At 45.1% G+C, this 72,089-nt stretch overlaps 1 long non-coding RNA gene across 1 annotated transcript; it reads left to right on the plus strand.

Moving 5' to 3' along the window:
- The first annotated feature begins 9,149 nt into the window (after positions 1 to 9,149).
- On the plus strand, positions 9,150 to 17,952 carry LOC138283363 (uncharacterized). The gene is made up of 2 exons (XR_011201219.1): positions 9,150 to 9,270; positions 17,621 to 17,952. It is a non-coding gene; the product is annotated as an uncharacterized lncRNA (long non-coding RNA).
- The last annotated feature ends 54,137 nt before the right edge of the window (positions 17,953 to 72,089 follow it).

Here is a 72,089-nt window from a genome sequence, read left to right on the forward strand (position 1 = left end):
ATCACTTGTTTTTGCATTTGTTGCCCTAAGTGGGAAGGGTATGCCCAGACGTGGGTCCCGTGCTTTCCATGCCACTGGATTCAAGCTAGCCTGGCTGATGAGGGGTGAAACCCCGAAACCGGTCCCAGGATGCTTGTTTCCAGTCCAGGGAAGACCTGGCCTAGCAGTTCGGGCTGGACTGTTCCCATGGGGAACAGGGTCAAGACTGATTTGTATATGGCTGGGTCCAAACTGGAATGGCATGGGCAGCAAAAAAATGATGGATTTAGGCCCAGATCACTGTACTGGGGGTGAATGTTTGACAATGTTCAGCATTCCGTCCATCACTTGTTTTTGCATTTGTCGCCCTAAGTGGGAAGGGTATGCCCAGACGTGGGTCCCGTGCTTCCCATGCCACTGGATTCAAGCTAGCCTGGCTGATGAGGGGTGAAACCCCGAAACCGGTCCCAGGATGCTGGTTTCCAGTCCAGGGAAGACCTGGCCTAGCAGTTCGGGCTGGACTGTTCCCATGGGAACAGGGTCAAGACTGATTTGCATATGGCTGGGTCCAAACTGGAATGGCATGGGCAGCAAAAAAATGATGGATTTAGGCCCAGATCACTGTACTGGGGGTGAATGTTTGACAATGTTCAGCATTCCGTCCATCACTTGTTTTTGCATTTGTCGCCCTAAGTGGGAAGGGTATGCCCAGACGTGGGTCCCGTGCTTCCCATGCCACTGGATTCAAGCTAGCCTGGCTGATGAGGGGTGAAACCCCGAAACCGGTCCCAGGATGCTTGTTTCCAGTCCAGGGAAGACCTGGCCTAGCAGTTCGGGCTGGACTGTTCCCATGGGGAACAGGGTCAAGACTGATTTGCATATGGCTGGGTCCAAACTGGAATGGCATGGGCAGCAAAAAAATGATGGATTTAGGCCCAGATCACTGTACTGGGGGTGAATGTTTGACAATGTTCAGCATTCCGTCCATCACTTGTTTTTGCAGTTCTGAAAATCCAGACATCTGGGTGAGTCCAGGGTAGTGTGTAACACATCCATCCCACACTGTTTCCTTACCTACAATGTGCTGCAAACCTCAGATGTTAACTAAAAACACACTTTTTTCAGATTTCTGTGATGGAAAATTTCCAGAATCCGCAGGAAGCCACAAACTTCCAACCACACAGCATCGCTCTATTTCTGCTTTTAAAAATGCTGTGCCACTTGTGCAGCTGAGTCTAGTGCCAGCGACAGGAACGGATCCAACCAATGTCATTAGGAGGCCCCATGTATTGTCCTTGGTTTGATAAGTTCCTGTCATTGGCTCTAGACCCAGCCACACAAGCAGTGCAGCATTTATATTGCCACAAGTGGGACATTGCTGGGTGGTAGGAATTCTGTGGATTCCTGAGGGTTCCAGAAGTTTCCATCACTGAAATATAAGGAAAATGCATGATTTCAGGCAATGTTTTAGGTTTGCAGGGCATTGTGGATAAAGAAACAGCATGGTATCCATGCAAATCACCCCAGCCTGAATTTCCATAAGCATCTAGTTTTCAAAAATGTACAGGTTTGCTAGGTTTCCCTAGCTGCTGGCTGAGCTATGGCACAAAAACTGCAGCTACCCCCTTTGCAAAAAACAGGTCAGTTTTGCATGGAAAAATGTGAATTTCCAGTCACAGGTACTAGGCCTACCCACACAAGTGGGTTATCGTTTATATTGGGACACTTAGGGGAACACTTAGGCCCTCATTCTGACCTTGGCGGTCGGCGGAGAGGCGGCGGTCGGACCACGAACAGACCGGCGGTCAAAAAAATGGCATTCTGACCGCGGCGGTCACCGCCGCGATCGACCGCCACTTCCCCACTCCGACAGCCACGGCGGTCATGACCGACGGGCTGGAGTCTGCGCACTCCGGTCCGGCGGTCGACCCAAGACCGCCAACGGTATCATGACCCTGCTTACCGCCGCGGTTTCTGGCGCTCGGGAACCGCCATGCGAACCATGGCGGTAGGCACTATCGGGGCCAGGGAATTCCTTCCCTGGCACTGATAGGGGTCTCCCCCACCCCCCACTGCCCCCCCGAGTCCTCCCCCCACACCCTCCACCCCCCTGCCACCCCCCAGAGGTGGTACGAACCCCCTCCCCACCCCCACCCCGACATGCACATACACGCACCCCGACATGCACACACCCCCAACATGCACATATACACACCCCCTACACACACACATACACAACGGGGACACATACCCGCACACATACATGCCGACATGCGCACCCGCCGAACTACACACATTGCCCATAGGCACAGCAGCACTCCCCGCCCGCATGCACGCACTCACACACCCCCTCTACACACTCACACGCACACCCCCATGCACGCACACATCACACAACACCCCCCCACCCCCTCCCCTCACGGACGATCAACTTACCTTGTGCGTTGGTCCTCCGGGAGGCGACAGGAGCCATGGGGAGGTGACCGCCAACAGAAGACCGCCAACAGAAGACCGCCACACAGAAATGTGGGTCGTAATTCTGTGGGCGGTGTTCTGCTGGCGTGGCGGTGGAGGTTGACCAGTCTCCACTTTCCCGCCGACCGCCAGTGTGGCTGCTGGCGGTTTTCCGGCGGAACGCTCCCAGCGGTCGGAATGCGCACAGCGGCATACCGCCGCGGTCGGCGGTCTTCACCGCGGCGGTAACTCGGCGGTCTTGCGAAAAGACCGCCAAGGTCAGAATGACCCCCTTAGTGTTAGAACACATGTGTTTACCAATTGTATTTCTCTGCATTTGCACCTTCTAAATGTAAGAAAAGTCAATTTGAGAAATACCCTCTACTTTCACATGCTAGTATGGATACAGACCAATTCAGTGATGTACAAATAACCCCTGTTTCTAAACTCCATATCTTGTGCCCATTTCAGAAATACCCACACAAGTGGGTTATCATTTATATTGGGAGACTTAGGGGAACACGTAATATTAGAACATGTGTTATTACCAATTTTATTTCTCTGCATTTGCACCTTCTAAGTGTAAGAAAAGTCAATTTGAGAAATACCCTCTAATTTCACATGCTAGTATGGATACAGACCAATTCAGTGATGTGTAAATAACCCCTGGTTCTAAACGCCATATCTTGTGCCCATTTCAGAAATACATAGGTTTCCTGGATACCTATTGTTCACTATTAATATTTTACCGCATGAATTGCTCTATACTCTATACGCAATAAAAAGCCATTGTAAGGTGCGGCTTAGTTATTGGCTCTGGGTACCTTTAGTTCTTGGAAAAATCACAAACCCTGTATATCCCCACAACCAGAAAGGTCTAGCAGATAAAATGTTGTAAAGGTTTGTGATTTGGCCACCGTGATGAGACGTTACAAATAAAAACGTTGTCACAAATGTCCATTTCTTCCGACTAATTTTCAATATTTTTTTCATTTCAACACTTGGTTTGTCTGAGGAAACTTGGAAGGATCTACACAAATGACCTATCGCTGAATTCAGAATGTTGTCTAGTTTCAGAAATGCATAGTATCTGGGATCCACCATGGGTTTCATACCCGTTTTCACCACAAACTGGAAGGAGGTTGAAAGCACATAAAATAGGAAAAATGGGCTATCTCCTAGTAAAATTTGGTTCTCTGAATCAAGTCTGCCTGTACCTGAAAGCTGGGACGATGGTGACTTTAGCCCACAAACCTTTCTTCGGCAGCACATTTTTCATATTTAAAAAACACACACAAAATCTATCTATATTTTGGCTATTTCTTGGTCCGCTCCAGGAGATCCATAAACCCGGGGTACCTTCAGAATCCTTAGAAGAAAGGAGACTCCAATTTGGCATGGACAGCTTGTGTGGACAAAAAGTTATGGAGGCTGAAGCGTGAACTGGGCCAATAGCTAAAAAAACAGGCTTGCCACTGGTGTTTGGGGAGGTTAGAGGGTTAGCAGTGAAAGGGTTAAAAAGCATTATTATAGAACTATTTGAGTGATGGGCATTTTCCCCGTTCAACAATGGCTGAAAATGTAACATATAATTTGATATTGCTTGTTAACAAAAATGGTTTAATAAGCTGAAAATGAGTAAAACATGAACAGTTTTTCTTCAAACATGCTCATTAAAATATCTCTTGCTCCAGACTCCAAAATAACTTTAAGATGGCATTGACAAAGATGAGATCTCACAGCCTACCCTCTGCCAAATCACAAAACACATGTGACAATGAACCCAGTATCTAAACTGAGGTCACAAAGATAATCTTATTACTGAATCATGCCTTTGTACCACAATACACATCAAATAGTAGATAATAAAAGAATTTAATGGAGAGCATTGTTTTGGCACCAATAGAATTTGTATGGAGAACAGAGTTGTCAATCAGAGAACACTAACAGCATTGATAGGATTGTAAGGTTCACTATATCAAAAGTGTTCCACTACCCAAGCATTAATGTAAGTCTTCTGACTTCACATCTGCAGAACAGGTTCATCACACAAGCATTAAAGCAAATGTATGACATCTTCAGAACAGTTTTGCTACATCCAGGATGGCACATTGTTGCATACTTCCTTGCACCGTCAGAGCAGAATTACTACACAAGCATCAATGCATGCCACATGACACCATCAGAACAAGCCTAAACAACAGCATCAATTTATGTTTCCTGACACTCTTGGAGGAGTTTTGCCACAATAGTGACAGTGAAAAGTACTGTCCCTCAGCTACCACTACAAAGAGGCTATGAAATGTGTGTTAGCTTTCGACGTGGTAAAGTGACACGATTAAATTTTTATGTGACTCATTCTCTGTTTTCTTGTTTTGACAGGATACAAATTTGCTGTGAAATGCTGGTTAGTTGGCCCTACAAAAAATAAATTAGGGACTTAGCCACAGTTCCATAGTCTGGGATGCATGCCTATTCCCCTGTTTATTTAATGGACCATTAGGCACATGATCCAAGGCATCCACGCAGCCCACTTTAGCAAATGGCCTTGACAGAACTATTCTTCCTTGCCCCCCTCCCTAATAATTTGGTGACCCTGGCTCCTATGAGCAAAGGACCTCTGCTATGGGTTCAGAGGGTGTAGGAGGCTGGCCTAGTTTTTTGTGGGTACTTACACATTATACCAGGACCATTTATCCCTCATTAGTGAAATGTAGTCAGTGTGTAGAAGCCAGGCTATCTAGAGGTAGCTGTAGGCAGAGCAGTCAAGGCTGAACTAGGAGACATGCAAAGCTCTTGCAATAACAATGTAGTCACAAAGTACTCACACACATGAAAGACAATAGTCAGTGTTACCAAAAATAAAGGTACTTTATTTTAGTGACACAAGGCCAAAAATACTTTGGAGACTATACTCCCTTAGGAGGTAAGTAAATTACACAATATATACACCAGTAACCCAAACAGGTAAGTAAACAGTCAGAAAATACTGCAAATACTGAAAATCACAATAGGTTGCAATGGGCCTGGGGGGAACACAAACCATATACTAAAACAGTGGAATGTGACACTTGGTTTCCCACCGAGGCACGTTTAGTGTGTAGAGGGGTGCTGGGAGTGTAAGACAACACCAAAGGTAAGTAAAATACCCCACCCCAGAGCCCAGGAAAGCAGGAGTAAAACACAGCAAGTTTCCTAAAACACACTAGAAGTCGTGATAGAAGACCGTGCAAGAACCAAAAGTGACTGCAAGACACCAATGATGGAATCCTGGACCTGAAGACCTGTGGAAGAAGGGGACCAAGTCCATGAAGCACTGAAGAGTCCAGGGAGAATAGGAGCCCCTGCTAACCTGGATGAAGGTGCAAAAGAACCACTGGTGAGAAGACAAAGTCAGTATTGCACCAAAAAAGAGAGATGCGAGTTCCTGGTTGTTGCAGAAGATGTCTCACGCTGGATGGATGAATGCAGTCTGGTTTTCATCACTGGATTCCACAAACAAGCCTTGGTAAACGCAAAACTTGCAGTTCATTGAAAATGGCACTGCCCGGCCCAGGAAGGACCAGGTCGACTGTACCCAGAAGAGGGAGACAGACGGGGCTCTCAGCAACTCAGAGAGCCCTCAGTAGACCAGGCAGTACACACAGAAGTCCAACAGCACAGGGACAAAAATGGTGCAAATGGAGGCCCACGCAGCAGTACACAAAGGATTCCCATGCCGTCAGGGAGCTGTGCGTCGCAGGGTGGAGTGCTGGGGGCCTAAGCTGTGCTGTGCATGAAGTACTTCATGGAAGCTCGCACACAAGCCTTAGCAACGTCACGTGGTGCACGGGGGCACTGTCTTACGTGGGGAGGCAAGTCCTTACCTCCACCAATTTTGGACAGTCACTTTAGTTCACCACCCGTGTTGCTGGGTTCACGTCTGTTGTTGGAAGAGGGGATCCAAGCCACCAGTCATCGCTGCTGAAGCAGGGAAGTGAATCCATCACTCCACAGGAGATTCCTTCGGTTCTTCTAGTGCAGGCTGAAGACGGGCAGTCCTCGGAGAGGATGCATGACCTGGAAAGTGTTGCAGTTGTTGGCAGGAGCTGAAGATACAATGTTCCAGAATTGGTCTTAGCTTCTTCGTTGCAATTTTGTAGCGTTCCTGGAGCAGTCAGCAGTTGATCCATTTGTAGAAGATGAATTAAAGGATGCAGAGGATTCCTGCTGGAGTCTTGCAATCTGAATCTGAAGAAAGACCCAGAGGAGAGACCCTAAATAGCCCTGAGAGGGGGATTGGTAAAGTAACCAGGTAAGCACCTATCAGGAGGGGTCTCTGATGTCACCTGCTGGCACTGGCCACTCAGATGCTCCCAGAGTTGCCTGACCATCCTGAAAACAAGATGGCAGAACCCAGGGACACTCTGGAGGAGCTCTGGGCACCACACCAGGGGTAGTGATGAACATGGGAGTGGTCACTCCCCTTTTGTTTGTCCAGTTTTGTGCCAGAGCAGGGACTGGGAGTCCCTGAACAGGTGTAGACTGGATTATGCAAGGATTGCACCATCTGTGCCCTTCAAAGTATTTCCAGGGGCTCTGGGAGGCTACCCCTCCCATGCCGAAAGGGAGAAGGTGTAACACCCCTCTCCTAAAGGAAATGCATTGTTCTGCCTTCCTGGGATTGAGCTGCTCAAGCCAGAGGAGGGCAAAAGCCTGTCTGTGGGGTGGCAGCAGCTGTGGCTGCAGTGAAAACTTCAGAAGGCTGGTATGGCAGTACTGGGGGTCCATAGTGGAGCCCCCAGGCTGCATGGAATTATAAAACCAATACTGGAATCAGTATTAGGGTACAAATCCCAGTTGTTAGACATCTTACATGGCCATATTTGGAGTTACCATTGTGAAGCTGTACATAGGTATTGACCTATGTGCAGTGCACACTTAAAATGGCATCCCTGCAGTCACAATGTCTGTGAAAATGGGCCTGGACGACGTGGGAGCCACCTCTGCTAGTGCTTTACACCCAGCCTTCAAGGTCTGAAGGCCTGACTTATAAGTGACTTGGTGCAGTGAAAATAGCTGTGAGATAGAGCATGCACTATTTCACATAGGCTGCAATGGCAGTCCTCTAGAAGTCTTTGTATGGGATTCTTATGGGTTGCAAAAGAAATGCTGTAACCCATAAGAATCCCCTGGAATCCCAATGCCCTGGGTACCTATGTACCATATAATAAGAACTTAGAAGGGGGGTCCAGTATGCCAATTTAGAGTGGAGTGGAATACTGGGTTACTTGTATGTAAGGACAAATTTGGAACCAGAGAGAGCATGAGCACTGGAGTTCTGGTTAGCAGGACTCCAGTGACACAGTTAAGCACACTGACAAAAACACTGAAACAGACTGACAAGTAGGCCACAAACCATAGGACCACTGGGGTCCTGACTAGCATGATCCCAGTGACACAGTCAAAACACATTGACAAACAGGCCACAAATGGGGGTAACCATGCTAGAAAGAGGCTACTTTGCTACAGAGGGCAGAAAGAAACCATGTTCCAGAATAACTGTAATCCAGCCACATCTGCCCAGGAGGACCAGAATATTAATTCGGAGTGTGCAGTGCTTTCAGTGGAGACTGCCCACTGGGATCTCAGGTTTTATAAGGCATCTTAGAAATAACCAGTGCTCTAAATCTTCCTCTATCCCACTAGTTCTTGACGCCATTCCCTGTCAAAAGCACTAGGTGCCACCAACCACATCAGACACACAATTACATTTCAGTAAATGAAGTTTATGTCCCTGTTTTCGGGAATTATTGTGTATCATGGAAGGGGTACGCTTTTATGTGTGTCACTTGGTGGGCTGGAACAATTTTCAGCATAGGGGTGCTACCATCAGCATTACATTACAGACGTCATAGGGATTGTGAAAATTCCATGCATCACAGAAAGAACAAAGGTAGAAAATGTGCCATGTTCATGGTGTGATAGCACATTGTTATTTACCAACCAACATATTTTTTATTGAAATTACCACTGAATGTGTACAGATATGCAGTTTTACTAATACAAATATGCAGTTTTATTGAATATCATTTGCACATGATCAAGTGCCTTGATTTATTTTGATGTTATTAAAAGCTTTTTTGCCAGCACACTCCAAGATCACAAAAGAAAGTGCTTAAATTGTCTTTTTCTGCTACTGATATGTTTTGCAATAGCTGTACAGTTAATTTACATGCATTTAAGTTTTGTTGTGTGCGAGAAAACAATTGGCATACCGCGGCCTTTGATTTCACACTCCCTGTACTTTAGCAAGACTCTCACATAGTTCTATTTACAAACTTCTCTGACTTTGAGGTAGGAAAAAGAAAAGTAAACGATAATTGCCATGACAGAAGAATGAACATCAGTTTGTCAGAAGACAGAGCCTAACCTTTGACCCCTGTGACAAGATAAAAGCAACATTTAAAAGCATCTGTATTGCTGCAACAATCCGCCCCCCAACGTCCAGCGCCTATGGTTTCATTATATGATTAATGTGCTCCCTTTATGAAAAAGAAATGTGATTAACACGAATGATACTGTGTTCAAAAGATCCATTAAGTACCCTCTCCTCTGATCTGGCTTTTGCTCCCCGTCTGGAAATTGCTCAGGAACGCGCACCACTTCTCGCGCCTGTTCATGCTCTTTAATGCCTCTTAGCCGCACCTCCAAGCCTTGGGCCCGCCCTCTCAAGATCAACCCCGCTCCTTTGTATCTCATTCGCCGCCACTGTCTGGCTTCCTCAGTTGTATCCGTCAGTCTGAAGCTGGAGTCCGATATTGTGAATTCCACTCTGCAGCCGTCTCACACACTAAGGTAAGCCGCATGATGTACTTACTACAAGGTGAGTTACAAGACGCAGAGGTGATTTATCATGGAACAAGGGGAGGCTGGGATTCACACCCAGGTCTCCGGGTCCCATGTCGGCACCCAGCTTGGCTGTCCCGAAGACTGGTTTTCACCCCGATGTGCTGCATGGTCTACCGCACTCTCTGCACAAACACTCCATCCAAGCTTTAACTGTAGTGGCACTCACCTGTCTAGTGGGTTTGATGCTGCGTCGTTACCCATGCCTGATGCGCTCGTGTTATCTTCTTCCTGTAATGGTGGTTCGCTGCTCTGCCGGCTACTTTTTGTTTTGTCGCTTGTGCTGTTGTTGCCTCATATCTGTCTCGCCGGCGCGCCACTCAAAGGCACCCGATAATCTGTGCCTTCAGTGCTGATGCCACCTCATTGTAATCACACGGGCAGAGTAAAATGGCTGGAACACTGTGATTGAAAAAGGTGGAAGGGGCGAGTGAGTGCAGATCAATGTGTAAAATGATAATCCTGCAGGGTAGTGAGGGGCAGGAGGTAGACCAGGAGCATACGGTTTACCCGCGCAGGGACTGCAGCGCCCGCCATAGGGCGGTTACACTCCAGAAGTCCCCAACCCCCAGGGCGGGCCGCTATTCAGCAGAGGGCAAATGGATAATTGTACCACATAGTAGACTATGGGGCTCCTTCGGCAGATCAATCTGTAGGGAGGGTCGTAGTTTTGGTTACACCACTGAGTTCATAGAAGGGCGTTGAATGCGATGAATATATATAATGCCTTCGGCTAGCTATAAGAGTTTTTTTTTGTTGTTTTGTTGTTGTTGAGAAAGCAACAGGTAATGTAAAGTTTCAATCAAAAAGGTACTCTAGAATCACACAACCAGGCCACCCCAGAACCCGGAAGCAAACTAAGATGTGTCCGTGCATGTTGTAATGCATGAACACAACACGCAACACAAATGCTCATATTTACTCTTAAAAACAAAGCCCACCGTGCATACAAGCTACGGGCAAGAATACAGAGAGACCAGGAGACATATACACATATGTGCACCCAGAACCAACAAGCCTACAAGCACCATGGCAGGGCTTTAAGTGGAATGAAATAACTGGGGTGGGGGCGGGGGGGAGTTGGGTGGTTTCTCAAAGGGCGTAGCTTAAAGACTAGGGTTGTTTCTCAAAGGGCATAGCTTAACGACTTAGGCTAAAAATCTGTACTACAACACACTGATACTTTGCTGATTATTGTATCCTATTACACCTAAACAAGTCAGGACTACTGGCTTTGTCGTAGCATAAGGCGAATAAGTAACAATAATGACTTTGTTGTACATAATATTGAAAATTCTTCAATGGTGAAAGGATGAGATTGTGAAATAACTATAACGAGTTATTCTTGTTAAAGTCAAAGGCTAATGAAGGGTGGCGCCGCTGTGCAGTGAAGGTTTCTGTGTTCCTATCTGTGGGTGAGGGCAAAAATTGAAAGCCCGATTGGGACATGTTTCAGCACCTTCTTCTTAAAAATGCCAGTGCTGAGCACCAAGAGTACCCCGCCCACTTAAAGCCCTGCACCATGACTTAGAGATCAACAGATAAATCATCCGTAAATGGTCCTACACTACCAGACATACCTGTACCCTGGCCAGAAGAGAAGCAAGCACCTTACATACGGATCAAGAAGGATATAGTGACCCAGGTATCTAGTGCATATGAACGGGAAACACGCCCATTCCGTCATCACGAGTGCAACTCTATTTCAGATCTCGGTGGAAATAAACCTTCTTGCCAAAACAAATTGCAAGAAATATACGAAAATCGCCTTGTGGACTTTTTGTCAATGCACATTTTTCCATGATAGCCCCAGGGACAAGGCCTAGAATGTAAATAAATGTTGCAGGAATCCTTGTACATACAAGTAATTATGCAGTACATTCCCTTTTCTCAGAGTAAGACTCAAAAAATTGTAGTAATTTTGCTTCCTTGAATTATTGTACATTTGGCTGTTGGTAATTCACGTACAGGGTTATGCAGATTTCCCCCTCAGACCTTAATGGCCGAAACAAAATGCTTGCAGACTTTGGTAGTTGATTGGATTGATAGGTGATGTAGCCATCTTGTACTCGGAGGGGGGGCGTATTTATGAAACATGCGCTGCTGTTGCATCACTTTTTGTGACGCAGTGGTGGTGCACGCTTCTCAACCATATCTAAGAGGCCACGCAAAGCCACTTTGTGTGGCTTTGAATGGCCTCATAGATATGGAGTAAGGCAAGGCAGCACAAGTCGCTGCCTTGTCTTACTCTGCGCCAAAGAGGCACTCCATTGGCATTGTGGTGGGTTTTCTGTAGCACATGTAGAAAGGGGAAACCCCTTAATGCACGAACACAATCCTGCCGACAACACAGGCACCCTTGCATAATGGTGCAATGGTGCCTGCGTTGGCACTAGGCTGCCGAAATGGCACCAGCGCAGGGGGAAAGGACAGGGATGCACCATATTTCAGAAATATGGTGCATTCCTGACCTGTCATTTTGACTATGTCAACTCCCTGTAAATGTGGCCCTTAATTTTAGCCACTCTTAAGAGGAAATCAAAGTTGAAGTGTAAACAACCATTCAGTTCTTGGCTTATTCTTGGAGAAATCACAATAGTCTCACGGAAATTTCATAATCCTTGCACTCTTTATAACGCCCTCCTCTTGCTGCAGAGTGTAGGGACTCTGCTTACCCGGTTCATTGATGTCTGTTTTATTATGCTCGGAAGGATGAAAAATTGAATGGGCCCACCAAAAATAAAGTGTCTGTTCAGATGAAAAACCTCAGGCCTGTGCAGCTGACACATATGCTAGTGGGCTATCAGACTGCTTAGGTGTACACTGAAGGCATTGAGTTCCTTGATTGCCCTCTAAATTAAGCAGAAAGTAACACACAACTAGCAATCAAAGCACGCCAAGTAGATGGTACTCCTAATTAGTAAATTATGCAAACAATGGAAAAATAAATACAACTTCGACATGGCCAAACTAAAAGCAAACCTAAGGCCTCTTTCTCAATTCAGTATTACCACTAAAAAACTCAGAAACTGCATGAATTCTGCATGCTGAGGAGCCCAACAGTCTCTGAAGTCCATAAATACATGATATACATAAAGGTACACACAAATGATTCACAAACTAAAAAAACATTGTGTGAATATCCAGAGCCCAGGTGGTTAGTCTGTGTGTGGCAGGTGCCTTTGACCGTAGACCCAGCCTGATAAAAAGAAACAGAGAAATCCTGTTAGAGGGATAAAAGGAAGGCAGCGTGACAAGGCGGACGCTCAGTGCTTTTTGTGGATAAGAAAGATATGTTAGTCCTTTCTTTTCTCCCACTGTTCTGGAGGGTATGCTTTATTTGCTTTTCAATGTTTCTTAGTCAATTCATTAATTCATTCAAATGCTCTTTTGTAGTTTGGTGATGCAAGGGCAGTTGTCACTCCTACAGTGGGCCTGGTGCCTACAGGCCATGTTTAATGGTGAAGCACACAATCCTTTGGTTATAGGGACTGTGCCGAATAAATGTGTATGCAGGGAGGTCTGATCCCCGGCTACTCATGTTGCAGCCTGTAAAGTTCTTTTTTTAATGCTATTTCACCAGTATAGCCAACCAAAGACATTGCCAGCTCTGCTAGCAGCATCCCATATTCTTTCACACTTCAAGCCAAGGACCCCTTGTGCAACTAATTACATTGCATCTCAATCCTAATGTTCACCATCCTCTGCTAATCCAGTAGTGCAGACACTAGGCTGCTCTGCAAGTGCACCTCACTCCAAATGTACATCACTCCTTGTTGTTTCAGTACTGAGGCCATCCCACTGCTCTGGCAGCGCACCTTAATCCAGACATGGTGAACACCCACCGTACCAGTACTGAAACACTATAACACTTCACAGGTGCACCTCAGTGTGGACATGTAGCACCTACTGTGATTCATGTTCTGAGCACCACACCACTCTGTCAGTGCACCTTAGCCCGGATGCTTCTAGTAGCACTTCTTCTATTCAAATACTGACATCCTCATAGCGCCTCATTACTCTGCAGTGAAGTTCTGCTTCATCACCTTCTACAACCTGTGGCACAGCTGGTCTGGAAATATGGTGGGCTGTGATCCCAAAGGGCCCCCCTTACTCCCTCAGTTATATTTTCTGAAGCCTATGTCAAATTGCTCCAAAACATTTACTGCGTACAGCCCCAGGTTTTTGCTCAGAAAAGACAGCCGTGCCATCTGCCTGCCCCTTGGGCTGTGGGTTGTAAATAGTGTGTTATTGTTTATGGAAACATGTTCACATCTGTTGGAGTTACATGCTATTTCAGTGATTAAATAAATTGGTACTAAAAGACTTGTTGAGGAAAGGAAGACACAATAAAACCGCTTATATTGGTGTTTTTTCAGTTATAATGAAATTTACTTGGGCTCATTTGATAAGCGGAAGACCAAGGGCAGAAGCCTGCTTCATGTTTTTGAAAACATGCTTATTTATAACGCTAATGTCCCTGCAGTTCAAAGGATGGAATACAATTTTTCTTCTCGCAATTCAGGGATGTGAAAATTGCACACTGACTGGATTGCAAATGGAAATGCAATTTTCAGACAAGTTTGAGTCAGATGTACTACCATTTTGTTTCGCGACTCAATTTGCGATTTGTAAATTGTGAGTCACAAAACAAAATGTACTAAGGTCAACCACACTGTTTGCGATTCGCAAATGGGTTGTAAGGAACCTGCCTCATCAATATTCATGAGGGAGGTCGCAAATTGTGACCCATTTGTGAATGGCACCAATCACAGGAATGGTGGCCTGCTGGGGTCAGCAGACCACCATGTCTGTGATTGGTTAGTCAATAAATAATTTTTTTTAAAAATCCATCCAGTTTTCTGTAAAGGAAACTGCGATGCATTTAAAAATCCAAAATGAAAAGTTACCTTTTTATTTTTTCATAGTAGGCAGGGATCCGTGGACCTCTGCCTGCTCTGACAAAATGTCAGCGCCCACATTCACAAAGGGGAAAGAGGTCCCCTGGTGACCCCTTCCCGTTTGCAAATGGGTTCCCATTAATTTCAAATTGGAGGTAACTGCAATTGTTTTGCGACCGCATTCATGATCACAAAACAATCATACATGGGCCTGTGAGTCGCAATTAGGAAGGGACACCCTTGGAACGCGCCTTCCTAATTGTGAGTCACAGTCCCTATTTTGCAAATCGGTAATAGAATACTGACTCGCTAAATATGGATAGTACATCCAACAAGGCTATTTTGTGGTCGCAAAAGGTGTTTTTCACAGTTTGCAACTGCAAAATTTTGCGTCATACATCTGGCCCCAAATGTACTAATTGTTCAGAAGACAATTGCCTCTTCACAGGCAATCGCAAAACAACCTGGCTAATGAAAATTTGGCAGCTCACAATTTTCAAACCCCTATAACTGTCTGAAAATGCAGGGATTGAAGCATATAATGATCATTAGAGCTCCAGCCCTTATGCATTAAAATAAATTGTGATTTCCATTAAGAACCACGTTTGCATTAAAGATACAGGTGCTGCTTTGTTTACCATTTGGATAATAGGCCGTGGGAAAAAGCAATTGGATTGAAATATGACTGGTGTCACTACAACGCACCACCTCCACCATAATCCAACAAGCTCCTTCATTTCTTCCCCTCAGACAATATCTCAAGGCCTTTCTCTTAACACAGCATATCCACACAGCTGCCTTCACCTCTGAAAGAAGCCAAACTCTCTGTCATAGACACTCAACCATCCCTCTGCACCCCCTTTTCATTGCTTTCAATTATACTGCCACCCTGTACCCCACTGAAGACCTTTGTGCTAGATTTGCATTATATTGGTAGCCCCTTTTCCTATGGGATCTTGAAAAAAGTATCTGTATGTATTTGTCCAGATTTGTTTACCCTCTTACCTATATTCAGCCATACTTATTTGTGTTTTGTGAAAAATGTATTTCCACATTTATTGACCTAAGTGTAAACTCACAGTTGAATGTCTGTCAGGTTTTAGCACCATAAGCATACATAAACAATACAACAATAATGAATTCACGAGTGCATGTGCAGTTGTTTAGGGAAATCGTATTCCTTTGCAACTCCCCATGTTGTCTATCTACACCAGTAATGGCCCAGAAGTAATGATTGCCGGGTGCATATTCATCCAAAAGGCCTACATTTTCTGTATTTCCCCCTTTTAAAGGTAAACAAAAACAGTGTAACATTTTTCCTGTCTGGATTCGTGTGCAGAATTCATTGTGAACAGCATAACACATTTTTCTGCGTATAATCTGTTTCCGACAGCACTTTATCGGGCGTAGATTAAAATATTCACACCCAGATTTAAGAGGGCCTAGCGCTTCTTTGTTGCACATTAGTGTCATTTATTTTGGCGCTAATGTGGCCCATCGAGGCCAAAATCGCTCCGCAAGTTTTACAAAGTGGTGCAATGCATGCATTTTGCCACTTTGGAACTACTTGCACCACATTATTCCTATGTCATGCATAATGTATGCAAGGTGGGCATTCCCCTGTTAGGGGGGCTGAAAAAATGGCAGAAAAATCTAGAAGATTTCTTTGCACCATTTTTTTCAGTATTTCTAACGCTTGCTCAGAGCAAGTGTTGAAAGGGGGCACACCATTGGTTACAGTGGGCCCCTATGTACTTTTCAAGGTTAGTGCCAAACTACATCAATAGTGTCAAATTTTTATGCTATTTCCTCTTCTCCTTGGTGCGCCATATTTTAAGGGGTGCAAGGAACTGGGTACAGCGCCACTTTTCTTAAATCTGCCCCTTGGTTTCTTGTGGAATATTACAGAAGTAAGTCTACACTTCAGTGGTCTTTCTCACCCTTTTTGCCACATTAACAATCCTTATTTGTGTGTCCACTTCCTTCACAGATTGTTCCATAACTTGTGTTGTTAAGCTTGATTACTTTTTTGTCTGGTTTCGCCCATCATTGGTGTTTTGTATTAGCATTACCGTTTCTGTTATTGGCAATACTTATATTAGCCGTGATTTTTTAAAATGTATAATCATTGATTGCATGTTAACCCTTCTCCCTAAGCATTGATTAATGTGTCATTTTTTGCACCTTTCGGCCCATGTTTATAGGGAATTGGGGTAGGGCAGTGCTGCAAGTCTTCTTGCTGTGCTGCCCTACGGAATGCACCGGTCCTTTCCCTCTGCGCTAGCACACAATTGGCTGCTTAGCACCAACTTAGGCACCCTTACACCATGGTGCAAGGGTGCCTGCTTTACATGCAGGATTGTTTTTCTACAGGACGGGACACCTTCCTGCAGAAAAAACAGTCCTCTTTCTATGTGTGCTGCAGAATGCAACAAGCATGGAAAAAGGAAGAAATAAGAAATGAAAATATTTCTCACGTTACGCCTGCTTTGGGGAGGCATAAGGTTTTGGTGCTGCCCCAGATTCAGGCAATTAAGTAAATCTGGGGCACCGTCAAAATCCATGGGTCTTGCGTTGGAAAACCCACTGCAGCGCCCATGGAATGCCTCCCTAGCACAGAGTAAGGCAACACATCGACTTGCACTGCTTTGTCTTACTACATATCTATGAGGCAATGCAAAGCCACACAAAGTGGCTTTTTGCGTGGCCTCATAGAAATAGTTGAGAGGCTTGCACAGCCATAGCGTAATAAAAAGTAAAGCTCCAGTGGCCTAAGCCCCTTTGTCTGTATTTACATTGCTGGTTAGCATTCCATATGACCTTTGACTGTTTTAGCAGGAGACCTGATACAGCTTTTTTTTCTAGCTCTACTGATGACACGTCTTTCTCTCCTTTTTCAATTATTTTGATTAGTTTACCAATGCCTTCTCATGGTAAGCAATTCATGCCGTTTAATGAATGGTTCTTTGGAATATTGCCTTATTTACTTTATGTTTGATATCTAGTCTCCATTTGCAATATCTACATTTTTCTTTCTACTGACAGAAAGAGAAGAATGCCAAACCTCAACAGCTGTAGTTTAAACTATTAACTACAAGACAAGATGGACCAGAGAAGCTTTTAATTCCACGTTAGTGGAAAAGTTCAGACCCATCTGGTTGGACTTCTTGCACTGACAGATAACCAATTTTCTCGGAAGTGTATACCCCACGTGGGTTCTCCTCAGGTTTTCATTTAATCTGAAAACAGACTTTCGACAACACGCTCCTGAAAGCCTGGAACACAAATCTTCTGCAGCAACTAGAACAATAATTAATTTTAGAAATAGTAACGAGAGGTGAATTATTCTCATGACGACATTTACTAATATTTTGCTACATTATTTCTTTTATCCACAGGGGACGATCGTCGGTTAGCTGCAGCAGAAGTAAATCCCTCTTATAGTCCAATAAATGGTTCTGGAGGTGTTTGGACCTCGTTTCCAGCTTTAATGGCTCACAGGTCTGCAGCGAGGAATCGGAGACACATCTACTAACGAAGGAATAGTCACTATTAAAAAGATATCACAATGATTTTGTTCCATTTTATCTTAGAAGAACTTCCAAGCTACTGCTGTAGCACATGTCGTTTACCAACATGGGCTTTTTAAATGTCTTTTCTCCTTTAAAAGTTTTTTTTCTCTCTGAGTCTTTCTATAAAATGAAAGAGAATATTAAATAATGAACTTGAAGGTATGGACTTCTGATGCCAGTCATTTGAAGAATTTATGGTAATAATTCTGTGATATTTTCTAAAATAATCCTTTTAAAAACCTTTTTCTTTTGTGGATAAAATTATTTCTTATTTACATATTTTATTATGGAGGGAATAAAAAAACACCACCTTTCGTATCTTGGTGATATCTTGGTGATTCTCCTACTGAAACGACATTTTAATTAGTACAGGTGGGCTCTTCATAATCGAGGATAAATACATGCACACTATTGTAGGGCTAAGGATAAATCGAGAGGATTGTGGAGGGGTAGTGACTGTTAATGAGACCTCTGCTACATCACCTACGTTACTCTCTTTAGTGATAAGACTTTGACCATTCTTGGTGTTGCACAAAATGCTCAGTTGAAGGTGTACAACTACCAACACTCCTGTCATACACACTCTAGTAAGAGAGATCAAGGATAGTTGGAACAGAGAGGAAGATGATTTATCGAACATAATAAAACGATTTAAAATTTGGCACTGCATATGTGGCTTTGTACTAATTCTTCACTCAAGCCTTCCACGAGGACTTTGCTTTGAGGTGCAATTAGATGTGACTCTCCCAGTTTCTCCTGGCAATCATTTTACTGTGAACTAACTGGGCAGAGGTATTGCTAAAATCCCAGAACAGAAGAATTTCCCTTATACCTATAAGAGTTGGAGCCATCTAAAGTGATAATTCTAAACTCAGTACATTTTGACTGTTTCACCTCACCCACAAAGGAACATTCCGGCCTTTTAAACCAGAATAAAAGGTGTAAGTGGAGGCCTACATGTCATTAGACCCCTACCTCAGAAGGAAGATGGTGGGAAAATTGAACTCCTATCGGTTACTTTTTGTAGCAAATGTGGAATCCAGAGTATCAACGGGTCACGGTATCGTGACCATCATACTGAGTTAAAAATACATAACAAGTAACTACACAAAGGGAGGTAAGGATATACTATTCTTAATTCTACAACTAAGTACCTTGAATATATGTGTATACCACCAAGGTATGTATATGTGGAGTTCGGTGTGGAAAAGGTATAGAAACTTACCTTTCAGTATTTTGTCCCTTGACATTGTGATCCTGATCTTGTGATCCGTCAAATTTTGGATTCGATATTCTCAACCCACACCCTACTAATCACAAGATTATGTGATCCATTATAGATGGACGCAAATTTGATGTTCTAACTCTATTTCTCCACACAAGTTTTCTGAAAATTATTGTCAAAGGCTGGACGATTTCAGTAAAAAAGACAACCCTATCTCTAGAGCAGGTCTCCTGTACTACTTCAAGATAAGGCAGCACCACACTTGGCCTGTTTTCTGCTTTTTATTCTCCTCTGACCACACGTAAAGAGCAGTAAATGTAATTTTCTTGAGTCTTCACCCCTCCACAGTTAGGAGGGTGCTGAGACTTCCCAAGTTTGGAACATATTTAATGCATGACTAATTCGCACTAGATCTCTTTGCTTCACTGATAGCTTCATGTGCTTCAAAGACATCTACTGGGAAGGCTGTTGTTGTTTTTTTAATTATTTTTATTATTGGAAGGAAACATATAGCACATATATTCTTGGATCATTTTACACTGAAAACTTAAAATATTTTTACAGAAAATAGAGTGGAACAGACAAGAGGAAGACATCACCTAGTTAGATCATACAAAATCCAAAACCTAACCACCCCTCAGATCCTATCTCGAGATGGTACCCCATTAATTCAGAAGAGGGTGGCCCCGATCATTATGGGCCTGTATCCAAGCCTGAAATGGACCCCATATCGCCTTCCCTTTCCTCCTACCCTGTTTCCCCTTACGTTCATACAATGCCATCTCCAAATGATATACAGACAGCAACCTAGCCAACCATTGTTGCCAGGACGGGGGTCGTAAATCCAGCCATGCTGTTGATATACAGATTCGAAACACCGCCATAGCTACAAAGATAAACGCTCTATGTGATCCAGCTACTTCACCGTCAACCCCAAAGACCATGATCTCAGGTGTAAGGACAAAATCATATCCCAAAACCTCCTTCAAAACAGCTTGAATACCTTCCCTCGAGGCCTTTAATTCCCCGCATGTAGCCATCATATGTATAATGTCTGAGCCATACATCCCACATCTTGGACAGTTTATTCCTGACACACATCCCCATTTGGCGAGGTGGGCTGGGGTATGATACAGATCAAACATAGTCTTGGAGTGTTGCGCTTGCAGGGAAGATGATAATAGAATAGTGTGTCCCCACTCCAGTGACCTCATAAAGTTGTTGCTCCCATCTACCAACTTCTTGCTCCACTTCTCCTTATTCTTTTCTATATCATCTGATTGTTCTGCCAATAAGAAAGGATAAATTGACCTAATAGTTATACTGGGATTAACCAGAATCTCATTCAGCAGTTGGTCACTTTTAAATCCCTGGTCCCCCCCCCCTGTTTTTTTCCCTAAAAAATCCCTTATCTGTAAATATTTGAAAAAGTCCCTTTTCTCTAGACCATACTGTTCCTGAAGATCTCGAAACGCCTTGACCCCCGAGTTATCAAAAAAGTTCCCTAACCTGGTTATACCTAAGGTGAACCACTTTGCCAAATATTTATCATGAAATATTTCAGGGAGCAGTGGATTCTTCTCGATCATAGTATAATAATTATATCTGCCAAATCCTTTCTTTTTATACCATAATCGCCAGCACTTATGAGCCGCTCCCAAAACCTTATACCTAGTTTTCTTGTAATATCCAGGCTCGTGATATGTTACCAAACACCCATTGGCTACTGCTCCTATCTGCAGCTCGTATATATTGGGGCAGTCCGTTTTTATAACTCCTTCTTTATTAGGCCCCCATAACGGGCGCATATACTGGAAAGCCGCTGCCATTTGATATAATTTTATATTCGGTAAGGACCACCCACCCCTTACGCGAGGAAGAGACATAAATTTGCTTGATCTCCTACACTTACCATATGCCCATATAAATCTCATGATTACTCTATCGATCTCTTTAAATTTTAGGTTAGTAAAGTTCAGTGGTATGGCGCGAAATAGATACAACAGCTTCGGGAGGAAGATCATCTTTACCATATTGCATCGCCCTACAATAGTTAAATGCAGGTTATTCCATCTGCACATATCTTCTCTAAATTTTGCAAGTATAGGATCTATATTTAAATTAACAACTTCATCTACCTTTGTTGTAATATTAATACCTAAATATACTGCATGCTCCACCCTCCGTGTGTCTTCAGTATTTGTGTATTGATTAGCCAACAGCTGCGTTTTAGCTCCATTTAACAGGTATCCGGAAAACCTTCCGAATTATTCGTCACCATTTCGATCTCTCTCAGTGCTGAATCAGGATAGGGAGTTAGTATGGCTATATCATCTGCATATGCTAAGACTTTGGTATCCCATCCCTGCCTATGGATTGGTGGAATCTTACTGTTTTCTTCCAACTGTCTAAGCAAAGGGTCTATATACAAAGCAAACAGGAGGGGAGAGCATGGACATCCCTGCCTGGTACCTCTCCTAATCACAATACTCTCGGATTGTCCTCCCATTAGTTGTATTCTCACAGCCGGGGATCTATATAAAGCCCTTACTGCTATAATACATTTCTTTCCCTAGCCCATAATACTCCATAACATACCACAGATACTTCCAATTCACCTTATCGAATGCCTTCTCTGCATCCAAAAATGCAGCCACCATAGGTTCTTTTGCTACTTCCGTAGAGTCAAAGAGTGCTAAAACTCTCTGAATATGATTAGTTGTATCTCTTCCTGTGACGAACCCATGCTGCCGCGGGAAGACCAGCTTCTTTATCACCAGTGATAATCGAACTGCCAAGATCTTTGAATACATTTTAGCATCACTATTTATTAATGTGATCGGGCGATATGAGGCTGGCTTTAACGGAGGTTTTCCCTTCTTATGAAACATAACTATATTAGCCAGATCCCAAGATGGGGGGATTTTCCCTCCATTCTGTACCTGAGTATACAGCTCTAACATAACCGGAAGTAACAATAGTTTAAAAGTTTTATAAAATTCTAAGGGGATCGCATCAGGACCAGTAGCTTTCCCTGTGGGCAGATTACTCGTTGCCATATCTATTTCTGAGATATCTATCTGCTCTCCCAGGCGTGACTTGTCGCTCCTACCTAGTTTCTCCATGTTAATGGGGTATAAAAACTCGAGCATTTCTTCATCCGAATATACTGATGTATCATTATAAAGTTCCTGATAATATCCATGGAACACCTTTCTAATTCCACCCACTTCTGATATTATCTGTCCTTGTCAGTCTTCGATCTCCCTAATAACCCCAGCTGCTGTTTTCTGGGTTGTCCGTATCGCTAGCAACCGCCCAACTTTTTCTCCAAACTCAAACCCTTGTGCGCGCTGTGCTAGATATTTCTCTGCTATTCTTTGGGCCGTGACCTCGTTTGCTGCCGCTTTTACTATGGCGACTTCTTCCTGCGCTCTCCTTATATCTACTCCAGTTTTTATAGCTCTCACCAGTTGCCTTTCTGCATTCCGCAGCTTCGCTTGGGACTCTATTATTCTCCCTTGAGCATCCTTCTGCCTTTTAATACTAAAACTTAATGTTTCCCCACGAATACCTGCTTTCAGAGTATCCCAAACCATCTCTACTGGGGCTGACCCCTGATTAAACCCCAAAAATTCAGTTATCCACTTACTCATATGCTCACAGTATTCCGGGTCTTTTAGAAGTCCCCTTTCAAATGTCCATCTACTAACTTTTGGTTCTAACCCATCCAGTTCCATATCCAGGACTAAAGGATTATGATCTGACACCATCCGTGAGTATAACTCAATCCTGGCTTGTTTTAGAAATACAGGAGAGATTAGAAAATAATCAAGTCGTGCTAATTTCGCATGAGGGACCGAATAATAAGTATATCCGGGGTCGGGCTTACGCAACTTCACCCAGGCATCCACTAACCCTAATTCTTGCTGGATAGCACCCATTGCCTTATATACCCGAGGTTTACGCTCCTGATACTTCTCAGTTGTGGGTGTTAATAAATCCTGTAGTCCCTCCCACGATCCATTAAAGTTAAAATCACCACATATAATATAGGGAGGGGCCCATCCTGTTAACTCGATAGCGAGGGTATCAACTACTATTGGGTCATCCGTGACTACCCCATATATGGAACATAATATAAAGCTACTATGACCGTGACTACATTCTACTATTACCCATCTTCCACCTGTATCTGCCTTCTGCCGAATAAATTTTAATTTATTAGTCCGGTCTAGAATCGCCACTCCTTTAGTTCTAGCTTCTTGTTTTGACCAAGCAATTACCTTCATACCAAGCGAGCCGAGGATCCCAGAGTTTTTATATTCCACATGTGTTTATTGTAGGCAGAAGATATCTGCCTTAAATTTTTTTCATTCTTCGGCCACTCTCCTTCTTTTACGAGGATCATTCAATCCACATATATTGATTGACACAATTCTAAGTCTAGCCATAACCCTTCTTTTTTGTAATTCCAAATCTTTTCTCTTCGGGATCTCTCAAGTTTACATATTTAAATGCACCGTCTCTTGAATTCTCTTTCCTTCCTATTCCAACTCTCCGCCCCATATCGCTCACCTCCATTAGTCGTTTCCTTTCCATTTTCTTCCCATGGTTCACCCCTGTGCCTCCCCCCCACCCCCTCCTTCTTTCCCCTCCCGATCCCCCTTCCCCCACCCAGGATCAGTCTCCCCTCACCCCCTCCCCAATCCCCTCCCTCCCCTCCCTCCCCCCTGATACTGGCCCCCTACCCTGTTGAGCAATCAGACCCCTAATGGCCTGAATGTTAGTGTCGTGTATGCATCGGCCTACCCACCCACCGGTACCCAGAATGCCTTTACCTTCCCTATACTTCTATACTCTATGGATTGACCCCCATCAAGTATTCTTTTGTCTTAATTTCTGAGGTAAAAACTTTCACTTTTCCATTCATTATTGTTTTTAGCCTAGCAGGGGCCAACAGATAAGCCTCCCCTCCTTTCTCGAAGAATGGCTTAATAAGTTGCCGGAGCCGCCATCTCCGCTCCACCGTGGCATGACAGAAATCGGGGCGGGTAAAGAAGGTAACCCCGTTACAGGAACGTGGGGTATTGGGAGGAGTCTTATCAGCTATCTCTTGACGTACTAAATAGTTCCCAAAATATACCAAAATCGCTCTTGGGTATTTAGAATCTGCCCGTTGACCCCCCTCCCGTCGGTTTGTCGGGAACCTATGGACCCTCTGCACCTCATTGTCCCAATCCCGATCCCCCAGTTCTGGAAAGGCCCGCGCAAAAGAGTAACCATGTATGCCTCTATATTGTTCCCTTCTAGTCCTTCTGGTATACTCAGAAATCGAAGATTATTTCTTCTCTGTCTATTTTTCAAATCTTCTATTTTCCACACCACATCCGTCAATTGTCCGTCTCTATCAGCGTTCTGCTCTTTGAGAGTATCCATATCCTCCTCGACTGCCTCTATCCGATCTTCCATAGAACATAACTTAGCTTCAATTTCTATGCATGATTTTGCTACCTTACGGACTGATCCCTGCAGTCTCTTTGTAGCAACCCTTGCCCGCCCACTTTCAATCCTGGTCTCTGTTTGTAACTCTTTAATTGAACTGTATATTGACTGCAGTATCCCTGCCTCGGTGCCCATCGGGAGGGCTTTTGTTTTAATCAATGATGGTTACTCATGGGTTATAAAAGAAGAAGGTCTACTAGCTCAGTTGTAGGTTACAGATACAGCCCCACCAGGAGCAGCATCCTGCCGCTCAACCCTTCTCACTCCAACTGTCCACCCATCCAAGCACTAACAGTGTCAATATTCCAACCATACAATGACCTCACTCACTGGCTGAGCAGCAGGGAACATTAAGGTAGTGGGGAGAATGCATGAGAGCAAGAGGCCACAACACATCTCCCCCATTATGAAAACAATGAAATAGTCAACATAAAAGAAAAAGGCAAAACACCCCCATCAACCACCCTTCAAAATTATGAGTACCTCATTGAAATACACAAAACACGTTAACAAACACTCTCTGCTTAACTTCAATACTCCAATGGGATGTAAGCTGCTAAAACACAGTTAATCAATACATTCCACAAATTCACAATACGAGTGCACAAATAACTCAAAACGTCCTTGCCCACCCAGCAGAGAACACTAACTACTTGTTCCCCTCCACATCACACACACTATAACAGGACCAGCCTGTTGCCTTCCACAACTCAACACTCAACATGATTAGAGTTTCTTACACCTCTACTGCATTGGGGGTAACCACGTACCCCCATTACCATACACCTAAATAGAACCAGGGTCTCAACTACCCTCCACTGCATTGGGGTAGAAACGTATACCCCCATCACCATTCACTTCAACAGTACCAGGGTTTCACCTACCCTCTACCGCATTGGCGTGCAACCACATACTCCCATCACCCTATGCTCAAACAGAACCAGAGTTTCACCTTCCCTCTACTGCACTGGGATGTAACCACTTATCCCCTTAAAATTTACCCTAAAACACTGCCCCCACATCCCTCCATAATCTTGCAGAAATAATTGACACATATCACTGGGGTGTACCCCTGTTAACATTAAGCTTAACACACTGCCCCCACATCATTAACCCCTTAGGAAGAAGGGTCAAAAACATGATCCCAAATTCGGATCAAAACACTAATATCACAATATTAAAATGTCACTCTGCATGTGACTCTAGCATCCAACCTCAAATTATATGTCTCTAAAATCAAAGAGGGCTTTAAAACTTCAGGCCAATATGCACATGCAAAATATGGTAAGCAAAATTTCATGTTAAAAATAGCATTAGGGCGCACCTCCCCTGCTTAACATACATGCCACGACTTAACAACTTTAAAACATGTCAGTAACGGCATAATATTTCTCAATTCAATACAGCATTAAAAATTCATTTCAGAAGCGGTAACCATTCTCAGCATAAAAATAACATTACTCAATTCAACCTAACGCATCTTTAAAATCCAGTATAGGAGTATTGAAAAATACACTCAAGCAATGTATGGTATTGAGTAAAATACACATGACAATATTTTTCCCTGCTAAATATTAAAATACTCCACGCCGGTGAGCAACTTCTCACCCAAATACATTGCCACTGTTCATTTTATTCCATTTAAATGCACCCGCAGTTCTTTATCCTAGTACGAAAAATTGGCACACATGTTCTCCACTACACATGCACTGTTCCCATATGTCAGGTTGGTGCTGTAGTCTTCCTCTCAGAAAGCTTCCTGGAACCAGATCAGGTACCTACTGACCTCTCTTGTAGAATAGGGGGTGGAAAAACTCAGCAAACCAGTCAACAGGTTGACTGTAACTGTTGCTCACAATGTGTGTCCCTTAATCACAGCGCTTCAAGTGGCTGCTGTGCAGGTTCACTGATCACTCTTCAAATAGTGTTTAAATGCTGACACCCGTTGTTCCTCCAACTGTCTTTCCACTAGGTTACCAAATGTTATGTGCCATACATTTTTAACTCTGTACACATGCAGTTCAGCAGACCATTTCCTCAATATACCCAGTCCATATAAGCAGGTACAACAGGTCTGGCTTCGTGCACAGCTGATCAGACCACTTACCAAATGTTATGTGCCATACATTTTTAACTCTGTACACATGCAGTTCAGCAGACCATTTCCTCAATATACCCAGTCCATATAAGCAGGTACAACAGGTCTGGCTTCGTGCACAGCTGATCAGACCACCTTCTCAATCTGCAGGCCACTGCACTTCCTGTTTGCCGCACACCTAGTAGATTAAACAGCTTGACTTGAAGTTAAACAGGACACACACCCTCTAAATTCTGTTGAGTACAGGCTGTCTGATAGAAAAGGCACTGGTGGGGCTTCGAGGGCATTCTTCACTTCAATCTTCAATTTCTTTTGTTTTATGTTTTTCTCTTCGTTTTTCAATCTCTCTTCTCTTGGTTTTCCTCTCTTATCTGGTTTCTCCTTAGATTTTCTGTAGGTTCAGTTTCTTTCTTCTTTCACGCGATGGTAAATCATCGCCAGTGTTGTAATCAATGATGGTTACTCATGGGTTATAAAAGAAATAGGTTTATTTGCTTAGTTGTAGGTTACAGATAACGTAGGCGCCGGGTGGTTCACGTCGCGCGGAGTACAGCGGAGTACAGCGTGGAGCACGAACGCTGCCGAACGCGGCCGCTACTGCCACCACCGCTATTGCTGCTTTTGGGGGCCGAGGAGAACTCTTGCCGGTTGGCTCACGCACGTTGCCGCGGCTTTTGGGGGTCAGAGGATTTCTGTGCACCCCGGCTGTGGGTTGGCATTCCGGCAGGGTGTGTGGGCGACCCCCTCCCTGCACCTTCCCACCGCTGTGTTGCTTCTGTACAGCGCGGCACGGTACGGCAGGACCGGGCGTAACCTGGGCGCTGGAGGAGCCAGAAGCCAGAAGCCAGAGTCAGAGGGAGCCGGAAGGAGAAGGAGAAGGAGTCCTGCCCCCCTGTGGCCTCCTGCAGCCCCTCCTGGAAAGGCGCTGGGCGGGAGAGCAGACCGGGTGAGACCGGGACTGACCGGGAGAGACCGGGTAAGCAGACTTCGTGGGGGGGGGGGTCCCTGTCCACCATCCTGGCCATTGAACCCCTCTCCTGCTCCTGCTCCTGTTCCTGCCCTCGGCCGGCCCTGGTCCCAGCTCCGGCATCGGTACTCAACCGCGCCACGTCGTCTCACCCAGCCTCACCCAGCCATAGCCACAGCAACAGCTCTAGCCACAGCCAGCCCTAGTTGGCCCTAGCTGGTCTTTGGCCTTGGATTTGGTCTGGGATTTGTCGCTGTTGGTGGTCTCATCTAAAGACCAAGCAAGGAAGGAACCCAGTAAGGAACCAAGGAGCCAAGGGGAGGGGTGCGGTGAGTGGTGAACGGTGAGCAGTGAACGGTAACCGGAGGATGGTTGGGACAAGAGGAAAAACAAAGAAGGCTAGGGAGGCCAATAAGGCGCCCACCTACCTAGCGGATTCCCAAAGATCAGAGCAGGAGCTCAAAAGTCTACAAAGTCTAGGGTTAGACCAGAACCAGGATCAGGATCAGGACCAGGACCCCAGAACCATCCAGCAATCCCAGGGGGGATTCGCAAACCTAGGAGAGGGCACAGCAGACACAGCAGAGGGTGTCCAATTCGGGTCTCCCGCCAACAAAAGCGATTCCGAGCCTGGAGAAGAGTCAGGCGGGACATTAGAAGCGGTGACACTGCCTTGCTTGCCAGTCCATACTGACTCTGACGATATAGGGGGTGCCCTACCGAATGCAGGAGAAACTGTAGGCGAAACTGTGGGGGGCCTTCTAAGTCCCTTGTGTAGGGGACATAAGTATACACCGACGCACCCGGGCCCGGGTGGATCTACGGGAGTAAGGAAAACTAGACCAAAAACAAACACTATCACTAACTATTACAACCAAGTGAACTTGAACTCAGAACAGCCGCAAACGCAAAGTCCTAAAGCCAGTGGCCTCCGATCACAGCCACCGGGGGAAGTGGGTGGCTACAACATGGGGGGGGGTGAACTGGAGCTACCAGCGACCGGGCTCCAGGATACTCGCCCACTTCAGCAGCAACAGCAACCGGTTGGTTTATCGCAATTATTCTGCCCAATGAGTAATCCTCTTGGGGATGGTGATGTGGAGCTAAATAACCCCCCAAAGTGGAGCAACTTTTCGGGAGAGCAAAGAAAAAGCAACGATTCACCTTTTCCTGACCCCCAAACGGGACTATTGAACTCCGGGAATTTTTCACTAACATCCTCTCCACAATGTGAGCAAGCAGAATTCACAGCACTCCAAAATGTAATGGGTCCAGAAACAGACTGCTCACCATCTAAACAGACCCATAAAACCCCAGCGTCACAGCTTCACTGCGGAAGACAAATTGTTAAAAATAATTTAATGCTGGGCAGACTCAACAGTAGTTCTTTCAGTCTGGAGCTGTCCTCACTCGACAACTCCGTTATTGGCAACACAGACCCTCAACTAAACAGCATAACATCAGAAGATCTAAACTTCCTGGAAGGTAGTATAATCATAGGCCACAGAGGAAAGGAAGGTAAGAATCCAGAAGGTCAGATAACCAACGAACAAAGTGGAAATGGAGATGACCTCTCACTAGACCAACCAATTCTTAGTATCATGAAAGTTATATGTGCAACACTGGGCTCAATCGCAACAACGATCATGGCCCAGTCTCAAAAATTTGACGATCAACTTGAACTGACCAAACAACTTACATCCTCAATACAGTCTATAGATTACAGGATGGCCCTAGTAGAGGGAGTAATTAGGGAAAACCTGTTGCATCAAGCAGTGGCCGATAAAATGGACAAGTTGGATGGACAAGTTTGTGGACCACTGCTGGAAAAATTATTGGAAGTCCCAAAAGTAATCAAAGACATAATCGAAGACTGCAAACATAACCTTAAAAGCACACAGGGGTGCATTCACGAGCTAGGAAAAACATAATCTAGTTTAATTGAAGGGCCAGCAGACAAAGAAAATATAGAAAGGCACTTCGGCCCAGGACGAGAGAACTATCCAGATGCAAAAAATCAGACACCTAAGAGGGAGAGAACAAATGGAAGTCCTGAATTTGGAAGCAAAGCCCCAAACACAGTAGAAAAAAGGCCATCGGGTAAAAGGCCTCAACTAACAGGCAGATGGAAAAACACATGGAAGAAAGCTAGAGGAAAAAAAAAAGCACCAGCAGGAAAAGCCTTAAATATGCCACAACAGATAGGCCTAATAGGAGAAACCAGGAACACAGGTGATGAGAGCGCCCAACCTCAGTATAAAGATAAAAGCATTAAGTCGGAGAGTTTTGAGAAACCTACTGATAAAGTTTTTAACTTTATAAATAAAAATCCCGGATTATTGTGCGACAAAAGTTGCACTCACCATTCCCATATAAACCGCATACCCACTGGCCCCAGGGACACCAAGCATCTGGGCATGACTTAGACAAAGAAAGGTGGTCCGGAAAAGACCCTGGAACAAATCATGGGATAAACGAGGCAAACGAGGTAAATGATCCTCCAGCCAACGAACAACCCAAATGGAGCCCAGGAACATCCAAACCTAGCATTTGTATCGATAAGCACCTCCCAGCTACAAAAACTGAACATTTAGTTCAGGTGCACTACTCAAACATAGTAGAAGACCACCACGGAAAATGCAAGCAGCCTCCGAACTCCATTAGTGAGGGGGCAGAACAAGATAATAGCAAAGGCGAAAATAGAAGGGCAGAGACCCCAGAGTATATACGAAACGAACAAAGTATAAGAACAACCATGTGCGTGGACAACACAACAGCCCCAGTTCCCGCACCCCGGACAAAGGCAAAATATTGCTCTCAGGGCAGCCCTGGAAATTATAATCTCAGCATCCAGCCTGGGTGGACCACTGATTCGCCTGCACCATCGCGCCCAGCACTGGACCTGGAAACCAATGAAATCAAAGGAAAAAGGGACAACTGGCCTCCAAAAAGGCAACCCTACGAAGAACAAAGGAACAAAGAATTGCAACTGGGGAGGGAAAAAGGCCAGGTAAATCGAACATCTACTAGTCGGGCAGCTACCACTCAAGACAGACAAAATGAGAACACCCAACTCCAAGGAAGACTGTCGCAGGAAGGTGGCGGGCACACTGTGATCCGGTCCGAAACAACTAAAAAGCCCGAAGCCACGATCTTGTTTATGCCTGAGTACTCCTCAAGAGGAAGTCACGACATCCTGAACAGGTCTAACATCTTATGTCTTGTCAACTCCCTGCCAGCCTTACAGAATGTAACAACTAAAGATCTCCTTTCAGTAAGATTCATACCAAAAAAAGAATTAGAGAACGGGGAATTAACAGAAACAGTCTGGGCCTCACCTTGGATAGCAGAACAGATCTTAAAATGTTCAAACACGATGAAGACCTGGGGAATATCCATTGCTACTCCGCAAAAAGAACTATATCCAACAATACTTCTTGAAAAAGCTACAGACCGAAACATGATGCGTAGGCAAGAGGCAAAAGGAAATTTTGGCTCGATACTTCAGGGAGCAATCAGCTCCAAACAACAACTCCCTGAACGAATAAACTTGAGTAATATGAGGTTCTGCCTGGTAGCTAATTCCCCTAGAAACAGTAGGGGTAATCCCCCACAGTTACAGAATTGCAAAGAGCAATCATTTAAAAGCTCGTAGCAAAAAATGGATAACTCGAACATAAAAAATAAAATCAGTCCCCTATTAAAAATTCTAAGCTGGAACATAGCAGGTTTAAAAAACAAAATGGAAGATAAAGACTGGGTTGAATTTATTAAAAAACAAGACATCAGCTGCTTCCAAGAAACTTGGTCTACTCATGCTATTGACCTAGATGGGTTCGCCACCTTCCATTCACCTGCAATTAAGCAAAAAAAAGGAAGACCCTCGGGAGGTCTGAGTATTTGGATTAGAACTTCATTACTGAGGAACTCCGTAGTAACTCACATCGTACAAAGCAAGGGAATCCAGACGCTCGCAGTCAAATACGAGGAATGGTCACTCGAAATAGTAAATGTGTACTTCCCACCTATCAGCCGGGCTCAAGTTATGCCAGGGGTGCGGCTCCTTAAAGAACATATCCTAAACAAAAGAACCATGGATCGGAGGAACCTAGTACCAAGTCACACGACCAATCGCTCTCTCCAACCTTGTAAAACCTTTTTATTGATATGTGGTGACTTCAACACTAAACCTCATTCTATCCTCTGGGACGAACAAGTAGCAGAGGAAGATTATGCTTGGAATATCCCAACGCCTCTTATCCAACGTTGTAATGACTCCAAGAAAGGAGAATTAATCTTTGAAGCATTAATAGAAGGAGGACTTCGCACATTAAATGGGAGAACAAAGTCAGACAAAACCTTTAAATCTACCTTTCGAACTGGAAAAAGGCAAAGCATAATTGACTATATGGCAATAAACATCGAAGCCTGGCATTATGTCATCGATATGGAAATAAGGGACAGAATCGAGAGTGATCATGACCCACTGCTAATGGAGATAGTCCATCCGGACACGAGCCCAGGGAAGGCGGAGTCTCCATTCAACGGAAATAGCCTAACAATAACTATGAGACCAAACAGGAAAAACATATTAAGGTCAAATGACGATGAACCTTATATGAATGTTCCCAGCCAAACCTGGTTGTCATTACTTAGCACGTTCTTAAACCCATCAGATAACGACGCTATACCCCTCCTGCATAACTTTAATAATTTGCTACTGCAAACAAAAAAGGAAAAGATCAAGCATCCTCAAATCAATCCTAAAATGATGGAGGGCTGGTTCGATGAAGAGTGTTTAAAGCTAAAAAAGACCTTATCACAAGCACTGAAGAACCGGCACTTGAATGATTCCAACAAGCAACATTTTCATGGATGTAGGCAACAGTACAAAAAATTATTAAGATACAAAAGGAAGATATTTCCACATAAACTTTGGAAAACTTTACTGCAAGCAATAACGGCAGGGAACTCCAAAAAGTTTTGGGAGATAGTCAGGTGGGGATGCGAAGGCCCCCCGAAAAACCTAGAACTGAATATTAACCCTCAACTTTGGGTAAAGCACTTTACTGCCTTGTATCAGGAAGTGGCCAAGACAGAACCAGGGATGACCATTAACCCAAACATCCTCACTCAAGGGCTGGGAGGCAGAAATCAAAGATTAAGCAAAGTATTTCCTCTTCAAAAGACCCATGCAGCATCTTCAAATTGTCTTTTTAGATCGGTAAACGGAACCCAGAATGTACTAGTCTCTAATGAATTTTCCAGCACAAATTCCACGCAAGTAGCCCACGTCATTCCACGTGCAATGAAGTTAATACCGGAATTCAGTGATAAAGAGATTAAACAAGTTATCCTCCTTCAAAAGCCGCATAAGGCTGCAGGCCCAGATGGCATCCCTTCAGATGCTTACCGTAACCAGCTAACGTTATGGTTACCTGCTCTAGCCCGTCTATTCAACAGTGTCTGGCATTACGAGGTAATCCCTCCTTCTTGGAAGGAATCAATAATCGTTCCAATTCACAAAAAAGGGCCTCGGGACATGGTGAGCAATTATAGACCTATCTCACTGCTTGATAGTGTTGGAAAGATTTTTGCCAAATTGATTCAGTCGCGTCTAGACCAATGGCTAGAGGACGGAGATTTAATATCAACACACCAAGCTGGTTTTAGGAGAGGCCAAAGTACAACAGACCAACTTTTTAAGCTAAACATGATCTGTGCTAAATACGCCACCCTTAAAAACTGTCCATTATACCTGGTCTTTGTGGATCTCCAAACAGCCTTCGACAGCGTAAATCGCCAAACATTATGGCAGCTATTGTCGGACATGGGCATACAGGGAAAAATCTTAAGGCTGCTAATTCTATTGCATACAGGAAACACTGCCAGGGTCAGATATTCTACGAGAAATGATTACACGGCCAAAATTCCAATTGAGCGAGGTGTAAAACAAGGCTGCGTTTTGGCCCCAACCTTATTCAATTGTTATATAAATAAAGTAAGTCAAGTTTTGAAGGAATTAAATCTGGACGTGCCAAAACTAGCCAATGAAAGTATACCTATCTTGCTCTTTGCTGATGACGCCGTATTACTGGCAAGAACAGAGATAGCAATGCATGGTCTACTTAGGGGCTTCGAATCTTTCTGTACCTCAAGGAGCATGGTAATCAATGAGGGGAAAACAAAGTTTATGATTCTCAACCAAAAACAGACGTTGCAATCGACCTTTAGGGTAAATAATAAGCCTTTGGCCCGAGTGGCCACCTATGATTACCTGGGCTGCAGATTAGATGAAAAACAGACATGGAAACCACAAATCTACAAAAGCAGAATTTCCTTGGCCCAACAAGCCGGAGCAGTACTCAGATTTGCAAAGGCTACAGGCAATCACTCCGTGAGCTCCGCACTGCTTGCATACAAAACAAAAGCAAGAGCCGCAGCACTTTACAGCGCAGAGATCTGGGGATTCAGAAAGATTCCATCAATACAAGTAACCGAGAACAAATTTTTACGCCAATTACTTTGTCTAGGTAATGCTACACCAATGAACGCAATAAGAATTGATCTACAGATGAGAAAGGTTGAGGACTACATCGCTCTGGCTCCAGTAAGATACTGGATCCGTATTTGGACAAAAGAGGCTCTCAAACCATTCAGAGACGTACTTAAGGATATCATGAAGCTGCAAAACCATCGGAAACTGCCCTGGTTCAAACATATCTCAACTATCCTGGCTGCTATCGGCCAGGAAGACTTTTGGCTCCATCCAGAAAAAATCGGAAGGCCTAGTCTAGCTGTCATAAAAAAGGCATATTGGGAGCGAAAGACAGAGACTATGTGCGAGTCATTTAGCCCTTTATTCAAGCGGTATATTTTGTTTAACCAAGAGCTTAAACCAGCAATATTCATAGACAGTATTTATCCGGAGGAAAAAAGGGCTCTCTACTTTAAATTCCGTATGGGCACACTACCAGTGACAGCGGTGGTCAACAGATGGCAATCCGCTCCTCCGGGTAGTTTAGAATGTTGTCCATGCCTTCATGGTGGTCCGGAAACACTTTCCCACTTCCTTTTACTATGCCACTTTACGCTCAGACTTCGTAAATTGTACCTTCGTCCACTTTTCAGAACTTCCGGAGTTAGGAAGTGCAAGGAGGCGGAAGCGCTATGTATGCGTTCAGATGAGAAATACATTGTGACAAAAGTCTCAACTTATATCTTGGAAGCATGGAAATTACGTCTATCAATGCACCTACAGTTGGCACAGGCACAATAGCCTATGTTATCCCGTAGCTATTTAGCTTGGGAAATCGGTGCAGGGTAGTGTAAACTGGGTTAGGCCTCGGGCTTTTATTAAACGGCTGGAAGGCAATGCAAGGCCCCAAATGACTCGTCCCATAATAAGACATTTTAAATATTAGACTCATAATGTTTTTCTAGAATAAGTTAAGTTTTTATGTAAATTATGGTCAAATCAGGTTTTACGATAATGCATGGTAAATTGGATACATTTTGGCACATGTTAAATCAAAAATTCAAGCATAGTTCCTTTTATTGAGATGTTTTATTTAATGTGATTTTTATTGAGTTCGAGGGATTGATATCTATTGTGTGATTATTGTTAAGGCCGGATAGGCTAATAACAATTAAATAAATAAATGGTAAATGGTTACAGATAAAACCCCACCAGGAGAAGCATCCTGCCGCTCAGCCCTTCTCACTCCAACTGTCCACTCATCCAAGCACAAACACTGTCAACATTCCAACCATACAATGATCTCACTCACTGGCTGAGCAGCAGGGAACATTAAGGTAGTGGGGAGAATGCATGAGATAGCAAAATGTCACAACAGCTGTATTTGGGAAATAGTGGTTTGTAAATGTTTCCTCTTGTTCTGGAGCTCATTTGCTGGTAATTAGTGAGTGCTGATTTGATATCACAACTCTGAGAGTCCTATAGTGGTGGAGGTAGTAAATATTTTTAATGTGTTTCTAAGACCGGGACACATGGAAATTACAACGGAAAGCCCATTTAATACAACTCACCCACATTTAGAATAAATTCAAGGGGAAATTCATAGAATGCTTCTAAGTGTACAATAAGTTCACAGCATAATCAGGTTTTGGATTCAGGAATGAAGCCACAAGCAAGCTTTGATCCAGTCCAAATACATTATGCCTTTGTCAGATGCCCTCAACATTAGAGGAATCATGCTCAGTAAAAGTGTGCCATGCATATATGACTCAGTACAACTGTACATTTGTTCCAAATGAGCAACTGAACATGCCATGGGGCTGGATAATGTGTACACCTCGCTTCCCCAGAGCCTTTCCCCACTAAGCTGATACTAAGGCACGTAGGGCCTAACTTAGAGAAGGGAGATAATGAAAAATCTGTCAAAAATTGCCTGTTTGAATTGACGTTTCTGTTAGTATAGACATCCTGGATAAAGTACCCAATGTGGATGTAATGGCATGGGTTGAGAAACCTACTACTTCCTCATTAGATTTGCCAGAGTCCAGCATTAACCCCATATAACTCCCATTTTCCAGAAGACTGCTATACATTACCAGACCTGGAGAGGCCATCACTAGGGGTCAGCACAGTTTTCAATCATGAGGAGGAAGGTAGGAAGGTATTTTGCCAATCCTAGATAAAATGCATTAGCATAATCTAGAAACAAGTTGTAAGAAATGGGCTTACTGGATGAGGGGGTGAAACCCAACTGAAGCAGGAACCACAATCATTGTCAGGGTGAAGGCACAAGAAACCCCAAATTAACCAGTGCTCAATACTCTGGTAACTAGGCACAGAACAGTCAAGCTTAACTTAGACGCAATGTGTAAAGTATTTATGCAGCAGTTAAAACAGTAATAACACAGCACAAGAAAAATCCCACACCAATTTAGAAAAATAGAGTAAGTAAATGAGGACCAAAATGACAAAGCTCCAAGATGTAGAACCGGAAATATGCAAGTGTAAAGAATAGAGTCAAAAAGCATAAAGCGCCATCTGCTGTTACCTGGTCGTGCTGGATCGAGACAGAGTCACAAGTTCAGGTTGAATCTGATGAAGCAAAAGTCAGCTACAGTGACCCACTCTGGCCCCCTGAACACAGTACTTTAATTGCAAAGACATTTGGAGTCCCGCATCAAGGTTTCATCACACAGCAAATGTGACGCAAGTTCCAGAGAAAGAGGTGCATCGAGCAGCATAGGTTCGGGGAGCTGTGAAGTGTGATGTCCTTGCGTGGAGATGCATTATGCAGCACCTGTTCTAATGGATTGTGTTGGATGATGCAATGTCTTTGTGTGGAGATGTGTCAGCTCTGATGGGCTGAAAGGGGGGGATGCGAAATCCTTGCATCGGGGAAGTCCATGCAGCAGAGGTAATGCATCGCTTCTGAGGTTGATGCATTTAACTGCAGGGGCAATGCACCGGTTCTGCAGTAGAGGTGCAGCAGAGGAGATGTTTCAATTCTGCTGAATCCCCAGATGGGCTGGCAGAGGACCTTCAAGCCTACTTCCAAGGATCCAGAACTAGGATGGTACCACTTGGGAGAGTAGGACTCATAGATGACAGAGCCCGGGGGCTCAGTTCAAGGTTTTTGTAAGTCTGTTATTCCCCTGAGGCTTCTGATCAGGAGGCCAACCAGCTTGCCCTTAGAGTCACTCTGAGGTCCAAGGTTTAGAGATGCTGGGCCAGTCCTTCTCACTAAAAGAAGAGAGCAGCAGGTCACTAAAGCAGGAAAGCAGGGTAGCAGTTCCTCAGAGCAGGATTACAGCATCATGTCCTCCCTCCTGGCAAAGTACACAGGTCAAGAAGAGTACTGAAGAGTTGGGTCTAAGGATCCAATATTTATACCTGGTGCCCCCTTTGAAGTGGAGAAAGCTTCTAGATATTTTCACCCTCCTGAGGTTTAGGCATCCCCTTCCTCCCTGTTTTGTCCCAGCTTGTCTAGGGTCACAGAAGACTAGGAAGAACACTTTTGTGAGGTTGCTTAGGCAGAGCCTTTGTGATGTGCAAGTGCAGTAGGTTACAGTTCCTCCCTCTCGTGAACTGAGTGTGTTCCATCCTGCCAACACCTATCTTCCCTTTATCTCACTGTCTACACAAAGCCCAATTGCCAGATACACCTAGTCATGTCACCCAGGATGCCAGCTTTCTAACAGTGGTATTTTCAAAATTGTGATTAATAATCTGACATTACAGGTAAAAAAGGCTTTCAATTGCAATTATTTTGACACCAAAGTTGACCTGTCTGCCTGTACTCAATAGGACGTTGCAGCGTATTAAATGTAATAAGGTAATTCCAATGTTATCCTAGGGGAGAGGTAGACCTTGTAATACTGAAGATCACATTTATGAGGTTTTCACTCCCAAAACATGTAAAACTTAAACGTATATGTCCTACTTTTCAAATACACTGCACCCTGCCCTGTGGCCAGTTCACGGCCTACCTTAGAGGTGACATATGAATTAAAAAGGAAGGTTTAGTCCTGACAAAAGCTTTATTTTCTCAGGTCAAAATGGCAGTTTAAAACTGCACACACAGGTAGGCCTGAGATATATTTAAAGGGCTAGTTACGTGGGAGCCACAATCAGTACTCTAGGCTTACTGGGACGTGAGTGTCTGTTGCTGGCGCTGGGGTGGGACTTCACCCCCATGCCTCTTTCACTCTTTGTAATTGCAATTGTATCACATTGCTGGAAGCTACATCTACGACAGTAAGGCCCTGCAGTGCGGCATGTGCTAATTGTCTGTTGCTGGGTTTAGACTTCATCCCCCAACCTCCTTCACTCTTTGCCCATATGTGCCATCAGTTGCACCACATTGCTGGGATCTATATCTATGGCAGTAAAGCCTGCGGCATGGGACTCAGTGAGTGTCTGCTGCTTGTGCCGGGGTGGGACTTCATCCCCCAGCCTACTTCACTCTTTGCCTACACCTGAGTGCAAACCACATTGCTAGGGCCTACAGCTAAGGCAGAAAAGCCCTGAGGCACAGGACGCACTAAGGGGCATATTTAAGAGCCTCTAGCGCCACCGGAGTGTCACTTTTACTGCACCGTATTTACAAGGTGGCATTAAGCCATGTTTTGTGGCTTAACGCCACCTTGTAAATACGGCCCTTTCACACGCAACACTTTGCGTGAAGGGAGTGTGCAATGGGTGTTGCTGTGGGTGTGCCACTGCAACACCCATTGTATTTTGAAGCTGCCTCAGATACAAAATATAAAGCTGAGGCAGCGCCAAAATCTAATGCCAGAGGTGACATTAGAGTGACCCAGAGAAGAGAAATGCTTTCATTTCTCCTTGTTTTTTGCTCTTTCTATGTGTGCTGCATTTTGCAGCACACTTGGATAAGAGCAAATCACCATTTAAGATTGTTTTTGTGCAGGAAGGTGTTCCTTCCTGCACAAAAACAATCTCCCCCTCAATGCAGCCATCCTTGCACTACAGTGCAAGGGTGGCTGAATGGGTGCACGGCAGCAAATGTAGCACGGGCACAGGGGGAGGCACAGGGGTGCTCTGTATTCTGGTAAATACGGCGCATCCCTGCGTTTTGAAAATGACAGTACAAGACGCTGCCAAATTTGGTGCAGCGCCATACACCATCATTTTCCATCAAACCTGGCCCTCAGTGTCTGCTGCTGGTGCTGAGGTGGAATTTCATCCCTCAGCCTCCTTCACGTTTTTGACCTCATCTTAGAGTAATTGCACCGCATTGCTGGGACCTACATCTGTGGCAGTAAAGCTCCACTTCATGGGACACACACAGGGCCTGATTTATGAAAAGTTAGCGCCACCTTTGTGTCATTTTTTGGCACAAAAGTGGAGCAAACTTACAAAATCTAACGTATTTTGTAAATTTGCACTGCTTTTGTGCCAAAAATAATGTAAAGGTGGTGCTAACTTTTCATAAATCGGACCCTCAGTGTCTTTTACTGGTGCTGGGGTGGGACTTCATCCCCAGCATCCTTCACTCTTTTTCGACATCTGACAGCAATTGCACCACATTGCTGGGACCCCCATCTACGGCAGGAAAGGCCTGCGGTGTGGGATGCTCCTGTTGCTAGTGTTGGAGTGGGACTCCATCCCCCTGCCTCCTTCACTCATTGCCCACCCCTGAGAGCAATTGCATTGTATTGCTGGGACTTACATGTACTGCAGAAAAGCCCTGTGGTGTGGGACGCGCCTGGCCTAGAGAGCGCCTGTGTGTGCCCATTCGCAGACGAGGCTAGGCTAGGCCACCCATCTGAGATGGGTGATCAAATTTCAGGCAAAGTGGTGAGTCACACCTCTATTCTTCACCTTTTTCAAAATGGGCAAGTGTAAGTTGGCGGGATGCACTGGCCTCCTACAAAAACACTTATACAAGCCTTTTATTATTGACTCCATGCTGGAGCAGGCAGTAAGGGTGGTTCCCAATGAAATTGCTTAAACTGAAAGCAGATTATATCTGGATCTTGGGAGCAGTCTCTGCAGTACAACAAATGGCTCAAACTAATAGTCCCATGGAGGAGGTCAATGCCAGGCGTACCAGTACCCCCCCACCTACTATATTTTGTTATGAAGAACAATTGTTACAACAGGTCACGGCAAACCCCCAGCCCCTTTGAGTTCCAGCAGTCCAACTTCCCCCATTGAGCCGGTAAACAATTGGAAAATGTTGAGCGCCTGTGATCCACTGGCAAAATCTCAGCCTAACCACACAACAGCTGGAAAGCGTCCAAGCTCACTATTCATAGGCATTGTCAATAAAGAGCAAATTTAGAATGAGTTTTCAATCATTTTGAAAAATCAACTAAACCTAATAAAAGAGCACCTTGAGACAACTGAAGTCCATACAGAAACTGTACTTTTGCCCTTCCCCCATGCAGGGACAAACTATACTGTGGAGCAGGTATCTAGTGCACCCAATAAGGGGACTTCGACATGTGCAGCTGAAATACCCCCACGGAGGGGTAACCCTTCAGGCTGTGGTAATTCACGCCCTTGCTACAGTGAGTGTCACAGCTAAGGGTTATAAGGATCCATCGGGGGCTAAGCATGGCACAGGGAGTGCTGTCAATAAGCCCTTAGTACCACAGCTGGCAACTAGAACCACAGTGGTATGACATCACTAAAGGTAGCAGCATGAACAAAAATCGAGAATCAAGCCTGCCTTTTTTTTTTTTATAATAGAAGGTGTGCCACCTTAAAAACACAATCAGATGGAGATGTGGGTGAGCTACACAATAAGGTGACCCACTGGCTTGGTGCACACAGGAACTTTACCTCTTCATAAATCTAAGAATTTATAATGGCACAGAGGGTTGGCTGGATCAGTTCCTCCAGCAAACGTTTAACTGGGTACTGTATTGTTGTTCATTTTAGGCATCCTTACAGCGTGGGGAGTTTATTGTGTGCCTTTGCATTTGAGGCAACAGTTGGAACCAAGATTGTCACTCTACCTTTAGACTACTTTCACAAGCCACCCAAGCAAATACTACAATCAACTCCCCCCGTCCACTGGCCCAAGCCGTTTTGGAGTGTGTCATGCAATAATAGGTTTGCAGTGCTAGTTGACATCAATGAGATTGACTGACAGGCAGTGGCCAGGCTTCCTGTGAGGGGCACACTGTCTGCAACGGAGGGATACATTGTTGATCTAAGGTCCCAGAATCTTGTTCCTGTTGCCTTACTTGTGCCCACAATCTCAGCCGAGCCTAACTATCTAGGCAATACCTCAGAGCTTTACTGCCCAAAAACTGACCAGGCCAGTGAGTTTGCATCAGCACCTAAATGCCCGCTGTAATCCCTTTTCTTTCAATCCCTCCAGCCAAACATTATTTGTCAAAAATATTAAGTTGGAATATCGCTGACCTCCGTTCCAACTTATCACTACTTGATTGTCTCCTATTTATAAAGTCAAATTGTAAGTATATTGATGCAAGAGATCTGGGAAATCAACCCCATTGTCTTTGAAGGTTTTATGTGTTTTAGTCTACCTGCTGTACCATCTCGCTCTGGTCGAGCATCAGGTGGATTGTCTAGTTGGATCAACCTATTACTTGGGGGCCACACAGAGTCGGTGAAAACCCCTGGAAGTGACTGCAAGCCATTCTTTATAAGGGGGTTCTGACATTATTCTTTGTTAACGTTTATGATAATAATTCAATGTACCCAATCAAAAATTCACAGGACTATTTGATTTCATATCAACTACCGTGGAGGGTAAATCTTATCAGGGTCAACAGCTGTATCTTTGTCTAGCTGGGGATTTTAATGCAGATTGCCTTCTCATAGAGAAGGGATGCAGCCATCAGCCCCCACAAGATCCGATGTGAGAGGTAAGAATTTGAAGGCCCTTCTTCCCTTCTCTGACTTGCACAATGTTTTGGAGGGGTGTGGGTTTGGTACGCTACGGCTTTCCACTTACACAGGAAGGAATGCTACAGTTATTGATCATATTTTTATCTCCCACAATCTGCTGAACCTGTTATTTTATGGCACAATTATCGGCACACATTTTGGGAATCATAACCAGATCAAAATAACCCTATAAGTGCCCTTAGAGAGATCCTAAATGTACACCTGGCTTTAGTAATTTATTGCCAACCACAGATAATCTTAGATTATGTTGGAAACTACCTGACCCTTTGAAATTTCTCAATAAGGTGTTAGTCGAGAGTATGCAGCTAGTTATGGGATGCCTGATAGAAGACACTGACAAAGGGGCAATTGCCATCTCTTTTACAGCACTCTGTGACAGGGCTAGACAATCTATCTCTGTGCCCATTAAACAAGAATTTCAGACTCCACAGTGGTTTGATCACAAATGCTCACTGGCTAATCACCTTTTGCGGAGAGCCTTAAATGCACACCCATGCGATCATGCACTTGTGGTGGCCCAGAGTAAGCACTATAAATTTGACACTAGTAAGAAAAGGAAGGTGGGAATTACCCACTAGGGGGCTCTATTGACAGTACAGCCTGGACTAAAGATAGTAACACCTTTTGGAGGGCTGTATCCTACATGTGCTCTTTAATCAGGATGGCTCATTCATCAGCTGTCTATGCAGTCCATGCAGTTAGGGAGCAAGTTTTGGTGGCCATTCAGGAGAGCGCGGAGGGGAGTAGCAACAGGGTTGGATGCGTCCCCATTGACATAATTAAGTGCAATATAAATCTTTGGGCACCCTTGTTGACAAATGTTTATAACATCCTGTGCCCTTCCTCAATTCCAAACTCCTGGGATACCTTGGTTATCATCCCAATCTTCAAGAAAGGGTACTGTGTAGAACCAAAATGCTACTGCCCTATACCCTTGCTTGATATCCCCGCCAAAGTCCTTAGCAAAGCGCTTTATAATAGAATACTGGAGTGAACCAACAAAAATAATATCTTTAATGCATGTCAGTTCAGTTTTCGCAGTTGTGTAGGAACGGTAGAACAAGGCCTCAACCTTCACTTGATTATGGGAAATATACTATGACACAACAGTCTACATTATTTCCTGTTTTTATGCACTTCTCAAAGGCATTTGATTTTGTTAACTGGTCCAAGCTGTGGAATCTCCTTATCAATCTAGGAATTACCAGGCACTTGTACATTTATTGGTTTCATTGCACACAGCTACAAAAGTCAGCTTTAGGTTTGGCAATAAGGGGGAGCTGTCAGATTCATTTAGCTCGTACGAGGGATCCACCAAGGGTGTGTGCTTGCCATGCTCCTGTTCATCCTGTACATAAATGATCTTAGCACAGAGCTTACCAAGTGCACCCCTGATGTACCAATGATAAGTGGTGCCCCCTCCACATACTACTTTATGTGGATGACGCAGTGTTAAAAGCTTCTACCGCCAAAGCTCTTCACACCTTAGTCCATTCTTTCACATATTTTATGACAAATCTTGATCTGCTGACTAATTTTGCAAAATCTTTTGTAATGACTTGTGGTCAGAAGCGTGTGCGGCTTTCATCTATTAAAGTCGGCCTGACCATTTTTTCTAGCACTGGCACTTTTTCTTACTTGGGGGTCACCTTTAGCTCTACTAGCTCATGGTCCCCCCGTATTGCACAGAATAAAGTCAAGTTCTCAAGGCCATTTGGCTCAATCTTCAGCTTACCGTCTACAAAGGGAGGGCACTTCTACCCCGGTTGCAGATATATTCTTCCCAGTGCATACCAATTGTGACTATGGGGCTGAAGGTGACCCTATAAATCTTCAAAGTGAAGAAAATTGTTTTTCAGAACAGTAGTATATATCCCTGTCTCAATTTTTTTATTTGCCATAAAGAGTCAGGCTTAATCTTTTTGAGCGATTACATTGGTGCCCACCCACCCTTTCTGTGGTTGTCCATTTAAAACACAGAAGAGGCATCCCTAACAGTGAATATAGGGTCATATTTATGAGACCCTAGCGCCACCCTGCGCCACATTTATGGCATTATTTTGACGCTAGTGTGGTGTTAAAGTTGCATTTCCCACGTGCCTTATTTACAAAGTGGTGCAATGCTCGCATTACGCCACTTTGTAAACACTTGCACCACATTATGTCTGCGCCAGGTACAATGTACTCAAGAGGTGTGTTCCCCTATTAGAGGGGGCGGACAAAATGGTGCGAGGAAATCTATAAAATTTCCTTTTGCCATTTTTTACGGCACTTTTAACACCTGCTCAAAGCAGGCATTAAAAGGGGGCATATCATTATTTAGAATAGGCCCCTAATACTACTCTGCAGAGGTAGCACCTACATTTTGGCTCTACTCCTGCAGAGTACATCGATAGTATCACATAAAATGGCACTACTGTCCCCTACCCTGCTCCATGGTGTGCCAAATTTTAAATATGGTGCACACATGGTGGTGGTAGAGGGCCGCTAAGGGGCGCAGGGAAAGTGGCACTTCACTCAGTGCGACATCACTTTCCATGAATCTGCTCCATAATTTGTTACCGCCTGTCATGTAACAAGGCCCCCTATATTCTTTGGCTGGCATATGTAAAACAATCCCTGGAAGGGATCGGTTTAACCTGTATTTTTACCCCCACAGTGCCATGCACTGCCCTTGATAGGAAGCAAACTCAAGCCCTAGTATTACAGTAGAGCATGTACAAGCAGAGAGGCTTGGGGTGGAAAGTCAGAAATCAACTCTTATGCGCTATTTGCACTTTATCCCTGAGGCCTCCTTTACAAGGTATTTGTGGCATACCAGTAGGAGCTGGGAGTGATCTTTATTTTTTTATTTTAGAGCCGGAACAATGGAACACTCCCTATGTTTCCTGCTGGATTTCCAGCACAACCTTGACTTGAAAGAATGCCCATTTAACAACTTGTCTAAAAAATCTATGATTAAGTTTCTCTTTTTTGTGGTTCTTAGAAACATGACACCAAAACGTTTTTAGTACCTCTTATGAGCCTTAAAAACCTTTGGTATTGTCCAGGCCTATCGTTGCTTGCAAGGATCAACAGACAATGAAATTGTTACTGTGTAAATTCGTTTTTACAAGCAGTGGTGTGCTCTAAAAGCACTATGCACTTTGAATAACCAAGCTTCCACGCCTGGTGGATATTCTGTGCAGCAGTATATTTTCATAACAAATGTAATTTAGATCAATGCTTGCACACTGGTTTTATTTTTATATATCTTTTATTATTGATTGGTTGTTTTCATGAATTTTTGTATGTGTGATTCTAATTTCTTTGCATACTTTTATGGTTGCTTTTCAGCCAAATAAAGCTGTTTCTGTCTGTCTGTCTTTCTGTCTGTCACTGGTAGCATTTACAGGTCATGGGCACACATAATACCACTTTACTAGGGGCTTTCAAGTGAATCAAGAAAGCCATTTGAGTGTAAGCCAATTATACCATGTTTTAAGGAGAGAGCACAAGCACTTGTGCAGAGTCCCAAAGGTAGCAAAAACTAAGTTAGCAACATGGAAAGATTAGAGGTCGGGGTGGACCATGCCAAGGATGCCAGGTCTAAGACAAGCCAAATATTTGTGGCAAATGTAGTTCATTGTCATCTAAAAAAGGGTATAACATTCCAAATTCAACACAAATGTGATGAACATAAAGAGAATGTCAAGGATATAGAGAAGGACAAAGTCAAGCTCACATTGATTTTTACTCACATATTATGTAGTATGGCAATTAAAGATGTGATAATGGGATGAATCCATTTCAGACAACCAGTATTGTCTAACCCAGTAAGAGTCAACAGTGCCTACTCCTATGGTATGAATCTTGCTTGTGTTGAGTACATGTTGAAGCAACACTCAGAAAAACACGAGCTTGGCAAAAAGAACATGTAGATGGTGAACATGTGGGCCAATAGGTCTAACCCCTGTTGAACTCCACAGTTTAAAGGCCCTGTACATGAAGAAAAGTGGCTCATCTTAACCAGATCATAACCGTTAGTCAATAAAATCTAAGGGTATATTTAAGAGCCCCTAGCACCACCGGAGTGTCACTTTTCGTGACGCTCCAGTGGCGCAGTGCCCTGCCCCGTATTTATGAGGGGGCGTTAAGCCACTTTTTGTGGCTTAACGGTACCTTGTAAATACAGCTCCTTCACAAGCAGCACTTTGCCTGGAAGGGGCCTAAAATGGGTGTTGCTGTGGGCATGCCACAACAACACTCATGGCATTTTGACGTTGCCTCAGATTTATGAGTTTTCGCAAACCTGAGGCAGCGGCAAAATCTAAAATCAAACCCCAGGGGTGGTGTAAGAATGGCAAAACAAGGAGAAATGCTTTCACTTCTCCTATTTTGTTGCTCTATCTATGTGTGCTGCATTCTGCAGCACACTTAGAAAGAGCAAATCACCATTTAAGATTGTTTTTGTGCAAAAGATGCTCCTTACTGCACCAAAAACAATGTCCCCCTCAACGCAGCCATCCTTGCAATATGGTGCAAGGGTGGCTGCGTTCGCGCACAGCAGCAAATTTTGTGCCGGCACAGGGGGAAAATATGGCGCATCCCTGCATTTTGAAAATGACGGTGCGTGATGCTGCTAAATTTGGCGCACGGCCATGTGCCGTCATTTTCTGTTAAATCTGTCCCTAATCGCTGCCGGAGCTGAGCTTGATATCCCAGCAGCCTCAGGCACGCCTGAAGTGTTGCCAGGTCAACAGTGTCAAATGTAGCTGTAGATCAAGAAGCATCAGTGCACTGACACCACCAACATCTTCCTCCGGTGAATAATTGTCTGGGGTTGCCGAAAGAATCAATTCAGTTTTGAGGCCGTAGCAGCCTTACAAGACTTTAAAATGTACTTAACTGATTCGTTTCTTTTCCTTGAAATAAGTCACCTGCCAAAAAATGTTTAAGTAACCTGCACTTGCCTACATTGGGAAGGGGAATGCCCTGAATATAGAAGTACTGATGACAAGAGCCAGTGGGTCACAAACCACTACTCTGACACCTCGAAACGTATTTCATGTACAAGGATCGAGGTTCAAGATTGATTCAAACTCGATGTAGAACAAATGAAATGAGGTATACATGATCAAACTTTAAAACATGAGTGACCATACAAACTGATTCTTAATGAATATGAGTGGATGTAATACAATTAAGGGTTTACAGACGTATTTTGAATGCAGGTCAGGATTAAAAGCAAGCGAGGACATGCCCATGAACTCTCAAATGGCGTTAAAAGACTTGTTAAGCATGTTGCATGTTGCAGTGATGCAAATAAGAATAGTCCTTGCAACAATTCCTACAGAGTTTCTCTTAGGAACAACATTCTTGTTTCATGGGCATTCTTTAAAGAACGACTTTACTTACTTAACAGTCATATTTAAGAGCCCTTAGCGCCATTCCAATGCCACATTAGTGTCATTTTTTTACGCTAATGTTGCGTTATAATGTCAAAAACACTGCGCCATATTTACATAGTGGCTTGCACCAATGTGTTTGCTCCAGGCATAATATATGCAAAGGGGGTGTTTCCCCATTAGGGGGGCCGAAAATGGCGCAAGGTAATCTAACAGATTTCCTTCTGTCATTTTTTTCAGCACTTTTAAAGCCTTTTCAGAGCAGGTGTTAAAAGGGCGGCATGCCATTGAATACAATGGGCCTCTGGGTGCTTTGCAGGGTTAGTGTGAGAATTTACTACGCTAATCCTGCAAAGCGCTGGACTAGCATAAAATAATTCAGATTCTAATCCCCTAACTACCGCCATGGTGTGCCGTATTTTAAATACAGCGCACACTTGGTGGCATTAGGGGGCGCTAAGGGGCGCAAGAAAAGTGGTGCTGCACTGTGTGCAGCACAATTGTTCTTAAATATGCCCATTGGTGTTTCACTTATTAGACTTTAGTTTGCGCCAGCGCTAATGACCTCATCTGTTTGGCTGAAACTATTGTTTACCTGAATAAGATACACGTCATCCATTGATTGGACAATCCAGTTTTATGATAAGAATAGGTGAACTGCTTTAAAGTATAACATAAAAACACAGAAGAGGGAGTACTGAACCAGTTATGATTATAAGTTACATATGTGATAGATTTTCTTGATATTTTCACATTAACTTTAATGTATACTTACAGACTCCAAATTATAGGACTGATCAGCTGCACCCCATAAACGTTTAAAATGTGGCCCTTACGATAATTATTATTCCATTGGGGCAGGGAAATTCTGAAGTGCCTCAGTGAATTGGCAAGGTGATAAATCCTGGGTGTCAATAAATGAACGCTTAAAATTAGTGTTAGGAATTCATCTTTTTGCTGAGTTTGCTAAAGAATCCACTGGTTTAACAGCACTAGTAGCAAATTCGGGGTTATGAGCAGGAGCCATGAGAGTAGAAATACAAAACAATTATAATTTGATGCACGAAAGACTCGAGCTCAGTGAGCCAAGGTGGAGTATAATATGGACCAGTGCGGCCATATTGTAACTGCTACCACACAACCTAAAAGGTAACCTAGACATCCATTGTAAAAGGTACTGTACTGAGATACAGGTGTGATCCGTTATTTAGACCCTAGGAGCACACCAGAATTCTCCCCATCTAGACTGTGTTTCATGAGAATTTTTAAACATAACATTTAAGGATGTTCCTTAAAATATCTGGGAATACAATTCCGGCATACAATGGCCCTTTACTCCACTGAGGTCTGAGATTTGAAAGCAGGCCCGGCTCTAGGGCGATGCGATGGGTGCAGCCTCACCTGGCGCTGACCTCGGGAAGTGCCGTGTTTAGAAATAACTTATGGGTTTAAAAATCACCTAATACAGAGTTCCATATCTGCCCACCAGTTAAAAAAAAAATATGTCCAGATAAGTCTAGTTATTAATGTTTCTGCTGCAGAGAGATCTTTTTGTCTAGTGACAGTTCCGAGAACTGTATTTTACGTAGGTAGCTAAGTGAACTTTGTCACAGAGATATTTTGGTTACTTCCAGTTCATAAATTACAACCCTAATATAGCACAGTGAATTATGAATGCGCTATCAAATAGCTGTATGCAACTGCATGATATAGGTTAAAATGTTATGTTTACCATCCAGTATTTCATTACTCTAGTGTTGCTAAAGAGGGTCTCTTTGGGTAGGAATACGTTCTTATTAGTAAAACCAACCCCAACCACTGTAGCACATTTTGAATCTTGAGCTTGAGCTTCTCCAATCCACTCCTAAAATATACTGCCTACTATAATGGATGACCTGTGATTCCTACACCTTGTAATCCTCAATGTCTTATATAACATTTCCTATAGCCTGATTTACACAGGTATGATTTGTTGTCTTTGTATAATGTGTGTGATGTAAACTTCTCTAGCACGGTACACTGGTATGAGTGTGGGAGAGGGGCAATGGAGAGCTGAGGGGCACTGGTAGAGTGTGGTAGTGAAGACATTTGTGAAGAAGGAGGTCATTTGGAGGGCCCAAAAAGACTGTTTCACTAGGTGCCACCATCGCTAAAGCCAGTCCTGTTTGTAAGTGCAGTCTTCAAATTGAATTTTTGGAAAAGAAGATAATGAGACAGCTTTCTAGCTTTGGTATGGAATTTAAGTGTGTCAGTGCTGTTGTATTACATTCATTTATTTCCAAATGGGCCCAAACTGGCCTGCTTTGCTAATGCCCATTTTGCAAAAGCAATATTAAATTGGCTGGTGCCAATGAGGGGCAGGAAAAGATAAACAAATGAGAATTTCAAATGAAATTAGTTTACTTAGCTTTTTTCTCTTGGCTTCTCTTAGTGCCTCTCTCCTTGTTCTCCCACTGATTCTCTCCTTTTTGCCCTGTTTTATATTTGCTTTTTCTCTGCTGGTTTCTCTTAGGGCCTCTCTCCTTGTTCCCTGAATGATTCTCTCATTGTTTCCCTGTTTTTTTCTTTGCTTTTCCTCCTTGTTTCCCTCAATTTCCCCCGCTTTGCCACTCCCTTTAGCGGCCTGCTCTCTGACTGCCACTGTTTTCCCGCCTCCCACCTAGCCCAGGACCTACTTAATGGGGGCTGCAATCCAGGAGCACAGCAGGCCCCCTGCTGGCACGCCAAAAGAGCACACAAAGTAAATCTGTCTGCGCCCATCTGTGCCTGTCCCATGCCTAGGGGCGGGATCCCTGGTCCCTGACCCACCCGCAGATACAATGACGATGCCCTCTGCACCATGAACACCAAGTGCCAGGTTAACTAAAAAGTGCTGTGCTGCATCACTTTAGAAACACTGGAATGTGCCGGATTTATTAGAATACAGCGCAGCCCTTCGTTTCCCCCTGCGCTGGTGCTAAATTTAGCTGCCAGCACCAACGCAGGCATCCTTGCACCATCGTACAAGGATGTCTGCATTGAGGGGTTTGATTGTTTATGTGTGGGAAGGTATCTCTTCCTGCACAACAACAATCACTAATGACGATTTGGCACCTCTGTGTTTTTTGCTGCAGAATGCAGCACACACAGAAGTGCCAAAGCGTAATTTTGAAAGGTTGTTTATGCGCACATATACAATCATTTCTGGCATTTTTCTCGTTCTATGCGTGCTGCAGAATGCAGCACACATAGGAAAAGCAAAAAAGGAGGAGGAATAAAAGTATTATTCCTTGTTGTGCCTTGCTAACGGCACCCCTGGGGTGGTGTTAGATTTTGGCGCTGCCTCAGGTTTACAAAAACACATAATTCTGGGGAAGCATCAAAATGCAATGGGTGGTGCTGTGGCACGCCTATGACAACACCCATTGCACGCCCTTTCCACGCAAAGTGCTGCATGTGAAAAGGCCGTATTGACAAAGTGGTGTTAAGCCACATAAAGTGATGCTCCGGTGGCACTAGGGGCTCATAAATATGCCCCCAAATGTCTATGCAAACGCTGCTGCTGCCACTGAATGATAGGGCCATTCTCCTGCACAAGATACACCTTCTCCTGCACCAGCATGACCATTTCCATGCCACAAAACACCACATTGACCTTTCACTACACCACACCAGAAGCAACCCACCAACTCCACTGCCTAGTCCTCAACACACTCTCTATGCGCAAGTGCACCACTGAATTATGGAACCTCATCACCACCTTCGCCCTTGACATCGTCCCCTCACTGAGTCCTGGCTCGGTCCCACACCTGCCGCAGACTTTGCCACAGCGATCCCTGATGGCTATTAAATCACTCACCAAGAGAGCACCACAAGGTAGAAGGAGGAACAGCTATAGTCCACAAAGAGACCTTACAGTACACCACTTCCACCGACAACACCATCACCCCCATGGAATATCTCAACTTCAAGCTCCACATGGACAAAAAGGCAACTATCAGAGACACCCTTGTATACTGACCCCCAAGGACCACGCTCCACCTCCTGCAACACCTTCACATACTTAATTGAGTCCCTTCCATTAGAATCAGAAGACTACATCTTCCTCGGTGACCAAATTTACACATTGACAGCCCCAATGACCACAACACTGCACACCTCATTGACGGGATGAGCAGTCTCAGACTGTCCCAGATCATCCACAACCCTATGCATACCACAGAACACACACTGGACCCCATCTTGTCCTCCAGCAGCTGCGTCAAACACAGCCATGTCACTGAAATCACATGGACCGATCACTCCATTGTCCAGTCCAGCGTCTACATCCCCCACAGCACCACCCCCAAGTCCACATCATTGACAACATGCTCACCTTTAAACCACAGATAAACTGAATCTTCTCCATCTGCTTCCTCACTCTGCACATACTATACAAGATTTTTAAGTGGTTACCCTTGCGCACTAGACGCACCGTGTCACAGGCCCTCATCACCAGTCGACTTGACTACAGCAATACCCTCTATGTAGGAATCAGCACACACCTACTATAAAGACTTCAGATCATGCAGAACACCACAGCCAGACTCATCCTCGACCTTCCCAGATGAACTCACATTACACCGCACCTCAGGCAACTCCACAGGCTCCCAATTCAGAAGGGATGCCAATTCAAGATGATGACTGTTAGACTTGGAATCCTTGGCATGGTCTCCCCTAACATTTTGGCTCTGTTTCCCAGGTTGTTGATGTGTGCTGGATTCTGTCTTTTTGTTACTCTGGGCACTTTACCACTGCTATCCAGTGCTAAAGTGCAAGTGCTCCTATATAAAATGTGTATGTAATTGGCTTTCCATGATTGGCATACTTGGTTTACTGGTAAGTCCCTAGTACAGTGCACTAGAGGTGCCCAGGGCCTGTAAATCAAATGGTACTAGTGGGCCTGCAGCACTGGTTGTGCCACCCACATTAGTAGCCCTGTAAACATGGCTCAGACCTGCCACTGCAGTGTCTGTGTGTGCAGATGTTAACTGCCAATTCGACTTGGCAAGTGTACCCACTTTCCAGGCCTAATTCTTCCCTTTTCTTACATGTTAGACACCCCTAAGGTAGGCCCTAGGAAGCCCCAAGGGCAGGGTGCAGTGTATGTTAAAGGTAGGACATATACTAATGTGTTTTATATGTACTGACAGTGAACTACTGCCAAATTTAATTCTCACTGTTGCAAGGCCTATCTCTCTCATAGGTTAACATGGAGGCTACCTTTCAATATGATTAAAGCATAAATTCCTTTTGGGAGCAGATAGACATGTGGAGAGCTGGGGTCTCTGAGCTCACAATTTAAAAATACATAATTTAGTAAAGTTGGTTTTGAGATTGTGTGTTTGAAAACGCCACTTTTAGAAAGTGGGCATTTTCTTGCTTAAACCATTGTGTGACTCTCCCTGTTTGTGGATTTCCTGTCTGGGTCAGTTTGACAGTTGGGCTGTTTGCACCTCTCTCTAGACAGTGACACAAAGGGAGCTTGGGTGTAGCCTGCATATCCTGATGAGCCAACCGTGCTAGGAGGGAGAGGAGGAGTGGTCACTTACACCTGAAAGGGCTGTGCCTGCTCTCACACAATGCAGCCTCCAACCCCTGGTGTGTGTCTGGGGCCTGTCCCGGGCAAGGCAGGATTTCACAAACAAGACAGACTTTCCTTTGAAGTAAGCCCACTTCAAAGGCCAATATGGGTATACGAAGGGCACCCAAAACCACAGACTTTGGATCACTTCAGGGTATAAGAAGGACACCCAAAACCACAGACTTTAGATCACTTCAGGTTTTAGAAGGACACCCAAAACCACAGACTTTAGATCACTTCTGTACATCTCCTCTGCCTGGAGAAGAGCTGAAGAGCTGAGGAGAAGTGCTGTCCTGCCCCTGACTGTGCTTTGTGGAGCAATCCTGCAGTTGCTGCTTCTGCCTGTGCAAGGGGATGAGGACTGGACTTTGTTGTGCATTCCTGCTTGTGAAGAAATCTCCAAGGGCTTGTCCTGAGCTTTCCTCCTGTTGTTGAAGTCTCAGGGCCATCAAAGACTTCTCCTGTTAGCACCTGGACTCTCTGCCGAGACTTCTGCCTTACCAAGTCGTGCCCTATCCAGTCCCTGGGGCCATGCAAGGTGAAGCTGGCAGACCAAGACTGAAAATCCATGCACAGACCACCGTGCAGGGAAAATATCAACGCACCTTCCGAGACGCGAATGAAAATCGATGCGCCGCCGGCTTCGCGGCAGAAATCGACACTCCACCGGCAACGCGGCTTGAGGATCGATGCACACAGCTGGAGAAACGATGCGGAACACCCGCTAACAGAGGCTGATAATGTCGCAACCCACATAGCCTGGTTTTGCTTATAGCGTGCAGCAGGTTTTTGATGAAAACCTTTATGTGCGTGGAAAAATGACGCAAAGCCTGCCCAGACCCGAATGCTTGCCTGGATCGACACACCGCTCTCCTGCGGAGAGGATAAACGGCTCACACCGACTCGACCTCAGAAGGAGAAACGACGCACGGTCCCGCCTGATGGTGAGAAATCGATGCATTGATAACTTTTTCAACGCATATTCACCCGCGTGTGTTATTTTGACGCTACCCAGGTACTTTTCAACGCTAACAGTGTTCTTACTGCTTACAAAAGGATTTAAGACTCTTTTGCTTTTAAAATTACTAACTTGACTTGTATATGTTGGATTTTTGTCATTTTGGTCTTGTTTTGTGTAGATGAATATTTCCTATTTTTACTGTGTGTGTTGGTACAAATTCTTTACACCTAGACTCTGAAGTTAAGCGTGCCTGCTTATGCCAAGCTACCAAGGGGGTGAGCAGGGGTTAGCTGAGGGTGATTCCCCTTTACCCTGAATAGAGTGAGGGTCCTTTCTTGGACAGGGGGTAACCTGACTGCCAACCAAAGACCCGATTTCTAACAATGACCGACACACACAAAGTTTTACACAACTAAGGATTGGTTAAACTTCCACCAACTATCAAGAAGACTACTCTCTGCTTCCCTTTCCCTTGCCCACATTTCTTGCATTTAATGAAGCAGAAGTGGAGGTCGATCCTTCTCCCACATTGGTGCAAAGACCTGGAACAGCCTCCCCGTGAAACTCTGGTCCATCATCTCACATCCCGAATTCCATACAGCCTAAAAGGCCATGTCTGTTTGAATGAGTCTCTGAAACCTAAAAGTGCTTGGATACCCTAGCCGTGCTTTATAAATGCTGATTGATAATGATACATTTCAAGAATAAAAGGCAAAATGCCCAATATGGTGATTAGAATGGTAAAAAGCTTCAAAACAAACTAAATAAAAATGCTTCCAGCTCATGCAGGAAGTTGTTAAGTACCATTGCATTGCAAGGAAAGTAAATGTAAGCTGACAGATAAAAGTTACAATCATAATGTTAAAAATTTAAATGAGGAAATGCAACTGTGGACACACGCAGAAGTGTTTTCATAAAAAATAATGCAAAACTCACTCATCGTTTCAATTAATTTAGTAGAAGAAACATTTTATAAAAGCTACCATACTTCAATCCTATGGGTTGTTTGTGGATTTGTGATTTTTTTAAATCAGATTTTCACAACATTTCTCTGTTTTTCGGAGAGTTACACATATTGATCCAATCTTACTATTTGTGATATCTCTAGATGAGATGTTTCAAAGTCCTCAAGCAATCCCACCACAAGAATGTTGTTCCTCCATGACCATCCTTCCGCTTTGTTCACCCTTACATGTACTATGTTTGTAGTGGTGGTCGTCTTCCGCAATTCCATTTCCATGGTCTTAACAGTATCCTCTACTCACTTTTCAATGTTACACTTGTCACCACTGCTATTACGTCTTGACAAATAAGTGTGTTATTAGTCCGTACTTCTGGAATTTTGGTATCCAGTGCTGCTTTTGTAATCAGGAGTATTGCTGTGGTATCTGGATTTTTGGGCTGTAGGGTCTCCCTTGATGGTTGCACTGCACTGTCACCCACCACACTGGCCTCGGTAGGACAGCATTACCTTTATTTTGCACTATGAATAATGGTGTGGGGAATTACACAAAGTTAACTGCATAATGTTGTTGGCTCACAGCCCACCTTTTGGAGACCATCATACCCCTTATTATGGTGCTTACCAAAGTGCAGGAAAGGCAGAGATCCTGAGCAGTTCCTGGAGTTTCCTTACCTACTTATTAATGGCTTCTATTTTGAAATGTCATACTGAAAAGAATCATCCGTCAGTCTTACAGCCAAGCCTTGAAAGTATCTTATTACATGGTGTTGTGCACGGCCCCACTGAGCATTGAGGCTCCATTCTTATTCCAGCATTGTCAAAGTATTGGTCTTTTCAGTCCACACCATACCCAGGCTGAAGGAGAAAGTGCACTTGTCTCCCCTATTCTCTGCTCCACATCCCATCCAGACGCCTTCCAGCGGGGTCCTCCTGGTCCTCCCATCTGTTTATAGGCCCCAGCCTGCCCATCCAGCCCAGGCCTGCATGCCACATCTTCTTCGGCCTAACCCATTACTCTTGCCACAGAGGGAGGGTAAGGGACCCTCCTCCACAGCTGGACCGCATCATATTGCTGTGAACGCTGAGTTCACCACTGTCTCTTCACTTTTGTAGGGGGCAGAAGACGGCATCAGGGCAATTTCAAGTTTCTGTTCCACCACTACCTGTCAGTCAGCATTCTCCGCTCCCCCAGACACTGGCCGTCATCTATGGGCTCTTGGCCATGATAGCATCTTGTTTCTTCTGGTCCGTATGGCTTATTCTGTCCCCATTCACTGGCAACTGGATCTCTGCTGTGCTTCCACTTCGGGGAGAACAAATGAGCAGGATACTTTGTTGCTAGTGCACTTGATTTTGTAGGATTGCCACATCAACCTTACAGTGCTGCCCCATATAGATTTCTCAGCTCTGCCCAAATGACGTACCTTATTTGGGAAAAGGACCAGACATAGGTGGGCAAGTCCCTGCTGTACACTGTCTTCACTCAGTAAACAATACTTCATGGAGAACCAGCTCCTGTCAAACACCCGATCCCAGTTGGGTGGCCAAGGGCCATATGTACGAACACTTCTTCCCATAGACACAGAATGGGGAAAAACCTTTGCTACATCTGGCCCCAAGTCTCTATTACCCACAATTTTTCCCTGTACACTTCACTGAAAGATGACATCTTCTAAGCAATAAATCAGACATCAGTAGAAAAGTACTTACTGGAAACAGGCTTCACCCTGTGCAGAACCCTCCACAGAGAACCCAATTCTTCTAGCTATCCAAGGCCATTTAGGTGGTGATGATCCTACTATCCACAGTCTTCACCCTGTACTTTGCAGATAGCCAGCTTCTTGTGCGTAATCAAACAGACATTGGTTGACAGGTACCTGGTGCATTCAGTTTACACTCCTATGTACAACTTCTCACGCTTAGCCTACTCCCTCCAGACACTTAAGGCCCCTTATCAAAGTAAGTATCTACTATATACAACCTTTGCACTGGAACACAGCTTTTACCGATAGATGACCTCTTGTGAGAAAGCAATGAGACACAAGTCTTACAATCTTTACTGCGCTTGGTATTTGACCTGTGGACAACCATTTGTGGAGAGCTCACTCCCTTCACACACCCTAGACCTAACTATAACAATCCTTACTCTAAACTTTGGGATGGATGATGTCCCAAATGTGATCAGTAATATTAGTAGCATTAATGCCTAACCAAATACGGAAAATATGTCTATAAACCTGTCATTTCACATATGCTCTGCCAAGGTGAGCCCATCAAAAACTGTTACGGTGCCTGAAAGTTCTACATCTACAAATATCACCGTAGTGATCTGAAACATATCAGGTTTAAAATCAAAATCATTTGCAAGTGATTGGGAGTCATTTATCAATGCTTATAATTTTTTCTTATTTTAAACATTAACCTCATATATAGACTACGGTATTGAAGATTAGAAGTGTTGGCCCAAAATTCCAGTGCAAGTCAGCGATAAGGATGCTTTTGTGTTTGGTTGAAAACATCCTTTTCCTGAGATTTAAGCAAATGAGATATATTAGCTTTACAAATTGTGTAAAGATACATGGAAACTCTTTTTTATAATATATAGGTATCAACAAATCAACAGAATCTGTAACTCTTTTTTATAATATATACATATATATATATATATCTTAAAAGTATCAACAAATCAACAGAATCTGTAACTACGTCACCTTGGCACCATCTTAATCTTATATAGCAATGATTGTGTAGATTTTTGGGAGTGACTTTAATAAATCTTATGAACTATCTGGGTTGCCAAGGGATTTACTAAAAGTGGAGTATGACCATAATGGGGCATCCCGGAATTGTCAGTGTCCTCTAAATTTCAACTCACCAGGACGACATGTAATTTGTCAGAGTTACTTTATCATATGGTCTACGAACATGTACTGACCGCTCCCCCTCAGATAACAGAGCACTTCCAACTTTTAAAACAGCTGCATATAGATGCCATATTCGTTATTTGCTCCTTAATGTATGGTTGTGGGCTGAAATGATAATATGATTTCTTTTGTGAAGGAATGCAAAGTGAAGGTTAGAAATTCAAGAGCACAAGAATGGTTGAATTCTGACTGCTGGGTAGGGTGATCTCCTGATATAGAGGCACATTTTAGATAGGACTGTAAAAAAATTCAGGACAAAGGTTCAAATTTCAGGATAACAATTTAGGACAAAGGGTCAAAACTGGGTCAAAAACTCAGGAATAAAGATCAGTTTTATTGTCACATCCAAGGAGAGGCCACACCCCACTACTTTATCAGTGCATTAATTTACTAATTTCTACATAGAAACATTTTCATTGTGGTCTTTCTGTGATTGCCTCTAGGTATGCTACATTCAGGTGGCATATTATGTCCTTGTTCGATAGTAAATTAGTGCCCTTGAGCATGGTGTCAAGGTCATCACTGCTATCCAGATTTACCCAAACATTCTTGGAGAGAAAGAGCAACAGTAAAAGTTTGATTCTGTTTCTAAACATTTTAAAACCTATGGCAAACAGTTTGGGAAACATTAAGGCAAGTGCGGTGCTGTGTCAAAACTGGCAGTGCCACGTTGCGCCACTTTAGAAACACAGGGATGCTCCATATTTATTAGAGTATGGTGAACCCCTGTGTTTCCCCCTGTGCTGGGGCTAAATTGAGCTGCCTAGCGCCAACGCAGGTATCCTTGCACCACCCTGCAAGGATGTTTGTGTTGAGGGGTTTGATTGTTTATGTGTGAGAAGGTGTCCTTTCCTGCACATAAACAATCACTAGTGGTGATTTGGCACTTCTGTGTGCGCTGCAAAATGCCCTGCCCCCAACCCCTGCCTTTCCCTCTCCACTGCAAAGGCCTCCCTATCCAGGGCTAGCTGTTGCTGCTGCTGCCTCTGCTGGGCCTCCTCCAGTCTCAGCTTTCTGAGCTCCCTATCTATGGAGTCATCTCCTGGAGCTGTCAAGTGTGATCCTTCAGACACTGAGGTGAATGGGGAATGGGCAGAGATGGATCTTTCTGTCGTCTTTGTGACCCTAGGTACCTGTCCTCTGGGTGTAAAGGGAACCCTACCTCTGTGGCTTCCCCTCCCACTACCATCTACACGAGTGAGTCTGCTAGGAACAAGATCCTTAGAAGAACCCTCCCCTGAACTTGGAGGATTGTTATCTAATTCAGTTGTATTAGATTCTTCCTCCTCCTCCCTCTGGCTTCCACCATGTTCTTGGTCATCCTGGAGAAGGAGACTCAGAAGAAAATTCTTGTTGGGATTCTTCCCCATGTCCAGTTACCTGTCTGAACAAAGCCCCTTCAATTCCATGAAGGTCATGCCCTCATAGGGAGTACCCATGACCTCAGAGCTAAGTCCAACTGTGGACATGGTGTATGTGTTAACGGTGGTGAAGGGTTACCTAACCTACTTACCTCTTGTCTCTCAGAAAGGAAGGTAAGAGACTAAGGCCCTCATTACAACCCTGGCGGTAAATCCCTCTTTCTGCCGTGCTGAAGGCCGCCAACACACCTTTGCGGCAGCGGAATTCCGCTACATGTATTACGACCCACATCTCGGAATCTGCCACAATACAGACACCCATACAAGTCCGCCACACCAAAGGTCAGTGATAAACTGGCGATACCAAAACCTACACCGTCACACCAACAAGAATGCACCCACACTATCACAACCCACGAATCAACGCGGCGGTCTTTCAACCGCGGTAATCCATTGGTGGTACACACCGCCACGCTCAAAATACACACACATTTACAAAACACAACCACATTGGACAATTCAAAATACACACACCTGATACACATACACACACCACACCCACGTACCCACAACACTATAGAACACACACCCACAACACCCACAAACCCTTACAATTAACACATTTGGAAGAAGCCCAGAGAGAGAGATTAGCAAACTCAACACCAGCATCCACAGACACACAACACCATCACTCATACGACATCCACGCACCTCAAACAACACACACCAACACATCCCCCCACACATCACAACAGACAGCACCTCACACATCACCCACACCACATCACGGCACCTCAAAGACACCCCAGGTTTTCTGAGGAGGAGCTCAGGGTCATGGTGGAGAAAATCATCTGGGTCGAGCCACAGCTTTTCGGATCAAAGGTGCAGCACACCTCCATTGCAAGGAAGATGGAGCTATGGCGGAGAATTGTCGACAGCGTCAACGCAGTGGAACAGGATCCAAGAACACGGGATGACATCAGGAAGAGGTGGAACGACCTGTGGTATCAAGACATCAGATTGATGTACAGAGGACTGGCGGTGGACTCCCACCTCCTCCCCCACAACTAACAACATGGGAGGAGCAAGTCTTGGCAATACTGCATCCTGAGGGCCTCGAAGGAGTAGCAGGAGGACTGGACTCTGGTATTACCATATCCCCCCCACCCCACCTGCATGTCAACACATACCCCCACACTTTCGCTAACTCCCTCTCACATATGTCCCACTATCACAACCCACACATCTCACTACCAAGGCCCTGCATGCAACACCTATACATGGACCACCGTCACCAAAGCATGTCCAGTACAGATACCCACACAGACCCCAAACCAACTTTCACAAAAGGGCAAACACAATTATGCAAGCACAGGAGTAGAGGGTACCTCACCCAATGCAGAAGATGGCACACACAGATACCAAAACTATGCATTTACACCCCAACAGGACCCATACCCAACGTCACCGGTCAGGAGGTTCCAGACATATCCAGTACCCCCAAAGAAGAGGCCCACAGTGATGACAGCAGCTCTGCATGCCTGGATCAAGATGACCAGCCCGGCCCATCAGGGACCTCTGGACAGTCGGTTCCTCTGCCACTGTCACAAGCCACTACAGACCCTCCCTCCACAGGAAATACCACCACAGCACCCACCCAGCAGGCCCATCTCTCTGTCCCCAGGACACGTCAATCAGCATTGTGTCCACCACTACAGGGAACCTAGGCAAACCCACCAACCCAAGAAAACCAGGGACCTGGGGTCAGGGGCAGTGGGCATATGGTTCAGGGGACAGAGGCACAGGATAACAGGGAAGCTGGGAGGAGTGCTGTGCGACAGGGGGCAGGACAGGCCCAGGGAACTGACACTCCACGAGGCACTCTCCAACATCATGGGAGTATACCACCATTCCCAGGAGACTATGGACACGGTACTGGCCAAGTTTCAGGAGACCCAGGGGCTGCAGCAAGAACACAACCTTGGGATCAAGGAGGACTTGAAGTCCATTAACACCACCATGGTCACCATTGCAGGGGTGCTGGCAGATCTTGTCAACACCATGAGGGACACAGTGGGACACAAACGGGCCCCTGACACAAGCCTGGACGATGAACAGCCCTCCACCTCTGCCGGTGCTAGTGGACAGGAGGCACCGCCACAGGACCAACAGGCCACCAGCACACCGCCCCCTGCAGAAGGAGAACCACCCCGCAAACGGTCCCTGAGATCCAGGAACAAGAGAGAGAACCTTGCCAAGACCCCCACCAGGAAATAAGAGCCTCCTGAATGTCACCTTTCTGTCCCACTTTGTCACCCTGTCCACCTTAAACTGCCATTGCTCCCCTCCCTATGCCCCATTGGACAATGCACCTGTGAGACCAAGAGACTGGACTCTGCCATGGACATTCCTCCACCATCACCCCAGCCCATTGCACACACCCCTCCACTTATTAGCACACAAATAAACACCCTTCAATCATAAAACAATCTGGAGTCAGTCTGTGCTTTCAATCATAAAACAATCTGGAGTCAGTCTGTGCTTTCACTAATGTGTAATTGCAACATCTCTGAAATATAGCAATGTCAATGTACTTGTTCACATACCAATGTTACACAGCTGTAGGCCAGCAGTAAACATAGCAGAGGGCACACATTGGGACCCAGATCTGTGAAATGGAAAGCCAAAGTGACAAGTCAGGGTCCATACACAGAGGTAAAAATGCAGATTTATGCTAGGTCCTACATTAGTATGAGATATGGGAAGCAGTTCCATCCTCTTACCTGTGTTTCACTGGAAGTATTGCATGATGATGTTGTTTCGGTTGTCTACATCTTCTTCTTCTGCCTCCTCTTTCTCACTGTCCACAGGCTCCCCAGCTGCCACAAGACCACCATCAGGCCCATCCTCCTTCAGAAAAGGCACCTGGCGTCGCAAAGCCAGGTTGTGCAACATACAGCAGGCTACGATGATCTGGCACACTTTCTTCTGTGAGTAGTATAGGGATCCACCTGTCAGATGGAGGCACCGGAATCTGGCCTTCAGGAGGCCGAAGGTGCGCTCTATTATCCTCCTAGTTCACCCATGTGCCTCATTGTAGCGTTCCTCTGCCCTTGCCCTTGGATTCCTCACTGGGGTCAGTAGCCATGACAGGTTGGGGGTAACCAGAGTCACCTGCAAATATCGAGGGACAACTGTTAGACATCCTCCAAAACATTAGGGAATCTCCCATACCCAGACACCAAATGAAACTGTGTGGGGACTTTAGGCTCACCTATTAGCCACACATAGTGCCTCTGGAGTTGCCCCATCATATAAGGGATGCTGCTATTCCTCAAAATGTAAGCGTCATGCACTGAGCCAGGATACTTGGCATTTACATGGGAGATGTACTGGTCTGCCAAACACACCAGCTGCACATTCATTGAATGGTAGCTTTTGCAGTTTCTGTACACCTGTTCATTCCTGCGGGGAGGGGGGGACAAATGCCACATGTGTACCATCAATGGCACCAATGATGTTGGGGATATGTCCCAGGGCATAAAAGTCACCTTTCACTGTGGGCAAATCCTCCACCTAAGGGAAAACGATGTAGCTGCACATGTGTTTCAGCAGGGCAGATAACACTCTGGACAACGCTTTAGAGAACATTGGCTGGGACATCTCTGATGCCATGGCTACTGTTGTTTGAAACGACCCACTGGCCAGGAAATGGAGTACTGACAGGACCTGCACTAGAGGGGTATTCCTATGGGATGGCAGACAGCTGACATCAGGTCAGGCTCCAACTGGGCACACAGTTCCTGGATTGTTGCATGATCAAGTCTATAAGTGATAATTATGTGTCTGTCTTCCATTGCCAACAGGTCCACCAGGGGTCTGAACACCGGAGGATGCCGCCATCTCATCACCTGCCCCAGCGGACGTGCCCTATGGAGGAGAACGGTGAGCAGAGGGTCATACAACACATAGGTTTCACAAGGCTGTTTAGCACAAACGCTAAATTTTCTCTATGTGCCTTTGTCTGTCGATATTCCTGGCCTAAATAGGTGTGATGCAGTTATTTGGCCTGCCATGTGGCCCCCTGAAATGGCGGCTGCCTGACCTGTAAGGTGGGACAAGGGAAAATGAGGTAACTGCGCTGGCATTGTTCACCGTCGCGGAAGGCGGTCGGAGACCGCGGCGCAATTCAGCATTGGTTATCATTGGGCCCTATGGGTTCCAGGATCCAATGACGATGTACGCCGACGGTGACGGTACGCACCGCCACAGACGTGACCGCCATTTTCTATCAGTTCCCTCACTTGATACCTGACCTTCAACAGGAGGGGACCTACACTGCAAGTGCTGTTGTGACCTGTGTCTGGAAGTGACAATGGCTACAGTGTCTGGGCTAATGGCCCCTACCCCCTGCCTTCACTGCGGAGGAGTTGGAGAAACTGGTGGATGGGGTCCTCCCCCAGTATATGCCACTGTACGGTCCTCCAGACAAACAGGTGAGTAAACTGTGTGCATGGTGGATGGCACATGATTGTATGGAGTGTCGTGGATTGAAGAGACGGGGGGGACAGATCAGCATGTGAGGATGGTGTGTGTATGTATTTCTGGGCCAGGGTGGGAGGTTTGTGGCGAATGTATGAGAAGAACTGTTTGGGAGAGTAACATCCATTTTAACTTCACTTTTCCTCTAGGTCAGCGCCCACCAGAAGAAGGGGATTTGGCATCCCACCACCAAGGAAGTGCAGACTCTGGGGGTCTGCCATAGACGGAGCACCCACTGCCGGAAAAGATGGGAGGACCTGTGCCGCTGAACCAAGAAGACGGCGGAGGCCCAGCTGGGGATGGCCTCCCAATGCGGAAGGGGTGCCCGTCGCACCATGACCCCCCTGATGTACTGGATCCTGGCGGTGGCATATCCGGAGTTGGATGGGAGCTTGACGGCATCACAGCAGCCACAAGGGGGTGAATACACTCTCATTCAGCTGACTCTGTGCGCATTACGAGGTCTCTGGGTGGGGGAGGTGGGCTGTGGGTTCCCCTAGGCCAGGGCAGACACACAAAGGTAGATCCATTGATTTGCAGCCTCATACCCTGTCCAACCCCAAAGCTGGATTTTTCTCTCTACACCTAGTCAGGCTTCTATGGCTTCCAGCTGTGCACAATATGGTTCTCGACAGAGTCCCCTATGGGCATGTGCTTTTCCCCTGCCCTGTCAGTGCATGGCTTAGTGCAAAGGGCTGCTCCCTGTGTGTTGTGTCCGCCAACGGTAGTGGTGTTGCAGGCATTGACCATGTGTCTCTTCTCTTTTTCCCCCCATTTTTGTTTTGTCACCCTGCCCGAGCAGGAGGGAGCTGCATCCCACATGACCCTGGAGGGTGAAGTAACGGAGTCCGAAGGCATCAGTGAGACGGAGGGCGAGGGGAGCTCCACGACAGAGACAGGAGCAGACACCAGCGACAGTGACTCCTCCTCTGATGGGAGCTCCCTTGCGGTGGCAGCCAGCTCTGTGCCCACTGCAACAACAGGTACAGCCGCCACACCCCCAGCAGCACCGCCCTCCCAGCAGCCCCTCATTGAGTTTCCCGTGCCCGCTCACCCAGGAGGGTGGGCATCTCCTTCGCCCCAGGCACCTCAGCCCCTGCCCCAGTCAGCCCTGCTGCCCTCAGTGAGGAGGCTATTGACCTCCTGAGATCCCTCACTGTTGGGCAATCAACAATTTTGAATGCCATCCAGGGTGTTGAGAGGCATTTGCAGCAAACAATTGCATACATGGAGGGCATTCATTCTGGTGTGGCGGCCCAACAGAGAACATTTCAGGCTCTGGCCTCAGCACTGATGGCAGCCATTGTCCCTGTGTCCAGCCTCTCCCCTCCAACTTCCTCTACCCAGACCCAATCCCCTGTACCTCAGCCTATCCCAAGCACACCATCAGACCAGCATGAACACTCATCAACACACAAGAGTGGACATGGCAAACATAAGCACCACACATCCCACAGGCACTCACACAAGCACCATCCCCATGCAGACACCAACATCCACTGCCTCCACTGTTTCCCCCTCCTCCACGTCCTCCTCCTCACACCCTGTCTCGTCTCCATTCACACCTGCATGCACTACATCTTCATCCACTACCTCCATCACCAGCACTCCCATCACCACACCGCTCACATGCACTCACCACCCCCACTACCATTCACACATCCCCTGTGTCCTCTCTCAGTGCGCCTGTGAGCCCTCCTCCCAAACTGCACAAACGCAGGCACACACCCACTCAACAGCCATCCACCTCACGACAGCCTCCAGCACATGCACCTTCACCCAAAGTCCCCAAACGTACACCTCCTACAACCACAACCTCATCCTCCACTCCCAAACCCCCTCCAGCTACCCGTCCCGGTGTGTCCGAAAAACTTTTCCTGTCCACCCTTGACCTCTTTCCCACACCTCCCCCACCCCGTCCTTCTCCTAGGTCCCGAACTAGCACCTCAGCCACAATATCTCCGGGACCAGTGGTGCCTGTAGTCACTGGAATCTGGAGTGCACCGGCAAACCAGGGCAGCCAGTGTGGCACGGAGCCACAGCACAGACAGTCCCCCACCTGTGAAGCATCAGAAGTTGGCCAGTGCCCGGTGGGAGAGGGGGAAGACTCCAGCCACCAAAACCGCTCCCAGGGGTCCCGGTGGGAGTGTGGAGTCAGCTGTGACACCTTCAAAGGTGGGGAAGGGCCACAAGAAACCCGGCAAGTCTGGGAAGAGCAGCACGGCGGAGAAGACCGCCATCATCCCCGATGCCCAGGAGCCCACCTCCAGCACAAGCCCAGCTGCCCAGGACAGGAGGCCGCCACCAGCACCAGCACCAGCTGCCCAGGAGGCCACCGCCAGTACCAGCCCACCTGCCCAGGAGGCCACCGCCAGCACCAGCCCACTTGCCCAGGAGGCCACCGCCAGCACCAGCCCACCTGCCCAGGAGACCACCGCCAGCACTAGCCCCGGTGAGCCATGAAGGACCGCCAGAAAAAGCCCCACTGGGCCATGAAGGACCGCCAGCAAAAGCCCCGCTGGGCCATGAAGGACCGCCAGCAAAAGCCCCGCTCGGCCGTGAAGGACCGCCAGCACAAGCCCCGCTGGGCCATGAAGGACCGCCAGCAGTTGAGACCCTGCAATGGAGACCGCCATCTCAAGCACCGCTGAACAGGGCACTGCCAACTCAAGCACCGCTGCACAGGGCACCGCCGTCTCAAGCACCGCTGCACATGGCACCGCCAACTCAAGCACCGCTGAACAGGACACCGCCAACTCAAGCACCGCTGAACAGGGCACCGCTGTCTCAAGCACCGCTGAACAGGGCACCGCCAACTCAAGCACCGCTGCACAGGGCATCGCCAACTCAAGCACCGCTAAACAGGGCACCGCCAACTCAAGCACCGCTGCACGGGACACCGCCAACTCAAGCACCGCTGAACAGGGCACCGCCAACTCAAGCACCGCTGGCCCTGAGCGGCAAGGGCACTGACGCAACTGAGTCCGTCAAGGGGTGAATGATGCACTCTGGGCACCATGCCCCCTCCAGAACCAGTGGAGACTGTCATCCACTACCTCTGTCCTTAGCAGGATGAAGCACTCTGGGCCCCATGCCCCCTCCAGAACCAGTGGAGAAAAGCATCCACTACCCCAATCCTTGTCAGGATGAAGCACTCTGGGCACCATGCCCCCTCCAGAACCAGTGGAGACTGTCATCCACTACCTCTGTCCTTAGCAGGATGAAGCACTCTGGGCACCATGCCCCCTCCAGAACCAGTGGAGACTGTTATCCACTTGTGAGACTGTGGCTTTGCACTCCCCAGGATATGGCAGAGGGCAACCCACCCACTGTAGAGACTTGAGAGACTTTGGCTTTGCACTCCCCAGGATTGAACAGTGGGCAAACCACCCACTGTAGAGACATGAGAGACTGTGGCTTTGCACTCCCCAGGATTGCACAGTGGGCAACCAACCCACTGTAGAGACTTGAGAGACTGTGGCTTTGCACTCCCCAGGATGGAACAGTGGGCATGTGAGCCCCTTGTGGATTTGGCATCGTGCACTCAAGCGGCTGAGGTGCCCCCCCCTTTCCCTCCCCCTGAGGTGCCTGTTTTCTTGCTCTATGATGCCCCTGCAGTGTTCTCTCCGTCATGGTCGGGGATCTTGTGTGGGCCTCGCCCATACTGTGTGGTCCCAGTGTTCCACGGTCTTTCTTAGAGCACTACCTGGACTACTATGCTTGGTATATATTATGTACATGGTGTATATATATATTTCTGCCTACTTATTTTTAATATATTACAATGGTTACACTAATTTTCTATTCTCTTTGCATTCTTCTAGGGGGTTTGGGGGGTGTAACTGTGATGTATTGATATGCATTAGTGTGTGTGTTGTAGTGGGTGAGGGTGTTGCGTGTGTGTGTCCCTGTTTTTTGCCTCCCCCCTCCCCTGTGTCGTAGGTGCAGTACTCACCGTGGTCTTCGCTGCCGGCATTCGTGCTCCTGGTAGAAGAACAGGAAGACTATTGCAGGTAGAATTTGGAGTTCCGGGTCCATGGCGTCCTCTTTCCTCGTGGGGTGTGTAGAGGTGAGCGTTTTCCCTTCAGGATTCCTGTTTCAGCCGTGTTTTTATCCGCGGTGAATCCGCCCCAGAAAAGGTGGCGGATTGGCCTGTCATAATAGTGTGGGTGGTACATTGTCTCCCGCATGTCTGTTGGTGGTGACCGCTGTGCTGTTTGTTTGTACCGCCTTGGTGGTCGGAGTGTTAAAGTCGCTGTCTTTGTTGGCGGTTTCCGCCACGGTCGTAATTGCAAATTTTTTACCGCCGGCCTGTTGGTGGTCTTATCGCCGCTTTAACACCGAACGCCAGGGATGTAATGACCACCTTAGTGTGATAAAGGACACCAAAAGTGAGCAAACCATGCGTGCATGAACTCCATTTCAGAGGAGGGTGATACCGAAGGAATAGTTGCTGACATACACCTACGAGGATATTTAGAAGATTAAAAGAATGGAAACATTAAACTAGTTAATAAAGGATAAATGAAGTAAGAAAATGACTGTATGAAGATGCCAAACCACAAGTTGGTTTATTTTCCTTATTCCAAGTTTGTGGAGAGTACACTCATGCGCTCTGTGAAGTTAGTAATGACAAAATATTGTTTTTTATTTTATATATAGTACCTGTTACACAAATCTAGTGGAGAGGATATCCTTTGCTGTCAATAGAGGTTTATCGTTCTGGTAGAGAGAGAGACTTCAATAAATACTAGAACATTCAGGACCCAAATGATAAAGAAGCTAAACTACACTGGAGTCAATTATAGGTCTTAAGTCAACTAAATTAAATAAAGTTTCATGCATAGAAACAACTGATAATCATCTGAGGTCCAAATAAGGAATGCTGATAAGGGAGTTCTGTTTTGGAGTCTTCAAATTGGCCCCATATTCGCAATGGTCTTTATAAGAGAGCAAAAACACACAAGAACAGATAGAGGATCTGTTTAAATATAGACCTAAATCAATCTAATTGGGCTCAAATGAGCGTGTTTAGGAAAACATCGTCATGTTGGAGACTGGATACGAAAAGAATAGCCAAAGCTCTTACCTGAGTGCTGGGCGGATTCGCGTTAGATCCCTAGTGCGTCCGCCCGACTATGGAGCTCCATTTTACACCATAGTTCAATTAGCAGAGCTCAGTGGAACACTAGACTGCGCGCGGTAATAGGTTCATGCGCTACGATAGTAGTGGCCATATTGGGTAACCTATGTTTAAATGGTTCGTTTTTGAGTTATAATAGCGAGCGCTATGGTTGCAGTCATCGTATTATTGAGAATGGTGAAGTTAAAACCAGCCTTTTGCTTACAAATACGGAATCTAAAAATGCGTAATTTGGATTTTGTTTGGGATGTTATTCTTACGTTCTACACCTTCCGTGTAGACCGGCTCCATTTTGCACTAGTAGTTAGAGGAGCCGAATTCCAAGGAGCACTAGACTGGGCTCGACGATGTAATCGCGCACTACAATAACGGTCGCCATATTGAGGTAACCAGTATTTGAATACTTCATTTTATGAAATAATAGCACGCGCTATGATTACAATCACCATATTATGTGGGCCAATGGTGATATAATCGGACCTTTGAATTACATATGGATGATTTAAATTTCATTAAAGCTGTTGTATTTTCACTCTATATGCAGACCGGGATAGATACTGGGTATAAAGTACCATGGACTGCAGAAAGAGATAGATTAACTCGTGGCCTAATTATTCCAGTCTCATTTATTAAATTAGTTTTATGTCCCTAATAGAAACCAAAAAAAATACAATTACAGGTCACTCCCATCAGATTCCAATATGGAGAGAGTATCGCCCGGTCTGATAGAGGAACCTCTCTAAGTTCTCTCACTTATTTTGCGGCAACAAAACTATTGAAGGGCATTATAAGCCATCTTGAGAGAGGCTAACTCCACACAGCGGCACCTTTTAAAGATGAAAAGGAGAAAGAAAGAAATTACAGAAAGAAGTCAGAGGGATACAAAAGATCTCAAAAAGAAGAGGTAAGGAATATTGTACAAATATGGGCATAGCTCCAGATAAAATGAAATATAAAATGTGGAACTAATTACAGAATAGCATTTTCCCATGGGATATATTCATTCAAACCTCTGTCACAGGTATCCAAAACGAAAATCCAATAAACCTCACGTTTTTCCTAATGCTATTATCCTCAGTGGGACCTGACTTCTTGACCTTATCTAATATTGTCCATGTTAGATCTTCAACTTTATGTCCATGATGTTTCCAATGTTGGACTAGAGGAGCACCCTCCTTACCATTGCGTATGTTAGACATATGTTCAAGTATTCTTACCCTGATTTCTCTCCCTATTTCACCAACATAGAGCGATGGACAAGGGCAACGGATCAAATAAACACAGTTAGCTGTTCTGCAATTAGTCATATCTGTGAGTTTATAGTTTTTTTGTTTCCATTGGAAAGAGTCTTCCACTATGGCTCCAGAACAGGCCTTACAGCTACCGCATTTGTGGTTGCCTTTGATTGGTTGATTTCCACAGATAGATCTCTGACTGAAATTTTCATTCTTAGGCAAACAGGCTCTGATTAGTTTGTTCGAAATGTTTTTGATTTTTTCAAGGCTACGAGCAGACGTTCCAGTGATGTCTGATTAGGGTTACTGTTTAGAATAGTCCAATTGGAGAGAATTATTTTTCTGACTTTTTCATTCAGATTGGAGTGTTGAACTACACATACCATCTGAGATTTTGAATTTGTATTCTGTCTAACAAACAAACTAGCCCTATTATAATATTTGGCTCTTTTGTAAGAATCCTTGATAAGCCTTTTGGGGTATCCTCGCAGGAGAAATTTCTGCCGTAGAATGTCACGTAAGCTGGTACAGTTCCTACGAATGCGTAGGAACTGACTAAAGGGTATCCCCTGTTTTTGACTAGTAGGGTGGAAACTGTCAAAGTGAAGTATGGTATTTTTGGCAGTAGGTTTAATATACAGGGACATCTCTAGTTGGAAGTTGTTATGGCCAATCCAAATATCTAGGAACTCTACCCTGTCTCAATTGGTATGGATAGTGAACCTTAAATTAGGATTGCAAACATTGATCCACTCACTAAATTCTTTAAGGAGTTCTTCATGTCCTTTCCAAATGAAAAACATATCATCAATATATTGTGACCAAAAATGAATATTTTCAAAAAAGGCGCCATATCATTATAGATATGAATTTCCTCGAAGGAGCCCACATAGATGTTGGCTACACTGGGCGCACAGGCGGCACCCATGCTGACTCCTGTTAATGCTGTAAATGAATTTAATACATTGATATTTTGTTGCTAAAAATGTCATCCTGCTATGTAGGTGTTGCTTAGCCCAAAACATGTATCTAAGAGTTGTTGTTGCTTATGACATACAAAATTATAGTCATTGATATTTACATTGACACAGTAATTGAAAGAATATTGATTTTATAGGCAATTCTCTGTAGCTCTCTATTTAGATTTGAAGTACAGTTGCTATTTCCCTGCATGAGTTACGTTTATTAAATCAGGGAACCCCTTTGGTCTTCTACCTATAGTAGGATCCCAGTAGACAAACACACTGACAAACAGGCCAAAAGTGGGGGTAACCAAGCTAGAAAGAGGCTACTTTCCTACAGTAGTCAATTGACAAAAAGTTGGCCGTCTCAACTTTACATCCAGCGTTGCCAGTAAAAGGTAGAATTTGGGGCTGAACTAAATTGGGGGCCTAAAAAGAGAGCATTCTGTGCTTGTCGCCGCATGCATCTTCTCTCTGGTTTGGGCTAACCTGCTACTGTTGTCCCACTGCACAGACTGTGATTATGAAGGGTCAGCATGACTGTCACTATTGTCTCCCTCAGAATCACTGGAAGAGAATCCGTCGGATTGGACTCCACCGACTGGAAAATCACTCACAGAATCTGCTCCATTGTCCTCTCCCTCAGATGTTCTCTCAGTATCTATAACACTATAACTTGTGTCCTAAGATAATTATAACTCGTTCCCCCACCATGTACAGTTTTTTCTTCAATAATATGACTGCTAATGTTTCATTGATCTGGTTTTGTGCAAGTAAATTCAGGGCCTATCTATAACATCCCAGTACCCTTTGGTTTTTCAATGAATTTCTATGTTTTTTTGATTAATTTTATTTCCTAACTATACGGTCCCTTTAACCTCTGTTGTTCTCAGTGAATTTCTATGAGGTTTTAAAAAAAAAATAAAGTATTTTAATTACTATATATTATTCCCATCACCGTCGTGAACGGCTTCAGCCGTGTACAGTGGGGTTTGGTCGCAGGGTGTAGCCTGTGCCCATGCCTTGAGGACAACCC

This window comes from Pleurodeles waltl, chromosome 3_1 (genome assembly GCF_031143425.1).
Source record: "Pleurodeles waltl isolate 20211129_DDA chromosome 3_1, aPleWal1.hap1.20221129, whole genome shotgun sequence".
In the NCBI taxonomy this organism is placed as follows: Eukaryota; Metazoa; Chordata; class Amphibia; order Caudata; family Salamandridae; genus Pleurodeles; species Pleurodeles waltl.